This window comes from Bombus vosnesenskii, unplaced genomic scaffold (assembly GCF_011952255.1).
Source record: "Bombus vosnesenskii isolate JDL3184/JDL3185 unplaced genomic scaffold, Bvos_JDL3184-5_v1.1 scf7180000013642, whole genome shotgun sequence".
Lineage (NCBI taxonomy): Eukaryota > Metazoa > Arthropoda > Insecta > Hymenoptera > Apidae > Bombus > Bombus vosnesenskii.
This window is the reverse complement of record NW_022883164.1, coordinates 20,231-92,319: the sequence shown is the minus strand read 5'-3', so window position 1 is coordinate 92,319 and position 72,089 is coordinate 20,231. Positions and strand designations below refer to the sequence as shown.

General features: G+C 38.6%; 4 protein-coding genes and 1 pseudogene across 7 annotated transcripts; 1 reads left to right on the top strand and 4 right to left on the bottom strand.

Moving 5' to 3' along the window:
- Window positions 1–13,128: 13,128 nt before the first annotated feature.
- Window positions 13,129–16,999, bottom strand: LOC117238846. Its single transcript, XM_033504052.1, is given in 4 exon segments — window positions 13,129–13,467; window positions 13,470–13,649; window positions 13,732–13,774; window positions 16,986–16,999. Coding segments are annotated over 3 exon segments (411 nt in total). The 5' UTR covers window positions 13,762–13,774; window positions 16,986–16,999; the 3' UTR covers window positions 13,129–13,266.
- A 2,233-nt stretch (window positions 17,000–19,232) lies between these two features.
- LOC117238849 lies at window positions 19,233–19,816 on the bottom strand. Its single transcript, XM_033504054.1, has 3 exons — window positions 19,804–19,816; window positions 19,513–19,730; window positions 19,233–19,424 (listed from the first exon to the last, which is right to left on the bottom strand). The coding sequence occupies exons 1-3, from the start codon at window positions 19,814–19,816 to the stop codon at window positions 19,233–19,235; spliced, it is 423 nt and encodes a 140-aa protein (XP_033359945.1).
- Window positions 19,817–20,553: 737 nt separating this feature from the next.
- LOC117238844 (piggyBac transposable element-derived protein 4-like) lies at window positions 20,554–24,827 on the bottom strand. 4 transcript variants are annotated; one of them, XM_033504050.1, is made up of 5 exons: window positions 24,760–24,827; window positions 23,550–23,664; window positions 23,341–23,444; window positions 23,002–23,147; window positions 20,554–22,673 (listed from the first exon to the last, which is right to left on the bottom strand). In XM_033504050.1, the coding sequence occupies exon 5, from the start codon at window positions 22,655–22,657 to the stop codon at window positions 20,990–20,992; it is 1,668 nt and encodes a 555-aa protein (XP_033359941.1). In that variant the 5' UTR covers window positions 22,658–22,673; window positions 23,002–23,147; window positions 23,341–23,444; window positions 23,550–23,664; window positions 24,760–24,827; the 3' UTR covers window positions 20,554–20,989. The 4 variants fall into 4 exon arrangements, with proteins under 4 accessions (XP_033359941.1, XP_033359940.1, XP_033359938.1 ...); XM_033504049.1 differs by having other exon boundaries at window positions 24,379–24,822; XM_033504047.1 differs by having other exon boundaries at window positions 24,511–24,822.
- A 3,119-nt stretch (window positions 24,828–27,946) lies between these two features.
- On the bottom strand, window positions 27,947–30,266 carry LOC117238848 (elongation of very long chain fatty acids protein 6-like). The gene is made up of 2 exons (XM_033504053.1): window positions 30,072–30,266; window positions 27,947–28,815 (listed from the first exon to the last, which is right to left on the bottom strand). Exons 1-2 carry the CDS (start codon window positions 30,264–30,266, stop codon window positions 28,285–28,287), a joined length of 726 nt encoding a protein of 241 aa, XP_033359944.1. The 3' UTR covers window positions 27,947–28,284.
- A 38,979-nt stretch (window positions 30,267–69,245) lies between these two features.
- Window positions 69,246–72,089, top strand: part of LOC117238847 — an 11,065-nt pseudogene continuing 8,221 nt past the window's right edge.

Here is a 72,089-nt window from a genome sequence, read left to right as displayed (position 1 = left end):
TCCCATTTGGAGTTAACATTTGTTTCCCATTTGAAGTTACATAAAGTTTCTTCATGCTTAAATTTAATTTGCGATAAGTATCTTCTGTTTGTTCTTCAGTCATAATCACGGAAATAAGTGGTCGAAGAGATAGTGTACATCGAAATATAATATAATATGCTCAATTATATTAGAACTGCTAAAATATTCAACAAGGACGGTGGTATAGGCAATCGTCATCGAGAACAGATGACTAGCAACCGTGTTATCGTAAGTAGCTGGTTTTTCTTGTTCCTTATTTCGAGATTCAGCTTCCATTCGTTACATTCATCAACTCTTTGTATTCTCCTTATTTCCCCTTCCCTTTTCACCCTTTTCCACTTGCGGCTCATTTCTTCACCCGGAACAGAGTATGTAGCTGATTTTCATCGAACAAACCTGTTCGAACGTCTTACACCACTTTACGGATACTTGCATATAACTATAATACGCATCTTCATTCGTCTCTTATTCATTGAATGGATTTGAGAGACAGCAATTCTGGCGTGCTTTCCTCTAAGCATTATCGTGTTAGGAATGTTCCTATTAGAGTATACATGCTTCGTAACGGTAATAAATAGACCGAGTTCGATGGACTTTTATACGGAGCAAATTTCTGGTGCCCAGATTTACTACTATAAATCAATGCATCATTTGATTAAGCAGTTTCAGAAAACAGTCTGAATTTAATTTGGTAGGACTGTAGTTTTAAAGATATCTCCAGGATACGCGGAACAGCGTACTCTATATATTTAGTATAGTTTAAAATGATATCTTATAGGATTCTCAAATCCGAGTCGAAATTGTATTCGTGAGCAGTTGCAGTTTTCATACAGGCATGTATGTATGTTTTCACTTAAAGCCTTTTTAACTATGTGGCGTCAGAGTTTTCTCTGAACGCTGTCTATTGACAGTCTTGAGTGCAGTGACATCATATTTGATGCTGTCGAAAAATTAGTAAATAAAATTATTGCTAAACAGATCGAGAGAAAAGGAGCGTTAGATACTCCTCTTATTAAATCATCAGACGTTAAAAATTGTTTACTTTTCATTTTTACTATTTATATTATTTCTAAAATAATACTAACATTGACAATAAAACTCGATTGGGTTAGACATCTGCGCTTTAGTGATAAATAGTTGTTACGCAATACATTTGTTCAGTTGAGATGTACTGTTGAATTTCACTATACAAATTGTATTATAATTTATAGCTTAATTATGGATAGATTTCAATGGTAAGAAGATTATTTTGTACAAGTACAAGCATATGTCTGTACTCAAAGTGATGAAGAATCTTTATGCTCTTGTTCAGCAACTGGCCAAATAACGTCAACTGCGTTCATTTATGCGACAAAAAACATATACATCTACAGAAATTGTATAATAAACAACTCACTTCTCGATAAATGTGCGAACATGTTTAAGATGTTCGAATTTCGAATATATTTCAGATATTCATCCACTTATGTGAAGAACAATTTTCCGCATGAGTCATCTGATTATTTTATTTTTTTTCCGAATTCTGTACATTATGTGTGTATTCTGTACATTCTCTGTGAACGCTTCCAGCCCTTCCGGCTTCGTCGTTTCCACGATTAGGCCAGTGTCGCTTATTTTTTTAACTGCCGTGACTTGTATACCCCCTTTACGGGGGTTTACTAGCGTGAATAGCGCGTCGCGCGCTTCTCCGCTTGTTCTTATTTCACCATTCTCAACTTCCGAGCGGATTATAACTACATTTTACCGCCATTTGTCCATTGTTTATTGCTGGCCATCTTCACTTTTTTCCGCGTACTCACAGCGACTTACTCACAGCGCTTAATATCGCAGTTTCCTTATTCTTAGCTTTTAGCTTGTTCTAGCCTTCCGGCTAGATAGTTGTGGAGCAGGAACTTCTCCACAAGTCGTCTCATATCCTTAAAGTAACGCATTATCGTTGCGGTTTGCCTTTGTTAACTTTGTTGCTCGGGTCGTGGCAGAATGGCAGGACCATTTTTCCATATCGCTAGCTTGTTCCCTTATGTCGGGTATTGACCGCGATTCTTCTTTAGTATCCTCCTTCTCTTCATCAGACCGCTTCTTGATTTCTGGGTCGTTTTGCTTTTTCGGTGTAGCGCTTATACTAGGATTTTTGGTGGTTGACCCCTCTTCCCCTTTTTCAGGCTTTTGCGTTTTCAAGGGTTGCAAAACCATCCTTGCATTCGTGGCGGGTGGCGTCTGCCCACGTGAAGACATCTGGATTACTTTCGTAGCGGACTGTTTGTACACACGGACAGTGTACGAAGCGACGCGAACACAACCTATCTGCATGCCATCGTCTTGGGTCAACGCATGCTGTCAGGAGATCTTTAAAATATGTCCAAGGATGTTGGTCGATGTAATTGTTAACAATGACTTGGCTTATTTAGAACCAGGCAGGCAACCGCCAGAGGCAAGGGAGGTGAAGAGGCTCTACAAGGATTTCTGGGGTAGAACTGGACCTCCAAATTCCATAATCCCAGGAAGAAGAGCCTCGGAGTTGTTATTATGTGAATACTTTCTTGTTTCACATGATCTAATAAACCAACACTTCTTTCAACTTTTTTTAACAAACTGTTTTGAATCGTGCAACATTTTCGATCGATTGCGATATCTCTCACAATTGCATAGTTTTATTTGTGAATATTGCACAAGTAAATATTTCGTTTTTTCGTTCAGACAAACTACAACGTGATATTATTTTATATCACTGTCGCTTGATCACTTTGCACAATTTTTATGCTAAGAGAAACATGTTAAAATTCTACATGCAATTTCTTTAGAGACGGTTGTACATTCAAATCATACAAATATTTTTTTTAGACCTTTTTTTAAAAAGGAGTTTATTGGGCCCAGAAAATACAGATTTTAAGTGCATATATTCACAATAAACATGAATTTTTGTAATGGTATGTTAGGTAAAGGTATCGATACGCGGCGGTACGACGTAGCCATGCTGTATTATGTGTCGGCGCTTTACATTTTTTGTTGTATGATGCGGTTTTTGGCTTTAAGCCTCTGGGGAGCGGAGCTTTTTTTTTATTTTCTTTTTCTGTCCTGAAAAACTTGTTCGCAAAACAGGACGCTTCGGTAGTTTGCTTTTTGGGTGTTGTGTAACTTTGGGGAAGGGTGGGATGAGAGGGATGGGGCGGGTGGGGGGGGGGGACAAATAGGATTATTTACAAATATTTACAAATATTTACAAATATTTACAGTGTTTACATTTTACACCTGTGTTATGCGGTGTCAGAATTGAGTTCTGTCGGTTTAATGTTCTCTCTTACCTTGTTATGGGTTCTGTATCCACCAGTATTTTTTTGTGTTTCTTCTGTGTTTGTCTTTGGTGTCTTTCCGGGGGAGGGCAATGTTGTATCTCCATCTCGGGTCAGCGGTCTGTCCATTTATGTTTTCTTCGTAGAGTATGGTTTTGATCCCTGTTTTTCTTTTTATGTGATATATTATTGGGATGTTGTTTTGGTCCTGGAAGTAGTTTTTTCGTCTAGGTATAGAAAGGCTTCTGCGGGGATGTGGCCTGTTTCACAGTGTTTTTGTAATATGCGTTGTTAGGAAATAGGCAGCTGAAAACTAAGCTGTTTTCTTTTATTTTTGCTGCTTGCGCGAAGTGGTTTCTTATTAGCTTTAGGATGTGGCAGTCGATGCGGTGAATGTTGGCTAGGTCGTATATTGTTTTGTTTTTTACATATTTTTTGAATCCGCTGTGTTCGGATTTGTATGTGCTCAGGCAAGCCCTGATGCATTTTCTTTCGAATATGCGGATTTTTTCCATCTGGGAGGCTGATATGTTGTACCAGATTGGGCTGCCGTAGGTAATGATTGGTCTGATTAGTGCTTGGTAGCATAGTATTTTCACTTTGCTGTCGAGATGTTTGGAGTAAAATAGTCTTTTTATTCGCCAGAATGCTTTATTGGCCTTAGCAAGTTGGGTTTCGGTGTGCTGCTTGTAGTTTAATTTGTCGTCTTTGTTTATTCCTAAGTATTTTACGCACTTTTGTGTGGTATGAGTGCCCCTTTGTTTGCTTTTTCTCTTACTTGGAATTTTCGGCAGTGTTCTCTTTCTGTTGGGTCGATTTCACTTAACTTGGGTCTGAATAGTATGGTTTCGCATTTGCTTGTGTTGATTTTTAGTTTCCACGCGTGGTAATAGTCGTTTACTTTTTCGAAAAGTTCTTGCAGTTCAGTTTTTATTGTCTTAGTTTTGCGGCCTGTTACGTAGATGATTAGGTCATCTGCGAAGGCTATGGAGCGTTTGTGGGTGGATGTATTGAGATTAAAGAGGTTCAGTAAGTCACTATTGTAAATACTGAAAAGTAGCGGGGAATTTACTGTACCTTGTTGCAGACCGTTTGTTATGGAGAATTCTTTGCTTGATGTGTTTGCACCTTCGGTCATTACGAATGTTCTGCTCGTGATCATGTCCCAGACTATTTTAATTAGGTGTTTAGGAAGGTTTATCTTGATCAATTTGTATATGAGACCTGGGATCCAGACTGTGTCAAAAGCTTTTTCGAGGTCTATTAAGCAGGCGGCTACTCGTTGTTTTGCGTTTAGGGCCCAGCAGATGTCCGACGTAAGTTTGTTTATTGCGTGGATTGTGGAGTGGTTGTGCCTGAAGCCAAATTGATTTTCTGCGATTATGTCATTTTTTGTGCAGAAGGAAGTTAGGGGGTTGTTTATGATTATTTCAAGTACTTTGCTTATGTTGGGGAGGAGACTTATGGGTCGTAGGTTTGCGGGCGATGAGCCGTCTTTGTCTTTTTTTGTAATAGCTATCAATTTGGCTTTTTTCCATTTTCTGGGGAAATATGTGTTGTTTAGAGCATTGTTGAAGAGTACTGTGTAGTACCATTTTATTTTGTTCGGTAGGCGCTTGAGTAAAACGTTTGGGATGCCGTCGAAGCCGGAGGATTTTTTGTTGTTTAGTTTGGAGAAGATTGTGTTTGGTTGATTGTAATTTGTGAAGTAGTTTATTTCTGGATCTGGTTGTTTGGGGTTGTCTGCGGTGTTTTCGTTTGAGAATGTGCAGACTGTTTTGTTTAGCGTTTTGTCTTGTTCCATTTCATTTTTGAGTTTGTTTGTTTCGGCGATGATAATTCTGTTTAGTTTTTCTCGGCCCATGTGTTCGTTTTGTGTGTGTATTTTGGAAAAGTGGGTGCCGATGATGTCTAGTTTTTCTGTTGTTTTAGTTATTATGAAGTTACCCTCGATGTCTTCAGTAGTGTTGTGTATTGTTATACCTGCTTCTTGGATGAGGGAGGTTGCTTCTGGGGGCAATTTGAGAGGTGGGATGGAGCTTTGTCCTTTTGGTCTGAAGATTTGATGTATTTGTGGGAACATGTTGGCTGAGTCGTTTTTGGAGATGTTTCTTATTTTATTTGTCCAGTAATGGTTTATAGCGTTTGCGAATTCTTGTTTCATTTGCGCTTTTATTTTGTATAGTAGGTACTTTAGGAATTCTAATTCTTCTCTTTTGTCGTAAAAGGCACCGGAAAATTGTCTTTCACGGTGATCTTATTTAATTCTCCGTAGATGACGCAGAGATGCATTTTTTATTCTTTTTCCGCACTAATACAACAAGGGATTGCGTATGGTGAATTGCTTGGTCTGATCATTTCTTTCTCGTACAAATCGTCCAAAATTGAAAAATCGGCCGATATGCCGACAGCAATGTCGCCGTTCGGCCCTCTTTACGGAGTAAGACCAACCTCGCCGTCCGCCACGCTCGTGGGTAGACTCCCTCCCTCAGACATCTCGTGTAGAGGCGCCGAAGTTTGACAACGAGATGATGGCGTACGGTTTATCTCGCGCGACGTAACACGGTTTTTCGCTACATATAGCAAATTTCTTTTTATGATTAGTATTTTGGTTCATGCATACCTGAAATATAATTACGATGTAATTTTGTTAAATTGAAAATCGCGCTAGCCTGCCACAGATATTGGTGAATTATAATACAATTATTCAGTTTTTCTACAAACATTGTGGCCTTTTTCCTACTTAGTTCGGTAATTTTCAATTTTAAGGTGTTGAACAATTTCGTTTCGTTGTAATTTAAGATTTGTTAACAAGCACTTTTCACAAACTGACCGCTGTTACTTGTCTTTGGATCGTTGTTTTGTGAATACGGTGAATGTAGGAATAAGAAGGAAGAGAAGCAATTGAGATACGAGATACCTTACAGATTTTATATCTAGACAAATAAAGTCAAAAGAAATATAATTTAACCAGTGTCTGGATCCATTTGGACTAGTCAGCAAATAACGGAAGTTGTTTAACTTAGTGTCATAAGAAGCCAAGGTATCTCTAAACGACGGATTTAGTATCAACATTCATTGTAACTTCAAAGAATTGTGTCGGACTTAGGCATGGTCTTCTGTGCAGTTGACCGAACGTTGCGCATTTCCAGAGTTTAGCTATCGTCCAATATCATTTTGATCGTGAGATTCTCAAAAATCCAATTAAATCGTTTTATAACAATGAAATAAAAAATATGAAAACTTCGTTTTTCTTATTTTGGCAATTTATGAGTAATTGCGTTATCGCTGGAGCAGACAAAGAAAACACCGGAAACTACTTGCAGTGATCAGTTCCGCGAAGTAGTGGGGATAACTCGTATCCGCTTAAAATTTGAAGAGACAAATTTTCGACTCTCTGAGCGACGTTTATTTCGTCAGGACTATCAATTGTCGTTTGAACGTTGTGTTTCGATCGTTCGCGGAGAGACGCGATCGCGAGATAGCACGTCAACGAGAGTTGTAAGTTCCCGTTATGATTAAATAATCGACGCCACGAACTGATCGATTCCCTCATTTCGATTAGGATAATAAGGGTAGTTCAATGAATTCCACAGAATTAACACAAATAAATTAACGTTTATTTTAACAAATTATCAACTAGGAAGACATAAAGAGAACAACAAAAAGAAATGTAACTGCGTTTTGCTTGATAAGTAATGCGCGATATAAGAGATGTGTTGACGGTTCGGCTTCTCGAAAAGTTCTGCACGCCTTTCGATTTTTTCCGTTTTTTCTGGAAGGCGACCCCCACTACGTTCGGATTACGCCACATTCTTTTACGCGAGGTAAAATAACGGCCACGAATCGACGTTTCTGGAGGTCGCCCTGCTTAATGAACCATGCGCTTGCCACTACAATGTTTGTTTGCCGGGCAGCCGCGACGATCCGTCTGCGACATTATAGTGCCGCGATCGACAGTTAAGAATATGATCTATGGTAAGCCGCATGGCGTAACACGTTGCATTAATTTCTCTAATGTAATTTCGCGTACCTTTAACTGTAACTCAGTTCTTTCGGTACTTAACGAGAGAGCCGAAAATTTCGTCGTTTTAAAGTTTGACGATCTCGATAATTGTTAATTGTGTAATTTCGTGCTCCTGATAAGGATCGATAACTTACAATTAATATGCATAAAAATAATTACAAATATTGTTAAATATGCCCGCCTTGATATTCAGTACATTTATTATTTCTTCGTAACATGTTTTTAAAGACGCTTAATAATATCTCTTCACTTATTTGTGACACTCGCCTTTTGATATTCTCCTCAGCGGTTTCGATTTGTACACATCAGTCTCTAACATCCCACAGAGAAAGAAGATTATTCTATTCTCTCCGTTTATTACGCCCCAAGGCTTACTATAGGCCGTGCTCCTGACCGTCGCAAACAGATCGTCTTACATGACCGTCGAGATATACACAAAGTAGCGATAAACGCATAGTTGTCGTCAAGCAGCGAGTTCCAGAAACATCTATTCGCCTTCGGTGCGTTATTTTATCCGCATAAAGAAGCTGGTATACGTGATCATAGGCGCGAACGGTGGCGTGATCCGAGCGTAGTGGGGGTCGTATCTCAGAGAAGACAAAGGACAAAATGGAAGGGCAGTCAGTGGCAAATGAGGATTCAAACGGAATGCATCGAGAGGTTCAGACGAATAAAATCAAAGTCACTTAGTCTAACGAATACATCGAGAAATATCATAAAATCGGGTAAAATTACTGTAACAAACTAATTGTATCATCGTTAAATCATTTGTGACGTATTCATTATAACTTTAAATATCGTTAAATATACACGTTTATATTAACCCTGTTAATTCAAAGTTAAAATCATTTGAACTATCTCTGTTATTTTAAACGAAACAGGGGAACGACTAATTCGCGGCGTCGATTATCATAATCGTAGCAAAAATTTACGTCTCCCACTCACACGTTTCCCTCGCGATCGCGTCTCTACGCGAACGGTCGTAACATTTGGTCCTTCGAGCCGGATCACGAGCATTGGACGATCAAGTGAACAGAGATACAGCAGTAAATCATACAGTGCCACATGACCACATCATCATCATCAGCATCGCAGCAACCGTTAGCGGCGAACCTCGCGCCAACAACTAGAGGGTCAACTTCCGCAAGGAAATGTCTTGCACGTCAAATCAGACACACACGGTGACGAGCAACGTTTCAATTCGCGACAACAAGGTATGCTCGTTCATTGTATTGTCTTTACAATCCGCTATAACATTGAACACTGTTTATTTTTTATCAGCTTCATTCTAGAATATAAGGATACACAGCTATGAGATATGTCAAGTCATTCAACAAACCACTAGCTTTAATTTTGGATATTTTATTCTGGTAGAAATTTACAAAATTCCAATGAAGATATTAGAAATCCATCTTCAGGAATTTATGTCGCAAAAGTATTGATGATAAATTCTGTAGTAGGATTAAGATCCTGCATGGTTCCAAACCTGTTGCTAAAATCCATGTTGATGTAATCCTAATTTCCCCAAATTTTCATCTTTATTTTTACACTGCGATTTAAGGCAAGAAAAATGATTGAAAGTTTCTTTTGTTCTTGTTTCAAATCATTTTTCCTTCTTAAAAAGGATTTTAAGAAAGATAAAAAATATATTTTTCTCAAAGTATGATAGCGTTTGTGATAGATCATGTATGATCTTGTCCTTTCTTTGCAATGCTATATCTAGTGTCCTTAAATGTTCCATATCTTTTCATTTACTTATACTCTCATCTTATTCTTCTGGTCTGAAAGTATAGAAAACTGTTACAGCTTTTAATGGTGTTTTGTTTTTATCTCTTGAATATATTCCGCTTCATTTATCACTTTTAATTTATCGCCATCCCTTCGAGTTCATCTATCTTATCTTGTAGTTTCAAGTTTTCTTCTTTTTTCTATCCATTTTATTTCCTTATCTCCTGTTATTTTTTTCTAGCTTAACATCTTGTATTAGGTGTAACTAAATATATTATTTGCCTTTCTTATCTCCTTTAATTTGTCTTTCATATTTCTCATTTCTTCTCAACGCGAGAATTGATTGTAACTTCAACAAATAAATAAAAAAAAAAAAAATTTCTCATTTCCCTAAACATATCTATCTTTTTCAGGATTTCAAATTTCATGCCTTTATTCCCTGTGTTCACAACTATATTTCCTTTGTTTATACTTGTTGTTATCTATTCTTTGTCTTTTGTTGCCATTTTGCTGTTTATGATGTGTTTTTCTAATTTTCCTCTTGTGTTTCTTTCCTCTGCCATTTTAGTTGTAACTGTCTACTTTCTTGAGCTTTCTTTGTTTCGTTGTAGTTTCCTATTATCTGTTTTATCTTTTTCTGTTTTTTTATTTATTTCACTGTTAGAATTTCTTGTTTCTTACAACATTTTATCGTATTGTCTTGTTCTTCTTTTATTACACTCTACATGTGGGATTCAGCCAACTGTGGATATTGACAACTGTATGTGGAAAGTAATGAAATAATTCTGGAAATCAATGTTTCTGAAATTTTCTTTCAGATATTACTCTTTATGCCACATTTAAGTATAATTGTGAAATAAATTTTTATCTTTTCTTGTAAGTGTACTTTTACACATCGTTCCTGGTGATAGTAGTATAACAATATTTTATTGCACACACAAAAACTGGACTTATGCTGCAATAAAATGAAATTATAACACTAACTTTTGTTACAATGATTATAAAAAATTAAATAAACTGCGGAGGTCTATGCAGTAAATATGCAAAGTATATGCGATGTTATACCCGTTGAGTCCAACAAGAACTTCGGGATATTTTGTGGTGGTGTAATATGGTCCAGTGGCAGATAGCGCGGAGACAATGTATCTATGTGCTGAATCAAAAGTAAAACTTTTTTATTTCTAACTTTTCCAAAATTAAACTTTTACTAATATATTTGTGATGTTAGATTTACTTATTGATATGTATTTAATTATCATTTACTCAGTAAGCAAATATGCTCCAAATTATATCGTGCTTGGTCTTATCTGAATGAGAAAAGTGTGACAAATATGTTGGTAAATGATTTCATTTACTACAATGAATCAAAAATAAAAAGAATTTGATTTATGAGTTGAGGGTCTCAGCTTGTGGGAAGTTTTTAATGTTTGCGTAATGTACGCCTAGTATAGGTGCTCACATAAACGTTGCACTTCATACTACCATTTATTGACTTACAATGTAACCATTCCTTAGACTATGAACTTACAAACTAGTATAGGGAGGCCCGATATTGTATTATGGATCGCTGACATTTTAGGGGGGGGAAGAAAGAGAATAAACGTATGAGATATATAATTACGTATATATGATTACACAATTGCAGGGAACATTTTCTTAATTTAACTGTGTTTGTATAACGTCAATTCATATCAGAGACCAGGCCACACACCGCGGGCAGGATGGCGCCCAGATGTCTGCATATCCTTGGCATGTGCCCTCAGTAGTTCTAAGTACCCACCAGGTACCGATTCCATCTTTATATCCTCTTTCCGCGCGTCGTCGCCGCCAACGGCACCGTCGCGGATGCAGAGACGGCAGAGATCGGCCATTGTTGAGGCGACGGCGGAGGTGGTGGTGATGTCACGTAAAATAACAAAATAAAAAAGGAATTTGAGGTGAAAAATAAAAAAAGAAAACTTTATTTTTTTTTCTAACATCAATACACTTTACAATCTACCTCCGAACTCTAGGCGTGACTTTCTAAGACTGACTCTTATGATTTTACTTTCGATCGGATCCGATTACTTTCTTTTGTCATCCCTCAACATCCTCACCGTCCATGCATTTGTTAGGCGTCCGCGATCGTTGCCACGTGCTCTTTCTTCTAGAACCTTCGGTGGAAGGACCGTTGGGATGTTGATGGTTCATTAGGCACTTCAGCGATATACATTGTCGCCGAGTGCCGCCACATCTTTATCTCTATCGTCAGTCCGTCGGATTTGAAGTATGCCGGTCGTGACAGTGACCACGTGCGCCGTTGGAGTTCAGCGCTGGACGCTTTCGCCCTCCATGAGGCCAACCTTGACCCAGTAATTTTCCGGTATGATCGCTTGCCGAGCGCATCACAACGGTCGAAGAGGAAGAACACGATGACATTTCGTCGTCGAATTGTTGCAAAAATTCCAACTCTGCGTTATTTGTAAAAATCTGTTTCTGCTTATTACTTGCGAGAAGAATGGAGTTTCCATACATGGATCAGTTGACCAATAGTCGTAGAGAGCATTCATTTTTACTTGTCTCGTTAGAACTGCTAGGCCTAAAAATTTCTTTATTTCTGTTTATTTCTTTGTTTTTGATGTAATTTTGTATTTATCTATAACTTAATAATGATACCTATTCGGTTCTCTCACCAGATACTCATTAAAAGAGTCATTTCCAATGAATAAATTTGCACTGCCTAAAACATATTCTGGAGAATTCGGCATGATTTTTATGTCGGGATGTCGTGGGACGACGACGCACTCAGTGCACTCCGCTTGTTTTCTTTTTTTTTTTTTTTGTACGTGGAGAAATACTCGTGGACACTCCACCTCTGCGGCAGCAGCAGAGCAGCGTCGGTCTCTTACCGACTAAAACTCCACGGTGGTCATCCTGACGTTTGACAGAAGTGTTCCCGGGGTCTCTCATGAATTACTAACAGTGCACTCCTTGCACTCCGATCCTCTTGATCGAGCCAACAATGCAAATTTCCCTAACCGATTAATTTGTCGCTAGGGGAGGCCATCGCCCCCGAGGAGGCCGCGCGAAGCAGATCTTCGTCCCTTTCGCCCAATATGTGCTAATAATGGGAAGAGAAACACGGAGACCATAGGTGTTTTCTATGATTGAAACTATGATAACTATAGATTTCAATTGAGACAGACTGACAGAGTGGAGGTGTAAACGCTTCAATTGACCAAATGGTAACTAACTTGTGACAAAATGTGAATATCGTAATTGCTAGCTTAAGCTGAGGTTTCGTTTTTTTGGTTGTCTTGTTTACGCTGTGTCTTAATTTCTCATATTCCCTTTTACCTGAGGAAACGCGGGTGCTGCTTATCTTCTGCTGCAGTTTCGTCTTCTTGATTATCCTATTTACACCGCTTATTGCATAACCTGAAGCGTCTGTCGTAAAGTTAAAGGGTTTGGAAAGATTCGGACATTGCAGAATAGGTTTTGTCATTAGCGCTGTTTTTAAATTGTTGAATGCATTTTCTTGATTCTCCGACCATTTAAAGGGGATGTCTTTGTTCAATAGTTGTGTTAATGGTTTTGCAATTTTGGAAAAATTAGGTATAAATCTTCGGTAGTATCCCGCTAGTCGCAAAAACTGTTTGATATTTTTTGCTTTCTTTGGTCGTGGAAATTTCGATACGGCTTCGATCTTCTGTGGATCGGGTTTTACACCATCTTCGCTGATTATGTGTCCCAAATAACTTCGTGTCGTAGGAATTCGCATTTATCGGGTTGCAATCGCAATTTGGCTTCCTTTAGTATTTCCATTAACTCGTTAAATTTAATTTCGTGTTCGTGAGGAGATCTTGAATAAATCACTATGTCATCCAGATTGTTCACAGAGAGTATAGTTTCAAAATTGAAATAATCGTTCTTGCTCAAGATTTAATGAATTGTCTGGAATAAAACAACTCTATCAACTTTCGATCTATTTCGTTCACAATTGTTCGCTGTATCAACCAGTGATTACGGTGTTTTCAACGCAAAAAACAAAACATATCTTATTAAATAAAATATAAGAATATAAACAAAATCACTCCAATAAAATAACACCCGCTGGGAACACATTCAGGCATATATACACACATGAACAAATAAGGCACTGTTACCAAGTAAAGTCAAAATCCACACACGGAGCATCCGGATACATCTCACGAAACCTATTTAAACACCATGAGAGTACGTCCGGACAAGTACCCCCCTGACCTGAGGAATGGTGGCGTAGGTAAGCCTCCAACACTTGATCAGGGATCTCCTCCCAAAAACGAACCTTGGCACAGGCATCTGTATCAACCACTTCGATCGAAGGAGAACTTGGCGGCAACTGAAGGGTGTCCTCATCGGAGAAGGTTAGATCAATAACCAAAAGGATCACCGAGACTCGACGATGGGGCTGGAGCCACACTATTGCTATCCTCTGTGGAAGACGATCCCTCCAGCCTCCTTAACCTCTGCCCACGAGCTTTTGCGCCGCCACGACGACCACGTTTCCTAGAACGTTTCGGAGGAGGTTTGAACGGCCTACGACTTTTTTTCTTCTTCTCACACTAAAATAAAACACACAAGTTTAAGAAAACGAACAACAATACGAAACAGGATGAAGTCAAAACAAATTAAAATAATACATACTTCTACAGCTTCAGACATATCAGTATCCATGATCCAACATAACCTGTATTCATAAGGGAAAACATGAAAATGCAATAAACAAAATCGACACTACCAATCATACAAAATATCGAATAATCAAACACTATCAAAATCACTTATTACTATGAATTAATGCATATTATTACCTAAAAGGAAAAACTAACCTAAAAACTCGCCAAGCAAATCAAACTCGCCAAGCAGAACAAACTCGCCAAGCAAATTAACAATTATTACAAACTACCACTTGGCGCCACCTCCTATGGAATGACGTATTAAAAACTTGCCATTGGAATTTTAATAATTCTTGGGGAACATAGGAAATAGAGCGTGTTACACGTGCAAAGACTCGACAAACACTAAGTTGCCACACGCCTTGTACGTTTCATTGACATGAGCAAGGCAATTACCAAATACATCACAAATGCAACCTCAGCAAGGACAAAGCTGCCACGCGCCTGGCACGTTCCACTGGCATCAGTAGGGAAGGCCTGGGAAGCATCGCAGACGAAACATCAACAAAATACGAGCTACTACAATATCTACATTTTATCACGCACCTCGTATGTCACTAACACCAAACGAAACATGAGAAATTAAGAAGACGAAACTTCAGCAGCATCTACGTGTCTCAAGGATGTGGAAAATTAAAAATAGCGTAAACAAGATAATCAAGAAGATGAAACTTCAGCAGACTCCGTGTGTCCAAAAAAAGGTGAGATAATCAAGAAGACGGAACTTCAGGCGGCGAGGCGAGGTTCTCAAATTCTTTAATTACTATTGTAGGTGTGATAAATTCGTAATCTTTCGATGTGGTATTTATTATTCTTGTATATCCTTGTCCCTTATGGTTCTTCGCACCTACATTACCAAAATAGACTCCCTTGATTGGCTCGATTTTGGGAATAAATCCCTCTTTTATCTCCAGATTTGTAATGTTAATCGAACATTTGTAATGGTACCGAACTTCGTTTCCGCACGATTATCTTTTCTCTTGTATCGAAGGGGATATAAATATTTCCCCACTTATATGTTTTCGCTCGTAATCCAAACGAGCCTTGCATCCTGCGAAAAATTCGGATCCTAAGATTCCATCTTGATCGATCAGCAATGAGTCAACTACGTGAAAAATAACTTTTTTTTTATAATTATTATTACTAACGTGGAGGAAACCCGCACGGACACCAGGTCGCTTCTGGGGAACAGCGGCGTGGTAATGCCGGACTCCAACCGACTAAAACCTCCACGATGACCGTCCCGGCAGCGGTCGAATAGGAAGAGCATGACGACATTTCATCGTCGAATCTCACCGCCCCGCCGCGATTGCGGCATCGCCGCATCCCATCCCGTGAGGGTCCCGGGCCGACGGTCATAACGTCGAGTTCCTCCAACCCTCTCCGAGACCCCTTCCGAGATCGTGTGTCCCCTTCGCCAGACGCATGAGCGTGTTCGGGGGCCTGGCGGCCCACCCCCGGACGGTCACGGTTGCTCGATGACGACTCGGGGCCCGTTTTACAACCCGCGGCTGCGCCGGTACTGTGGTATCCCTCCCCTGCACTGTAAACGATTTTTTGGTTCGTTTCTCTGTCCATTGTGATTCTGAAGTCGCCGAAGTCGTCAACAAGGGTTTCCATCCTGGTGCTACTCACTCTTTCGCACCCTGCCCCAGCAAAGGCCGGCGCAGGGTGACGGGGAGCCCCACAAGAAGGTGAGGTGAGTGGTCTTGGCAGATACGGGCCCACCAACTTCTCCGAGGTTCTTCGCACCGGATCGGCAAACTGGCGGGGGCCGAAGACGCCGACCAGTCACCACCCGGCTATAGGAGAACATTAGATTCATCGTGGTTTCCCGATGGGAGCAGGGCGCAGTCCTACGCTCTGAGGACCCGTAGCCACCTCGTGCTCCCCACGTGAAAAATAACTGGATTTCCCGCAACCTGCATTACGATTACATGATTGCTGCAGCATGATTGCTGATTCGGATAAGGCAGGTTTCTTGATGACATTGATTTCTGATCCGGGGTCTAATAGTAAATTTGTCTTAGTTTTTAAATCTGGGGAAATTATTCTAGCGGTGGGAGTACTTGGAGTTTCGTTTATTTTTATTGAAATAATCCGGAGAGGTCGTCGTCCAAATCTGAGTCCGGCCGAACATATCCTTTAATTTGTTCCCGAAATCGTTCAAACTGTTTAGCTAACTGTCCTCTATGGCGAGGAACGCGTGCCCGCGAAGCTTATTCATTAATAATTTTACCAACTGAGGCTCCTGATGCCGCGGAATCATGTTTCGTGCGCGCTCGCATGCTCTTAAATATTGAAATACTGAGGGTCGATATCTGTCGAATATTGGTACTGACTCGATCGCGTCTTTTAACTTAATTGGTTGGGGGCTACCGTCTGTCGGTATTGTCACCTAGGGAATTATCGGCGGTGATACGGGTGTCTCGATTTCCTTTTTTGTCTTGAGTGAACGCATGTCGTCTTTTAATTCATTGATTTTTGTACACATGTCGGCTATTACTCGTAAATTCGCATCGCATTCGCATCTCGCGTCTTCCCAATTTTCCTATTTTGTTGGGACAAAGACTGTTTGTCTGTTTGAAGGACTTTAGTTGACTAAATCTTAAGATTTATAACGGGCCCTCGGGCTAGCCGAACATGCACTGCGGAGACGCATCGACATCTGGCAATCATCTTACTCGAAGAATAGGGTCTGCGTATGGCGAGCCACTGGACAGAAACCGTTGGAATGTTTACAGTCGCGTGTCGCCACGAATATTTCCTTTAAGGAGAGCTATAGAATTACTCCATACCATTGCTAGGCAAAGCGTTCATCCCGTGACCGCGGCCACGTTCGGCGACTGACTGTCGCCTCGAGCCCAAGCACATTATCACAACTCTCGAACAATTACAATCGGATTGAATAACTACAATTGTTCAATTACAGCTATAGCAGACTCTAGGTTACAATGTTGCGGGATTATCCAAAATTCCAAAGGCTCCGGTGTTCTTTCATCTCCGACATATATGTAATACCGTGATATAATATATTTACAAGGAATGGATGATACAGATGTTAATCGGACAGAAAAAGACGATTGTTGTTCAACCTGAACTATTCACACCAAACGTACAGAAAACAGCACAACTAAATAATGAGGTAACGAATCGACTTTCACAAAATGCAATCAACACTCTCTCGGCAACGCCACTCGCAAACTCTGCTTCTCGACTCACACTCTGCTTCTCCACTCGCACTCTGCTTCTCGACTGACTCTCTGGCCGTTGTCGCATTCTATTGTCTTTTGCTAGGCACACGTGTTCTGCAGACGCTCGTAGCCAGGGTCACGTAGGTCTTTCCTACGAAACTATGCACTTGAAAAGATCGATGACACATTGATGGTGTCACGACCGGCATACTTCAAATCCGACGGACTGACGATAGAGATAAAGATGTGGCGGCACTCGGCGACAATGTACATCGCTGCAGTGCCTAATGAACCATCAACATCCCAACGGTCCTTCCACCGAAGGTTCTAGAAGAAAAAGCACGTGGCAACGATCGCGGACGCCTAGCAAATGCATGGACGGTGGGGATGTTGAGGGATGACAAAAGAAAGTAATCGCGTCCGATCGAAAGTAAAATCATAAGAGTCAGTCTTAGAAAGTCACGCCTAGAGTTCGGAAGTAGATTGTAAAGTGTATTGATGTTAGAAAAAAAATAAAGTTTTCTTTTTTTATTTTTTTACCTCAAATTCCTTTTTTATTTTGTTATTTTACGTGACAATGGACCCGACGGCGCCTCGGCTCTCGCGACATTGTTCATGGTTCGCCCGATATCTCTTAGGCTTTTCGTCCACGATACTACATATATATGTCGGAGATGAAAGGAAACCCGGAGCCTTCCCTTTACAATTTTGGGAAAGTCCTCTAATGCTCTAGCCTAGATTTTATCATAGCTGTAATTAAGCAATTGTTGTCATTCAATCTGATTGTAATTGTTCGATGTTTATGATAGCGAAAGTGGGTTCGAGGTGACAACTGGTCGCCGAACGTAGCCACGGTCACGGGATAAACGTTTTGCCTGACGAAGGTGTGTATTGTTCGCCCTAGAAATCACATAGAATTGTACTTTGGAGATGTCGATATAATGGGACACACGTTGTATTAGGAATCAAACTCCAGACAGAAACTGCCTAGCAACGGCGTTTGGATCTTTCTCGATGCTTCCAAAGAGTATACAACAAACTCTTGGCAGAAACTGCCTAGCAACGGCGATTGGAACCTTCTCGATGCCTCCAGCGAGCATATAACAAACAAATGCAGTCGTACAGCGAAAAAGATTTTCATCAGATATTCATTCGTGTGATCGCCTTGGAAAGTGATACATCGAGCAATTTACCGAGTGTCTTAGCAATTGTATTTTTTTGTGTTTAAAATTATGCTACGCATAGTAAAAAGTTATCCCGTTGACCGTGGATTCGTTTGAACCCAGGAACATTGTTAATAGCGTTAATTAAATTCATTATTCGTTAAATTTATTATTCGTAAAACATATTATTCGTTACTCTTATTATTCGTTAAACTTATTATTCTTTAATCTAATCATTAGTTAAACTTATCGTTTGTTAATCTTATCATTCATTAAACTCAATATTCATAATATTTTGCAAACTCTTGTATATTCGCGTAAATATAATCTCTGTTTCGTAAAACGATGGCTAGTTCAAACGAAGAATCGTTACGCGCCTTAAATTCTAATGTTAACCCGACATATAATATAAAAAAAGGCGAATGAACAATAGCCCGTTCGTATACTTTATTCACAAGGCGAAGTTACACCTCAATAGCAAAATACAGACTGGCTTACTGACTAAAGGACTGGGATCTTTCTCCTCACTATGATTCATATATCTCACGGGTGGGAATCCGGCTACTGTCTATTCTCACTGCTATCGCATGACCAGGTGTTATATGCATATCCTGAGGTCGGCGGATTCCTGGCTTCTGGGCGACGTTACAGGGGCCCCATCACCAATGGTGACGCTCTTCTTGTTCGAGTTAAGTAAATATACGATATTATATATAGGATATACAACATAAAAATGTTAAAAACACATTATACCATACTTTTTATTAATTTATATTCTGGATAAAATATTACATTATGCTATATCACATGATATTCGCTAAAACATTCCAAACACATTTGGGGTGATTTTGGGCACTTCGAACAATACACTGTAGTTCTTTTTATGTTTTTTCTCGCTTCTTCGCGTGAGACAGTTTGCCTCTTCTTCTTGTAACATAGGGTGCACATCCTTATATGCTTGCCTTCTTGATTTTTACGTATCCCCAAATGGTGGGTCACCTTCTTCGTTTTCTTTCGATGGTTGTCGAACACAATTTTGTCGAACACACAGACAGTATTTTCTGAGGACACATTGGACCATTCGTAAACGAGAATTTCCCGAAATTGTCTTATCAGTACTTTTTGTTTGTGGCTATTTGGTACACAGTATGAGCATTTACTATAGTTCTGCCTAAGAGTAAATGTAATGCTAATTTCTGATACCACTTGATGCTTTTCCGTATCGTAGTGGCATATGAGACTATCTGGTCACTTCTGTCGATACCAATTTTTCCATTATTATATGTAGTTACCGCCAAAGGTTTCTATTTTGGAGGACATCTGATATGTAGAATTCGAGCTTGAAATCATAATAGGTGCATGTTTTGTTGATAATATTCTAACATTTCAAACATCTCTGCATTTGAGAATCACAATACCGTTCTTATCCTCTCGTGCTATCATTTCACCTTTCTTCAACGGGCACGACGTTACGGAATTGGGCATATATTCTTTGTTGTGCCGTACAGTTCCAGGGACATGCGTCCTAAAATTTAAAAATTTCACTACTAACTGATAGCTCGTATAAAAATTGTCGATGAACAAAGTTCGTCCTTCATTTAGCAATGTATCTGCAAGTTCAATGCAGACGTTCTCAGCTATGCTAACTTGCTTACTTCCGGTGGTTTCTCGTCCAGAATATACTTTTGCAGACCATGTGTAAGCTTCGGTGGAACACAGTTTGAATAGCTTTATACCATACTTAATGTGATTTCGTCGATATGTATTGCCGGAGTGTTAGTCGTCCCATTGTCTCGTCGACTACAATATCTTTGCCTGGTGAACAACTTTGTTGGTAATTGTCTATCAATATGTTTATGAGTAGTAAAACTTTTCCAAGTCTGCTACTCTGTTCTATAGTTTCGTTATTTGCAAAATGCAAGTTTGCCAATAGCGATTTTTCAAAACGATTACGGGACATTCTGTTGCGTGGAAATGAAAAATTGTAAAGACGGCTCGTTGACCAACATATAACAAGCGGTGTCTGTACTAGACATCCAAATCATTAGTTCGATAAATTTTATAATTTCTTTGGAAGTGGTGGCTTTCCACCTCCTATATCGAGTTTGACCGGTCACTTCATGTTGATGTAATTTTTGCTCTCATATCTATTAGTCTCTGTGACTAAAAGGCTTATCATTTTTTCACCAACGAATAACGAAAACACTTCACTTGCGCTAATGTCAGACGGCAAATCCATCAAAAGTCCGCTTTTTCCGGTGAACGGAAATGTCTGTTGCATTGAATATTGTTCAATGAATTATCAATAGAGTCGAATTTCTCTTCTTCGTCTATGACTAGTTCTTCCAACATGTCTTTGAGACCTTCGCTTGCACATGCTTCCTCAATATCCGAGTCCGAACTCGATGAAATTCTATTTATAACTTTTTTTCTAAAATTCAATACTTCGTCATCACTACTCTCCTTACGTTCAAATATATTTTCACGCTGTTTACTGAACATTTTGAGGATGAAAAAATCACTGATGTACGTGTCACAAGTATGCTTCTCGACTAAATGAAAGATCTGAGATATCTGCCATGAGATCCCTCGGAATACTCTAGCTGGAAAACTTATCGCTTTCTCCATTTCAAAACTAAATAAATTTTTCTTTAGAATGAATCGAAGGCGATAAACAATGAATTCCCACTTAGCGCTCTATTTACGTTCTGTGTACCGGCGGTCGGATTTGGGCCCTGCAGGAAACTTAGTCGAATCACGCTGGGCGACGAACGTGTTAAGCGTGAATCGCGTCAAACTCAGCCATACAGAGAAACAGCCCCGTGCAAAATTCAGCCGTAACAAAGAGATTAATAATTTACTTTAATAATTAATAATACAATTGAGTGTGATATATTTTAAAGCACGGTATGACACATAGACCCACGTCACAATCTTCACACTCATAGCGCGATCTTCGTCTTACATCATTCTTTGAACATACGATACAATTTCGTAACGCTTTTTTAGATTTTGTGGACCTACAGTGCGATGGAAAATGTTTTCCGCTTAGTCTGAAGGGATGATCTGCGATAGATTTGTTAGAGCTAATGTTATTATTCGTATAACTGAATTTTTCGAAAATTTCTTTAAGTAATCTAAGGTGAAACACTCGCATTGCTACTTTTTCTTTCTCTTGAAGCTTATATAAACAATACGCGTTCCAGATTGCCACATCAAGCAGATGGAAAAAATATATTTTATACCATTTAACACTTTTTCGGACTGATTGTACACTCGATATTACTTTGTCCCTGTTGTTGACCACACCCATATTGGCAGTGTAATCAACAATACAAGACGGTTTTTGAATAATTTCTCCGGTCTGATAGTTTATTTTTTTAGTATTTATATAATCCGCGGAGTGGGAAGTTGACAACATATATACCTCCCGTTTGTCTTGCCACTTGAGAGCGAGCATATTAGGCGATGATCGGAAGCATATTTCACCCTTGTCTAGTTTTTCCTTCATTACAGGCATTTCTCTTCTTCGCGACTTTACGGTGCCGCACGCGTTAGTTTTATTATCATGTAAATAACTGAATAAGGTCGGGCTGGTATACCAGTTGTCAACGAACAATGTGTGCCCCTTTCCTAAATATGAATTCAATAATGTGAGTACAACCTCAGCCGATTTTCCTAGATATTTTTCGTTCATTTTTGTTATTTCGGAATCGCTGTCGGCATATACAACAAAATTTAGTACGAATCCCGTTTTGCAGTCGTACAATACAAAAGACTTGATATCAAACATATTCCGTTTGGACGGGATATACTGCTGGAATGATAACCGCCTCTTTAACAATAAACTTCCATCCACGCATAAATGGCGGAATGGAATAAAACAATTTTGAAAGGAACGACAAAGCTTATTACAAAATTCTGTAATTTTTATCAGTCTATCGGAATTAACTAACTCAATTTTACTGAAGTAAAGAATGCGTAATAGAAAAACGTATCTGTCTCTATTCATAATTTTGCCAAAAACATCGGTTCGCAAAAATTTATCCTTTGTCCAATATTCGGAAAAATGTAATTTCTTTACTCGCGACATTAGTAAATGAATTACAAAGAAATTATATATTTCACTCAATGTTGTTTCTCTTTCGTGAGGTTTTAGGAAAGAACGCTTAGAATTGTCCATCTTGAATTTGCGGTACTCATTCGTTTTTTCCACAATAAATGACACTAATTCTTCAGAGAAAAATAGTTGGAAGTAATCGATCGGAGTTGCAGATCGATTAAGCTGGATTGACATGCCAGAATTGTGGGAATCAAATTTATGCACTTGTGGTTTCAAATTTTCATATGACCAGATTATTTTTCCGCATGTTGTCTCTCCGTGAACATCGGAATCTTCTGATTCGGACGAATTTAGTGTTCTCAATTTTTTTCCATTCTTCCTATCACGTTTGTTTTTGGTTAAGTCATTTTCGACTTCCAAGTCTGTTTCTGAATTGTAGCAAATTGCTCTTCGCTTCCTATTTTGAAATGACATTTTGAGGTTGAAGATTCTAAAAAATTATAAGGATATGAATCGGCATGTTAAAAAGAGCATCTAATAATGGTATATTTATTTTAACAAAAAGCAACAATTGATACATCACACTGACATATCAAAAGCGAAGACTATATATTACATCTATATATTGTTAACACTCTCAGAAAACGTTGTGAGGGCAAAAGAAGCGTGAAGCAAGACAAATGAAACGGATCATTTACTTCAAATGGTGAATGAGTCAGTAGAGTGAGCCAGTATAATGGCGCATCATACCTAACAGGTTAAAAATAAACGAAGGTATATTTCAGATACTTCCTAAACGTGGTATTTTTAATACATACCATGAAAAGATAAATAAAGAAACGACCAGTAAATGCTAGGGTTGTGGTGAAGAATTAGAGGATGCACAGTATGCTCTTGAAAACCATGCAGAAAAAACGCTGACTCCTAGAAATCTCACTGATACAGTCGCTGAGAGTGAACAGCTCTGGAAACATTTTAATGAACTCTGTAGGACGATTATGAAGAATAGACAAGAGAAAGAAAAACAACATGAATTCTTTAGAAGACGCAAACGCAGCAGGCGTGCATAGAATATTCCTTAATAAAAATCCTTAATTTTATAGCTACCACATGATGTGGAAACAATATTACTATACTCACTACAGAAGCTATTTTACCTTTGATGGAACTTTGTACTTGATGGAACATTAAGAGTCCACATAACCTCTATGCACGTGGTAGTAGATAGATGATCCGCCATTTCATGTATAACACTGGATAACTTCCCACAACAGGATGATTCCAGCATGGAATAAATACAATTTTAGTATATTAACGAAGAAATTTTAATATTAATGTTAATATAAATTAAAAAATAGTAACACACCGATGCGACGTTAGATTGCTAACGGAGACAACACGTGATAATATTCCTGTATTATCAATGCTGTCGATGAAACGTGAGACACAGTTATTCCACAGTTACTCACCGCATGATGAACCTGCACAGGTATACATTAATTATATTGCTAGAAGAAAGAAACATCATAAGAGAAACTGTCAACCACGTGCCGAATAAACAATTAAACTTAATAGTTAAGCATTGCAACACTATGTAGTTATGTATTACGGTAAACGCACAAAAGGCGAATCCACTACTTTGCTCAAAAATTTAATTTATTTTAGCTATATAATTAATTGATTATAGTAACACTTGAACACATTGGTACACGTGTTGACAGTTGCGGCTATATTAGACAGAACGAACATAGCACAGAACTAGTAGCGCTTGAATGAGATGCAGCAGGTTGTCGAACTATGATACGGTACGGTCGATAAGGTAGTTGGAGCAGATTTATTAAATTAAATAAAATTTATTAACAAATTATAGCGTCAAAAGGAACAAGAAGCCACTATGTAATATACAAACACACTAGTACAAATTAAAATAAAAAAAAACTACACTATAGTACGCTCCAAATATTAATAAAAAACCGTTAATTAGTTGATTATTTGCAATATAGTCAAGATTTTCATATTTTATGAACACTAGAGTTATGATTTATCATTCTGAATCCTATGAACAATAAGATCGAGATGATAAGAATATAAGAATATAAATATTTCAAAGTATACACAAATTCACAATCTAACTTCTTACGTGAATGAGTTCTATAAAATATGAAAATAAACAAGGGGGAGAAATTAGAATTCACTGATATACATTAAATTGGTGCAAATTAAAAGCACTCGTAATATAAATAACTGTAACCATCCACGCATACAGGAGTTTTAATCTCTATCAATCAAAGAACGCACTATCATAAAGCGTTTTTTACACTACTTACAAAGCAATAATACACGATGCCTATGCATGAGATAAGCTCAAATCATAAAATAATAATTTACTATATAGGACAACAATATTACTGATAAACACATTGATACTTCACATGTAGAGTAAGAGGTTTAAACGTAATCAATACTAAATGCAACGTAAAAATACACTGAGCGGTACGACACACATAACGATCCCACTTAGTGACATGACAAATAGTTAATAATACTAAGATTCTGGAATTTTAGTGAAATAATACGATATTTCGATTGAACTTGAAGCACGTGTTGACATTTGGGACAGAAGGTGGCCATCTTGATACGACTGTGCAAGGTGGCTAATTAAAATTCTAGTGTAAAATATGTAAATAACATGAAGAAGAAACCATCTAAATGAAATTATGTTGTATATACTAACAACAAATAACCAAGACATACATAATATGAGAACGAATAAATATGAATACATATGCATGCCAAATAAACTACAATAATATATATGTCGGCTTTACATTAGAAATAGGGTTAGGGGCATGAAACGAATCTTTATTAGGATTACACATTGTTGTTATGCAATAGAGAAGACACTGACTAGTGCAAATATGATTATTAGTACAAGTGCGTATATTCTAGAATTGACAAGTAACCGCGGTGATTAGACACTAATGACAGTGGTCGAAAACGAATCCGCGGTCAACGGGATAACAAATGTACTTTCTTCCAAAGTCTAAATTGGACTCGATTTACTTGTCTACGATACAAGTATTACTAAACTAGCTCTTTGTTAAAACGTAAAATATTCACCGAGCGTAAAGACGCTATGTAACCCGCTAGTGAGACCTCACGAGAGAATGACTTTCCGTCGCGATGATGCTGTAGAGGAAAACTATGATGGGGTGTGTCTAAGGACACGAGATCATCGGATTCGTCGAGGATAGCCTTCGTTCAGAAAGTGAGGGAAATTGACATTGCTGTTAATTGGTCAATTTCCATGTGGGTGGCTAGAAAAGGATGGTAGCCGTCCTTGAGGGAAGGTTGCTAGCGGGAAGCGTCGTTCGTTGAAAAATAGATCTCCCCTATCTTCCCGTAGTTGGGACAAACACTGTTTGTCTGTTTGAAGGACCTTAGGTAACTAGATCTTAATGTTTATAACGACCCTCGGACTAGCTGATCACGTACTGTGGAGACGCGTCGGCATCTGGTAACCATCATACCCGAAGAATAGGATCTGCGTGTGGCGAGCCACGGAACAGAAACCGTTGGAATGTTTACTGTCGCGTGCCGCCACAAATATTTCTTTTAAGGAGAGCTATAGGATTACTCCGTACCTTTGTTAGACAAAGCGTTCATCCCTTGACCGCGGCTACGTTTGGCGACTGACTGTCGCCTCGAGCCCAAGCTCATTATCACAAATCCCGAACAATTACAATTGGACTGGGTGACTGCAATTATTTAATTACAGCTATGGTAGATTCTGAATTACAATGTTACGGGATTTTCCCAAAATTCCAAAGGGAAGGCTCCGGTGTTCTTTCATCTCCGACATATTAATAAGGAACCATTTGGCTGAATAACGAAAAAACATATAAAGAGTTCTTTAGATTATGTGACGCGATCAAAATCAAATTTCAGGAGTTGAATTTAAAAACATTTTGTCCCTATGAATTCACAACCTCCCAAAGCTTCGAAATCCACACATATTTCTTCCTTCAGATGATTCTGTGATTACGTTAGGGTTGTGAAGACATATTTTAAGTGAAACTAATTGTTTTAACTCGTAATTATTGTCAAAATAAGAATATTTAATGACAATTAATTGTTATTAAAAAATGTATAGGTTTCACTAATTCCTATTAATTTTTACTAACTAAAAATATATTTTTAGCATAAGAATATTTAATAACAAATAATTTTTAATAATTTTTATTGGGTAAAAATTAACTCTTAAAATAAAAGTATTTAATAAAAATTAATAGTTACTAATTCGGCTGCAATGGTCGGATCGCAAAACAGCTTCCAAGCCAGTCAAATGCGTGTGTCACGTCGAAGACAGAAGAAATCATGAAACCAATAGATCGCTGGTGATCTCCTCTCCTCGCGTCGCAGTAAATATATTCGTACGTTTCACGAATAACGTGAAGGAATTGAACTTCGTATAAGATGATGGAAATTTTATTGTATAAATCCAACGGAGTGACGGTTCAAAGTGTTACAGAATAATTAACAGAATAATGTGTTGAGCGCTAATGTAGGAGGTTTTAGTCCCTTTGGAGAGGTTATCGTCCGATGTATATCAGAGGCGGCTATTCAGTTGCTGTTTTGTTATTATTTCGATAGCTGTGGCATGCAGGATGTTTCGTCTACTTTATTACTGTTTCTGAGCGGGTGACAGGTGCATCAGATGCAATGCAATACTTGAAACTTGCTTGTTGAAAAATAGAAGCAGTGCTGTCCATGATATTAACGCTGTGGTATATGTGTCAACACAAACATGGCATACATATATTGGAACTAGTGCGGCTATGGATATCGCCCATGTGATTCGAGTTTTAACAAACGTAGCCGCGTATGGCGCGGGGGTACCGGAAGAAATCCGTCCTTAATTAAAGCCTTAATTAAAGCTTACCGTCACACCGACGAATATTTTTCCTCGATTCTGAAGTTTCATAAGGCTGCTTTTTAAAATATTGTAACAAACTAAAAAGAAAGCACTGTTTGCAAAAATTTTATCATTTCTTTAATTTTTGTAGTAATAACTCTTAAACTCATAATAAAACTAGTAGATGATATAATATAGACGCAATGGGAAGGTTATCAATTCTTTACCGGTAGTGTGTATTTTACAAAACAATGAGTATAAGTATTTTCTTACACCATTAGAATATGTAATACCACCAGAAAACGGCGGTATAATATACATACATATATACGTACATAGGTAGTTCGAATGAAAATAGAAAAACGTTTGAGAGGCGTTCCCTACATACTAAACAAGATAATAATCAATATTGACACTTAAAAGTAGCAGAAAATATTCTAAGGCTCGATAAAGTTTTTGAACTAATGCATGATCCATTTTTTAATATCACTCGTACTTTATTCATACAAATTGTTATGTATTCTATGGCTTCTTTCAATATATATAGTTTCATAGTTTTATACGTACGACAATAAATATGTCAACCCTATAATTCATTATTATAAAAGTATATCAGATTTGCCGGCGAATCTGTGTTTAATATTTTTTTTACTATTAAATGATTCAATATTAGATACGTTAATATTACCCGAATATTTACACATTACATTTTCAAATATTATATCGCTTCCGTTCTTGTTCCAGTAAGGTTTTGTCACGTTATCGGAAGAAGGAAACATTACAAATAAAAGAAACCAAAAAATTTCTTTGGAAATCGTTTCATAAGTAAACAGATTAGGGATATATGCGTTTCCAGGACGAGATTTATTAATTCATTCGTACTATAGTTAACGATAATATCGTTAAGATATTAAAAATTTATTTCTGATTTAGTGTGCGAGATTTACTTTAATTCTATTTCTCCATTTTCATTCATTCACAATCAATCTTTACAACTTTGCCTTCACAAAGGCTTGAGAGAATTATATTCATCAAATTATTTCTTGACGTCCATATCCATCACATGAGATTTTGATAAAGTTTTTCTTAAGATATGTCACTGAAAAGCATCCGTAAAAAAGATTTAAAAAATTTTTCACCTGCTCTACATAAACTTCAGCTTGTTATAACTTGCAGATCTATTAGGCTAATCCTTCTTTCCAATTTTTTTTATGTGTTTGTTAGATAAATAAGCCTGCTGGAAGAATCTGGCAAATAAAATGAAATAGCTGAGGTACATCAGCATAGCAAGTTTGATGTTCAAAGGCGTAACATGACATTCAACTTGGGCACTGTGTACATAGTAGTAAGCTGATGCAGTTAAAATGCAACCCACAACCATTTGTGATAGCTGTAGCGTAGTAACAAACATGGCGACCCATTTTGGTATATTGAACCGCATTGCTTTCAGAGCATAATAGGAGTACATCCAGGCATGAACGAAAGAGTTTACCAAGCCAAACCACTTGCCATTTCCTGTGGCCTCTGCATAAGAGAACCAGGTATAGAGAAGGACTGTTACGTGATGGTACCAATGTAGAAAAATCAACGGTTGCTTTCGTAACACAATGAAGGCTGTGTCGCCAAATTCTACTAGCTTCGATAGGGCAAAGGTCCACGACCAAAAACCGAAAACTGGATCTTGAGTAAGATGGCTGGAAAGAATATAATTACATTTCTATTATGATATAATATTTTGGAAATATTGTTATATGTTATGAACATGATATATAAATTGAAGTTACATAGTGTGTTTCTTAATATCTGTCTGATGTTGTGTATTTTTCATATTACAAACAATTTACTTTTATGTTGGAAGTGGCTGAATTTATTTCAAGTATAGTACAATAATAACAAATGCAGTTATTTTTGTTATAATATCAAAAATAAAAATTTCCATTTATCCATATTTTATACATTTCTTTGAAGTTTCTCAATTTTCCAGAGCATCGAACAACATTTTGCAATAAAAGTTAACAAAAAGACGCGAATTTCCAGTATTAAAGAAAATTTACAGATAAAATTAAATTATAGATTAAAACTGTTTAGCTGAATTCCTTGCTTGTAGACAATTGCTACGTTTAAACTATCTTTCTAAACGTAATAATTTCCGGGATATTCCGTAAAATATGTTTTCAGTCTCAATTTTGCAGGATATTTTTGCTCCTTCGACATGGATTTTCCCGTGTAAAGATAATATGTGTCAAATATATTACGAATCCCCTGTTAGATACGTATGCTATCGCAAGGCGGATTGAGCATGTACAGATACTTTTAGCATAAAATCAAATTCTGTATGCATTTACATTTAAAAAGTTTCGGGCTAATATTATTAAAAAGAACAGTTTTTAAGGTAAATGAAGTTTTATTATCTATTATTCAACACACATCCCTTCCTTGTCATATTTTTCTGAATTGCTTCTACAGTATTGAGTTGATGTAATGACCCACTTGAGAGACTCGAATTGCTTGACTGACTATTCCCTCTTATGTTTTTCCGGAGGAAAGCTTGGCGTGGGTGTGCCCTTTGAACGAAGAACGCGGATTCGTTGTTGACACTTTTCGTCAAGGAAGTGAGGGTAACCATCCGCGATGCCGATTGGTTATGAGCCATGCTAATGAAAAAGGATATGAGGTAGTCTCCCACCAACGTGCATCGGGGGGTTACTTCGTTCCTGGGGAAAACCAGTCCTTTTCGATAAACATGTGTTCGGTACTCCCATTCGGTGACTACACGCTTTCTCCGTGATTTCTAAGAGCCTAATAAACTCAAGGACTTTTCCGAAACCCGAAAATAAACTGAAAATACTTACTTCTAGACAAACAGTTTGACTGGCAAACATGTGGAAACAATGAAGCCAAAGTTGACGGTTTATGGTGGGTCCTTGAGTTTATTGAGGGCCGCTGGCTGCCAGGTAGCGTCGGCTGGAGTACAGCTGTTCCATGCGACGTAACAGCGTGGGAAGCTAGTAGCGCTGTGTCGTCAGCAAATGTTGCTATTGTTATCTCTGTTGATGTTGGTAAATCGGCAATGTAGATGGAGAACAGCAGGCGTCCGAGGACACTACCTCGGAGTATGCTAGATTCCATTGGGAACGTTGTGGAAGTGACGTCTAAGTATTTAACCATGAGTTGCCTATTGGTTAGGTAGGACTTTAAGATGGAGTAGTAGGTGTGTGGTAGGACTTTTTTAAGTTTGTATAGTAGTACTTCGTGTCATACTTTGTCGAATGCCTGTTGAATGTTTAGGAATATCGCTGAGCAATATTTTTTCTTTTCAAGGGATTGGTTGATAATGTGTGTTATGCGATGGATTTGCTCTACTGTTGAATGCTGTTTCCGAAAACCGAATCGATGATCTGGGAGTATTTTCAAATCCCCCAAGAGTGGAAGGAGTCTATTCGTTAGCATTTTCTCGAATAGTTTTGACAGGATAGGTAAAAGACCTTTCCTGGAAAAGAAATTTTCCAGACCTTAGGAAAGTATTCAAGGCGAAGAATTGCGTTAAAAATCGATGTGACGAGTGCAATCCCTTTTATGAGAAGTTCATTGATTGCTCTATTGCCTATTAGGTCATGCCCCGCTGCTTTCTTGGGGTTTAGGCGACTGATTGATTCTATAATCTCTGCAGAAGTGAAGGGTTCGATAGGAGGAGACATTTAGAAGGGAGAGCGCAGGTGTTCAGTAATGTCTGCGGCAGCTTTGGAGGAATGGAGTTTAAATACTTTAGACAAGTATTTAGCAAACAGGTTGGCTTTACCTATAGGGCTACACGCCCATCCACCTTGCGGATAGCGGATTGATGGGATTATTTGCGGGGAGCGCGTGAGTTTCCTGGAAGCCCTCCATAGTGAGTAGTTGGAGTCAGCTGTGGGGGACAAATTGGCGAGATATTTATGAAAACAGTCGTTTTTATAATTTTTGATGATTGTGATTGGCTTTCTAGTTGCGTTGTTTAGTTTGCGTTTGTCATCCGGTGTTCTATGGGTCTACCATACTCTTCTTAGTCTACGTTTTTCTGCTATTTTTTTAAATATGTAATGGGGATATTCACGTTTGCTGATAGAAGTATTAGTAGGTGTGGAGGAGCGGATAGCGTTTATTATGCTCGCGTTTAAGTATTTCGTGACTGCTTCGATATCTTCATTAGTTTTTAGTGAAATTAAGGCTGAAGTTGAGTCATTAAAGACTTCTCTAAAGAGCTGCCAGTTGGTGAGTTGGTTATGAATAAAGCCATTAGATGTATTCTCGATACTTGTTGAACTGACTGTTGCTATCACGGGCGAATGGTCAGAAGAGAGATCAGCCGAGGAGTTGATTTGGACATATTTTGGCGAGATATTTTTAGTTATGAAGAAGTCAAGTAAGTCAGGTATTTTGTTAGTGTCAGTGGGCCAGTGTGTGGGTTCATATGTGGTGAAGTAGTTGAAATTGTTGGTGATTATGCTGTTTAAGAGATTTTTGCCTCTTACTGTGACCTCTGCCCCATTGGGTAAGTTTGGCGTTATAGTCTCCTTCAGCTATGAATCTATTGCCCAGAGTGTCAGGAAAGTTATCAAAATCTTCTTTGGCGATGGAGTGTCTGGGAGGGCAGTATACTGCTGAAGTGGTGATTGTACCATGGTAGTCTTCTATTGCTACGTTTGTTGCTTGGAGGTAGTCTTTCTGGAATGATGGAAGTTCGTAGTGCTTAATGCTGGATTTGATAATGATTCCGGTGCCGCCGTGGGCCTTTCCGCTGGGATGTTGGGTATGGTAGAAGTTATAACCATTTATTTTCAGATAGTTTTTATCGGTGAAGTGGTTTTCAGGTACGAGTATTACGTCGATTTGCTGTTGCTTTAGGAAGAGTTCTAGTTCGAATTTGTGTTGAGCTAGTCCGTTTGCATTTCAATGAGCTATGCGTCTTGGTTTTATTTTGCGTCGGGGCAAAATAAATTATTAATTTATCCATGATGAGTGTTAATAGTGATAGTAAATTATTTATTTGTTCAGATTGTTTTTCTATTAACTTTTCAAGTCTAGTGTCACGTCGATTCGGGATTATTTCACGTTCCGCAGGTAAGGTGAGAGATTCGTATTTCATTATGATCGTTATTACAAAATTTATTAGAAACTGACAAAGTAACGATACAGAATGTTATAACAGAACAGAATAGAATGTCGAGTACTGACTTGGGAGGTTTTTTTATATCAAGGGGTTGGCTCCTGTGGAGGGGTTATCGTTGGATGCCGGTCACATAGGGATCCTGTTACTGCTTAGTTACTGTTTCGATGGCTAAGGTATGTGAGATATGATTATCCTATTGCTGCATTCCCGGGGCCACTGTGACACTAGAGACGTTGTCTGTGTTTTATGAATTGGAGACATTATTTTGAGAATGGACCCTGTGGTTATTTGGATTATTTTGATTTCCTTGTACTGTTTGGGAGTAGTATAGGAGATTGAAGTAGTAGTGAATTTCGGAAGACTGGGTATTTGATTGGTTGTCTCTTTGGCTCTAAGCTTGGGATACTTATTTATACATAAGGTTTTGTAGGCTGAGCGGCCTTTGTAGTTAGCAGAATGGTCACCTTGACAGTGGATGCACTTCGTTGGGGTTTCCGGTGATTTAGTGCACTGGTCAGTGGGGTGTGTACCTGCACATTTAACGCAGCGGATTTTTATGCAATCGCTTCCTCTGCAATGTTTGTATTTTTCAAAGCTTTTGTTCATGCAATAGCTCTAGTGTTTTGTTCTCGTGTTTTCGTTCTAGTTATCCTAGTTGAACAAGTTTTGAAGTGCCCGTGCCTGCCTGTTCAAATGGATCGAATAGAGCATTCTCTCTTCCTCCGAAGATGGTTGTATTTCATCTTCACTCAATATGTTGCGTCGTGCAACACTCTACCTGGACCCGGCCATACACCGCGGGCCAGACAGGCCCCAGATGTCCGCTCATTCTTACGGCGTACCCTCAATAACCTTAAGCACCCGTCATAAATCCCACTAATTTGCTTGCTAAGGTCCTTCAGACCCAACAAACATCTGTTTTCTGAATCATTTCTAAAGATTATTGTCTACCACGGCTTGACAAGGGAAAGTTGGGTTTTTCCACGTACGATGCTTCCTAATAACAACTTTTTATCGAGAGCAGCTAAGACCCTTTCTAGTCCACCAACCTTCGTTTAACCAATTAACAACAAATCCGATGGTCCCGTGCGCTAGACACACGCATCCTTAGCTTTCCTCCGCTACAGCATCGTCACCGAACATCACTGATTCTTCAACCTTCAAACATACAACATCCTTCGACCGGGTCTACACCCGAAGATCAGTCAGTCACTTATCTTATACATACGCACCAGCGTAACTATCTTCTTCACAAAGTTGTTGGAATAAACTGTCATTCACACCTTGTTACATCAGTGTCATATTCAATTAACCACCTCTATTATCCTAATCGAAATAGGGGATCGATCATTTCGTGGCGTCGATTATCTAATCGTGACGGGAATTTACGACTCCCGTTGGCGTGCTTCCTAGCGATCGCGTCTCTCCGCGATCGAAACACAATGTCATAGATCTGTTTTGCCGCTTTTTAATTTCTTGTTTCTGAATATTTGCTTGAAACTTTTTCACTTCAGGGAATGACTCATCTTCTTCTTTTAGCTGATGCATCTTCGTGTTTTCACTCTGTGAAAAAGTTCTCTTTCTATTACTATTTCTTGTTGTCATTGAACACTTTTCTGGCTGTATTGCATCTTCTCTTATAGTGAATGTGTCTGTGAAGTACCCGCGATCTTCCTTGAAATTGTTTCGCTCAAAACACTTTTCTCATTTACTATGTTTTGTAGGGCTTTGTGTTATTTCTTCTTCTGAGCTACTTCTAGCACTTTTCCTTTTTTTTAGATCGGTTTTCACGTTTCCTCTAAAAATGTAGGATATATTTAATTACGTTATAATAGAATTTATATGCACAATGTACATACATTAAACGATTAGATTTCAACATATTAATTAACCGATATCTTTTAAGTATCATTATTAGATACTATATATAAAGGTTAGTATTGATCAGTAACATGAGATTTGGGGTAAGATTAAAGATATTAAATTTCATCATAATATGATACAAACATTTACATTACTGTCATCGTCACGAATTAATGGCCTTCGTAATTTTGCAACAAGTGACATTGACTGTTGTTTTTTAATATTAATTGCAGCTTTCTTTCAACCCTCTCTTTTTGCTCGGCTCTTCAAAACTTTCGGCGTAGTTGAAGTTGAAGGGCCAGGTTGTGGTGTTTGAGCAAAGTATCTCCAAAATGGTCGTTAACAGATTTTTTAACACCCAAGCAACGTATATTCAATATATCTTTGGTAATTAGTGCTTTCATCCGATTCTTTGATGCAGTACCGATATTCCTACAACCGATAAATCTACAAATAAATTCTTTATAAGTGTAGTATCGTGGAAAGAAGGGCCTGTGGTGGCACTCGATAGTTAAATAGCACCACTCGACACTAACTAGTGTCGGACGACGAAGTGGTTAGCGCCTTAGGTTACGAACGTAGGAGTCCGATTTTTCTTCCACGGTACAAAAAATGAGGAAAAGAGCGGCCGTACCCAACAGCGACCTCTACAGCGCTGAGCACAGCTCAACGATACTACATAAGTATTTAATATATACATTAAACTATACTTTTTAATAATACATACCATAATTTAATATTGTGGTTGAAATTATGACATATGTAACAATTAATACAAACACTTAACTTAGAAGCATATGTAAATTATTTTTCAAAAAAAATATTTATATGAAACAATAATAAAATAATGAAGTAACGTTGAGAATAAAATCTAGTTTAATTACAAATATATACACTGTTAACAATACCGTTCTTATCAATTTTATTAAATTTACAGTGAAGCTTACAATTACACTAATGTCAATGAATATTAACGTATATGTTTATTATTACACCAAATAAAAATGAAAGTACTCTAATGAAAAATACAATATACTTTAATGGAAATAAAACAAGTAAATAGCGAAGCATTTATTAATATTATTATACAGTACTATATTATATTATTATAATATTTATTAATATTTACTTACCTTTTACGTTTGCATAAAAACTACAAAATTGTAAATATCAACTTTTATAACAGAGATAAAACAAGTCACAGAAATTCGTGTCTTTCAATGGCAAAATGCGTTAAAGGAAGGGAAACGATAATCTCCGTTTCGCGTCACAAGCGGGACTGTGCCAGTTTTGCTCCTTGAAAGTACATGTAGCGGTACATGAGCTAGAGGACAATTCAAATTATGTTGTTTTTTTGCCTCGGAGTATCAATATCGTTAGGACATACATAATGTAGCAATAAATAAACTCCGGACAAAACTATGTTGCCGCTACGTGCAACTGTCGAACGAAGACGAATTTGAATTTTCCGATTCTCCTCCGACCAGTTTATACTGTACCAGTTTAAACGGACGCAATCGTAAAGAGTTATCGATCATGTAATGGATCGTGTTAGGATCAATAATTTAGAGAATACGAGAAATTGCTGCTGCAACGCCTCGAATATATTTAGAATAAATAAAATAAATACGAATAAATATAAATACCGTCGAGAGACGCTCGTACAAATGTATTCGCGAAGCTAGGGTATGGTCGCTTGCGAAAAACTCGATAACTATAACTCGGATGACTCGGATAATAACTCGTAGATATTGATCGATAATTCGTAGGTACTCGGTATATACAAACTCGCGATCACGTCCGTTTATTTATACTGGGGGAGGGGGGGGGAGAGTCGGAAAATTTGAATTCATCTTAGATCGACGATTGCCCATAACGGTGACTTTGTTTTGTCCGGAGTTTACCTATCGATATGTTTCGTGCGTCAAGGCGATGTCCGTGTTCCGAGGCACAACAACATGAGTCGCTCTCGATCCGCCACGTCCTATGACTCTACCGACTATCTACCGAGTATTGATCAGTTACTAACGAGTTATGAGCGAGCGGTTATACACTGTCTTAGCGAATCCGTTAATACGAGCGTCTTTGCGAACATTATCTGTTCTTATTTATTTAATCATTTTAAAATATACTTGACGGTTTCTACAACGGGCAATCTCGTCTAATAAATCTCACGATTAACCATCCTCTACACACAAGTCCCTTAATACATAACGACTTTTCAGTTCAATTGGGATCATTGCGTTTAACGCCATCTATTCGCCCGGGCGCGCCATTTTTCTCTAGAATATAAATTGTACCGCATGCTTGAAATAGCCAGCCATGTTGATATGGAAGAGGAGGCGAAAGTGGAGCATATTGTAGAAGGAATAGTAGATGAAGAAAACAATAAGTCTACTACATCCATTAAAAAATTGAGGAAGAGATTAATCATGTACGAGGAATAGAATTATCGCAGAGCAAAATTGATTGTGAAGCTAGCCAAAATTGAAAGGAGCAGGAAGCCCAGTCAATCTGGAGATATGAAGAAGACGAGATGTTACAATTGCGGCGACGAAGAATATGAGTGTGCAGAGTGCCCGAATAGGTCGAGAGGACCCAAGTGCTTTAAGTGTAGAGAGTACGGACACATCGTATCGAAATGCGACAATACCGATACCGGTAGCGAACTAACTTTAATGAGAGCGAATCAGTATGTGAAAATTGGAATCGGGTTCGGAAGAAATTGTACACTCGAAGAATTTTCAACGAATATTGTGATAGATGATGAGTCGTACGTTGTAACGATACATGTAGTTTCAGATACCTTGATGCAACACTCGTTCATAATTGGCACATACTTCCTGAATACCGTCGAATTAAACATAAAGGACGGAAATGCTTCTATTCGTAAAGTAGAGAAAAAAGATTGTAATAGACACCCGGAGGTGTTTAAAGTAGATATAGAAATGCGGCAAGACAAAGTAATTGATCAGTCTTAATCCGACTTTGCAAATCCGATCGTAGTTGAAAAAAGGAACGGATCTCTTCATGTTGCTATCGAGGAGAATAGTAGAGAATGTACGGCAGTTGTAGTTACCATGAGTCCTTATCTCGAGGACACCGTCGTCATGAAACAAAAATTTGTTAGATGAACCGGTTTTTTTGCGTGAAGAGGGAAAAATGCTATTACGCGTACCCAGAGAGATCCGCGTCTCTGGGTTATGTAGGACTCGGCAGGTGACATCGCCATACGCCCTAAAAACCCCTCGATCCTTTATTTGATTAGACACGGACAATCCCGGCATAGCCGATCAGCATTCATCAGGGTTGTCATTAACCGCGTCTCCGAATATTTAACGTTGCATGCTGGTACCGCTCCTCCTCTTCGCTGACCCCATAGCCATTTCCATTTCTCTTCTGTAATTTATTATCGATTTGCAGAACGCTTTGAGCTTTGTCCAGTATTCGTCCTTGGTAACCACGGTGTCCACCAAGTTGTCCACACTTATCCTGAGACCCAGGAAATTCTCGAGTTGGATCGTTATGTTCATTAGGTCCATTTAGGATACACGAACAGGACGTGTTCTGCATCGTCGTTCGGGTCACCACAATCCCTACACTTAGTGTCGACCCCCTTACCGATCCTCTTTCTGTAGCTGTTGAAGATACCATGCCCCATTAACATTTGCATCGTAAAGTAATCGATGTCTCTCCTTTTCTTGGCGAATATAGACGCATTACCTATCAACTTCCTAGTAAAGTTGTCCTCTTTGTAATTGCCCTATTTCGCTTGTCACTCCATTAGGGCTTTCTTCCTTATGTCATCCAGTTCTTCTTTTAACATGATGTATCTATCGATCACTTCACCTTCAACAGCTAAGCTCTTATAAATCTTCATTCTCTCGTATGATTCTTTCAACATCCTAGCTTTAATGTTGATCGGTAAGTTGCCGGTCAATACACAAAGCACCGCATGAGATACAGTGCGGTAGGCTGTAAATGTAATGCACAGGGCAGTACGTTGGGTCCTTTTTATAATCTTCCTGTTCTTCTCATAGTTCATTGCATCAGCCCACACAGGCGCACCATATGTCACGATGGGTTCCCAAACATTGTAATAGAGCCTGCGCGCCAAGCCAGGCGGACCATTGATATTCGGCAGAATTCTTAGGAAACTAAAGTCCTTCAAACAGACAAACAGTCTTTGTCCCAACTACGGGAAGATAGGGGAAACCTATTGTTACGCCATGCGGCTTACCATAGGTCATATTCTTAACTGTCGATCGCGCCACTATAATGTTGCAGACGGATCGTCGCGTCTGCCCGGCAAACAAACATTGTAGTGGCAAGCGCGTGGTTCATTAAGCAGGGCGACTTCCAGAAACGTCGACTCGTGGCCGTTATTTTACCTCGCGTAAAAGAATATGGCGTGATCCGAACGTAGTGGGGGTCGCCTTCCAGAAAAAACGAAAAAAAATCGAAAGGCGTTCAGAACTTTTCGAGAAGTCAAACCGTCAACACATCTGATACGTCGCGCATTACTTATCAATCAAAACGCAGTTACATTTTTTTTGTTCCTTTTATATCTTTCTAGTTAATAAGTTGTTCAAATAAACATTAATTTATTTGTGTTAATTCTGTGGAATTTCATTGAACTACCCTTATTATCATAATCGAAATAAGGGGATCGATCAGTTCGTGGCGTCGATTATTTAATCGTAACGGGAACTTACAACTCTCGTTGACGTGCTATCTCGCGATCGCGTCTCTCCGCGAACGGTCGAAACAAAATGATTCACTAAAAATTCTGTCCTGAATTCCTAAGAATTTATTTACCTAATCCCACTAGAGACTTTCTCTCGAGAGCGGCTAGCATCCTTTTCTAACCACCGATATACAAATTGACCAATTAGCAACAATGCCAATTTCCCTTACTTTCTGAACGAAGGTTGTCCTCGACGAATCCGATTTTTCCTCTGCAATATTTTTAAAGCTACACATTTCGAATTTTCCAATTATGCCGAAACAATTGCGTGAACCACTCTATATATTCCATACAATAAACTATTTTTTGCGTTTTAAAGTAGTTGAATATTTTATTAAAATACTCTGAGCAATTCTCAGGTTTCTGTGAAAACAAGATAACCCAAATGTAGTTGTGTTTCCTTTAGAATTATGCAGATTTTATTTGAAATATGTGAGGTGTAAGTGACCCCGACGTGATCGAGCTAATAAGATTTCAATGATCGTGATTCCGGGCGCGCTAACGATATGTCAAACAAGAATAAAACAGTTACGACCAGTGAAGTAGTCCGCGTGCCTTTGACGATGCCCTAGAAGATAGTGCTATGGTTCTCCTTACTAGAGAGATAGCTCGCGGCGGCGAGCATCGCGGCCGATAAAGAAAAATCTACCGCCCACCAAGGGTGTCTAGAGTACTTAGAGCGAATCGAGGACATAGCGTTGAATCCCCCGGCCACCACAATATGATAAACTCAAGGACGAAACACTTCTCTCTCCTTTTCCTTTATTTGTCGGCTCTACATCCATCCCCCTTGCTTACTCAAGTTGTTGTTTGTCTATATACGATTCAGCAGCTATGGAACCACATATGGGAAAGATGGACTGACAGAAAGGAAGCGGAGGATTTTCGCGACGGAAGATGTAATTGAAAGATGAGCGTTGTAATGAATTGGTTTTGGTTTGTAAATATATTTGTTATGTTCTTGCAGCACTTCTTCTTTGCATTCTCAAGTCCCTTGGACGGCCTTTAGGAGAGAACAAAGACACAAATGATAATTATAGCTGCTGGCTGTAGATGTCGCTGCTAGGGTACTGCTGTATTTTCTTTTCATTTAAGAATCGTCATCAGTTCGCTGTGGAGTGCCGAAGCGTGCAGACGTGTCTCTAGTGCCCAGCGTAGTTCGAAAACAACACGTGTCGCCCAAACGTCGAAAGAGAACACAGCTAAGTGCCCCTTACCCCCTAGGGAGAAGAAAATCCCACGCACCTAACCCCAACACGAATACTAGCCTCACAGCCTCACGACTAGTTGTTCATTCCGAATTAACTAGCTCGATGATGGCCCAGCAACCGCGACCAGGCTCTCCGGAGCAGACTCGCAGCTACCCCGAGCTACCCCCCCCCCGTGGCAGAAGTGTAGCAGAACTCTCCGCACTAACGACGCTAACACTACAAAGAAGAGGAAAATAGAACCAGCAACGCAAATAAACACACACAACAGGTTCGCCGTATTGGAATCCTCAAACGACGCCATGGAAATCGTAGAACCGCCATCAAACCAACACTCACAGAGAATCCCCCCTCCCCCACCAATTATTGTGGACGACGTCATTGACATACAGACAATGACCAAGTCCCTAGAGAGAGATACCAGCAAGGAGGAATATAACCTTAAGATAAGCAACAACAAGGTGAAAATACTACCGACGAACCCAGAAGCTTACAGAAAACTCACCAAGACACTCAGGACCCTGAACGCCAACTTCCACACCTACCAACTTAAACAGGAAAGGCCTTTCCGGGTGGTCCTACGAAACATACACCACTCAGCAGATATAGACGAACTAAAATACGAACTCTCAAAACTCGGCCACGAAGTCGTCAACGTAAGTAATATAAGGCATAGAGTCTCGAAAGACCCGTTATCCTTATTCTTCCTAGACATTAAACAAAAACCGAACAATAAGGAAATATATAACATCAGTCGCCTAATGAACGCGATAGTAAAGATCGAACCACCGCTCGTGAAAAAAGAAATAGTGCAGTGCAAAAGGTGCCAAAGGTACGGTCATACGCAGAAATACTGCAACCATACTTTCCGCTGCGTTAAATGCGCAGGCTCTCACTCCACTGACCAGTGCGCCAAATCACCGGAAACCCCAGCGAAATGCATCCACTGCCAAGGGGACCACCCTGCCAACTACAAAGGCTGCCCAGCATATAAAACACTATACACGAACAGGTACCCTAAGCCCAGAGCAAAAGAGGTATCCAACCAAACACCCAGCCCGCCGAAATTCACGACTACCCCAACCCCCTCAACCAACCAAACGCACAGTCCTACCAAATTCATCTCCACCTCAACCTCCTATGCCCAAGCAATACAAGGCATCCAAAATAACCCGAACAGCCAAAGGAACCTTCCCCAAAACAGTGACCCCAACCCACCAAACACAGACAACTCCTCAAGGCTTGAAAAGCTAATAGAGAAACAATCGGAGCAAATAAATCACTTGCTATCGCTACTAACACAACACAAGCTAAGTTGGTCTAGCGCAACACAAACTTGAACTAGAACTCTTCTTAAAACACCAGCAAATCGACGTAATGCTCGTGTCGGAAACCCACTTCACCGACAAGAGCTACCTGAAAATAAATGGTTACAAATTCTACCATACCCAACACCCCAGCGGAAAGGCCCACGGTGGCACCGGAATAATAATCAAAGCAAGTATTAAGCACTACGAACTCCCATCATTCCAGAAAGACTACCTCCAAGCAACAAACGTAGCAATAGAAGACTGTCATGGCTCAATCACCACCTCAGCAGTATACTGCCCTCCCAGACACTCCATCGCCAAAGAAGACTTTGATAACTTCCTGGACACCCTGGGCAACAGATTCATAGTTGGAGGAGACTATAACGCCAAGCACATCCAATGGGGCAGCAGACTGGTTACAGCAAGAGGCAAAAACCTCTTAAACAGCATAACAAACAACAACCTCAACTACCTCACCACATACGAACCCACATACTGACCCACTGACACCAACAAAATACCCGACCTTCTCGACTTCTTCATAACTAAAAATATCCCATCAAGACACGTCCAGATCAACTCCTCGGCTGATCTCTCCTCTGATCATTCTCCCGTGATAGCAACAGTCAGTTCAACAATCATCGAGAATACACCTAATGGCACCATTCACAACCAACACACCAACTGGCAGCTCTTCAGAGAAGTCTTTACACACTCAACCTCAGCCTTCACCCCACTAAAAACAAAGGAAGATATCGAAGCAGCCACGGAATACTTAAACACGAGCATAATAAACGCAATCCGCCTCTCCACACCGACAAAGCCATCTAACAGCAAACAAGAATATCCCCATTACATACTAAAAAAAATAGCAGAAAAACGAAGACTAAGAAGAGTATGGCAGACCCATAGAACACCGGAGGACAAACGCAAACTTAACAACGCAACTAGAAAGCTATCCAGAACCCTAAGAAACTATAAAAACGACTGTTTCCATAAATACCTCGCCAGCTTATCCCCCACAGCCGACGCCAACTACTCACTATGGAAGGCCTCCAGGAAACTCACACGCCCCCCACAAATAATCCCACCTATCCGCCGTCCGCAAGGTGGATGGGCGCGAAGCCCTATAGAAAAAGCCGACCTGTTTGCAAAACACTTGTCAAAAGTATTCAAACCCCATTCCCCCCAAACCGCCGCGGACGTTACTGAATACCTGCACACCCCCTTCCAAATGTCCCCTCCTATCGAACCCTTCTCCTCTGCTGAGACTATAGAAACAATCAGTCGCCTAAACCCCAAGAAAGCAGCAGGACACGACCTAATAGGCAATAGAGCAATCAAGGAACTTCCCACAAAAGGGATAGCACTCATCACATCGATTTTTAATGCTATCCTTCGCCTGGAACACTATCCTAAGGCTTGGAAAATCTCATTGATTACCCTCATCCCTAAACCCGGTAAACCGATATACGAAACCTGCTCCTATCGCCCAATCAGTCTTTTACCTACCCTGTCCAAACTATTCGAGAAGATGCTCACGAACCGACTCCTTCCAATCCTAGAGAACTTGAAAACACTCCCAGATCACCAATTCGGCTTCCGAAAACATCATTCTACAGTAGAGCAAATCCACCGCCTAACTCATACGATCAGCCAAACACTCGAAAAGAAAAAATATTGCTCAGCGGTCTTCCTAGACATCCAACAGGCATTCGATAAAGTATGGCATGAAGGGCTACTATACAAACTTAAAAAGATCCTACCCCACCCCTACTACTCCATCCTAAAATCTTACCTAACCAATAGGCAATTCATGGTTAAATACCTAGACGCCACTTCCGCAACATTCCCAATAGAAGCCGGCATACCCCAAGGTAGTGTCCTCGGACCCCTACTGTACTCCATCTACACTGCCGACCTACCTATATCAAATGATATAACAATAGCGACATTTGCAGACGACACAGCGATATTAGCTTCCCACGCTGACCCGGTAATAGCCTCATCCACTCTCCAGCGAAGTCTCGACTCCATGGAAAAGTGGTTTCACAAATGGGGCTTCAAAGTCAACAAAAAGAAATCCTCACATGTAACCTTCACGCTCCGAAAACAAACCTGCCCCCAGGTCACCATCAACAATGCAACAGTTCCTAGCAGGGACACAGTCCGATACCTGGGCATGACCCTGGACAGGAGACTAACGTGGAAGACACACATCTCAGATAAAAGGAAGCAACTAAAGGACAAACTAAAAAAACTCTATTGGCTCACGGGCCGACGCTCCAAACTAAATATACAGAATAAAATTACCCTCTACAAGACCGTAATAAAACCTGTCTGGACCTACGGAATCCAACTATGGGGAACAGCAAGTAACTCCAACATTGAAATACTCCAACGCTTTCAATCGAAAACGCTAAGATCCCTAATTGACGCACCTTGGTATGTAACCAATGAAACAATACACCGCGACCTCAAGATACCCACCGTCAAAGAGGAAATAGCAAAATATAGCAACAGATACAGCAAAAGAATCAACAAACACCGAAACCCCCTAATCACTGGACTACTCGATACGACGGACCAGACTCGCAGGCTGAAGAGGCACTACCCGCTAGACCTAAACGTTAGGTTCATTTAATTATCCAAATTAAGAATATGCACTTACTTATAATACTTATAAATTATACCTATCTATAATAAGTATTAACTTATTGTAAATAAACAGCCATGTCACTGCGCCACGCCAGAAAAATTACTGAAAATTCTCAACGCGAGAATTGATTGTAATTTCAACAAATAAATAAAAAAAAAAAAAAAAATTTAAGAATCGTGGAAGAAAAATCGGACTACGGTCGCCGGGATTTAAGAACCCAGATCCCGAACGTTCGTAACTTGAGGCGCTAACCACTGCGCTGCCGTTGTCTGGTATTAGTTAGTGTCGAGTTGTCGTATTTGTGCTGTCGAGTGCCGCCACATATGTATGCATTTATGAATTGAGTGGTTTACAAGTAATTACAATCGATATACATTACAAGTAATTACAATCTATTACAAATGACTCGCTGTGCATATTACTATAACAGTCAGTACTAATTCTATAGATCAGCAGCATTATAACTTTCCAATAAACAACCGAAAATCACATCGTTGAATAATAAATGCATTCACTGTAGAACGAAATTATTATTACGAATATAAGAGAAACGATTTAAAAACCATGTATTTTTTCATTTAAATTATTTGCATTTGCAAAGGGAGATACAAAATTTTAACAACGTTGCAAATTACAAGTTACACACAAATTACAGTTTCGTGTTTAAGTTATTGTTCAGAGTTTGTTGGAATACAACGATATTAATCGCATACAGATGAGGTGATTGATCGAACGGATTCTTTCCTTCGTTGTTCAGCGATATCCTCATTAGCGTGCGTTCGTGAGATGTACCACGGCGGCTAGCACGTGCATGCTCTTTCGAGAATTCGGCGGAAGAAGCGTAGGAATATGGATGGAACATTCCCGATGGTCGAGAAGCTACTAGAAGGTTCTGTGGCACATGTGACGCCACACAGACACCCACACAGGTCACACTCATTACTGCATAGAGAGTGGGGTTCAAAACCTTTTCAAGGGCCATGGGTCACTAAGCCAGTCAGTCTGTGAATAACTAGCCAACTGTCTACATTCCAGAACACACACACTTATAATTCCTGTAATAATTGTTTAATAAATATCACATTATATTGTTTCAACACAAACATTGTGTCTTCCACAGATTATTAATCTTAATTCCAAGATTAAATTCTAACAGAGCTTCCTAATAATTATGGTACAATTGGTAAAATGATGATTTTACATGAAAAAAGTAAAAAATATATTAGATAATTGAAATAACGCGATATAAATATAATTGAAATAACATCAGTAAGAACGGATGTTTTAAGCTTTCGATTTTGAGAAAACAGGGTATGAATATGTTTAGTTAAAAAGCAATCCGTGTTTATTCGAGCATTCGCGGAGAGACGCGATCGCGAGAAAGCACGTCAACGGGAGTAGTAAATTCCCGTTGCAATTAGATAACCAACGCCACGAACTGATCGATCCCCTGATTTCTGTTACGATAATAGGGGTGGTTCAATGAATTTAACACTGTATTAACAGGTTAATATAGCTTGTATATTTAAAAATAATGAATGTAATAATAAAAACGTCACAAATTATTTAGCGATAAATACAGTTGATATGTTATAGGAATTCGACCCGACTTTGCGATATCTCTCAATGAATTCGTTAGACTAAGCAATTTATAACGTTTGACTCCTCAGAAGGGACCGATTACTCTTCGATCCTTTTCGTTGTCTTCTCTGGAAGACGACCCCCACTACGCTCGGATCACGCCACCGTTCGCGCCTATGATCACGTATACCAGCTTCTTTCTTTATGCGGATAAAATAACGCACCGAAGGCGAATAGATGTTTCTGGAACTCGCTGCTTGACGACAACTATGCGTTTATCGCTACTTTGTGTATATCTCGACGGTCATGTAAGACGATCTGTTTGCGACGGTTAGGAACACGGCCTACAGTAAGCCTTGGGGCGTAATAAACGGAGAGAATAGAATAATCTACAAGATTATCAACGGTGAAGTATATAAATATACTAACGACTCAGAAAACATAATTGAAGTGAGTTGCTTAGATATGAAATTATTGTTAATAACTAAAAGAATAATAGTACAAGTTAGATTAGCAGAGAGACAAACGTGATTGTGCAGTGAGTCTAGGAAACAGGATAAAATATAAAACAAATAAAAATGGAATATGCAATACGTCCTATCCAAGAAGATTGGATACCAACTAGTGCATAATAAAAGAATGTCCGCAATATTTGGAATTAAGAACAAAATTCTTAAAATAAACAACCACCATCTTTATGAACAGAGAAAATTGATTATTGAGACTAAAGAATTTTATTAAGAAACAACATGACGCTCAGAGTATAATAACTGAAGTTATAATAACCTGAGCACAACTCAAAAACTTAGCTATGACCCTTTTGTAATAACTAACAAACAAACATTTCAAACTTAATTAATTATAAACAAGCTACAGATAATTTGAAGTTAGATATGAACAAGTTTAATAACAAAATTACATAAATAGAATTTTTCTTATTTAAATGCGACAGTTCGTAGTACAAAACAAATTTTGTTCAGGAATAAGGTTTTCTGAAAATTTCCAGCGAAAATTTTTGCAAAAATTTCCTAAAGGAATTATAATCTATGAGATAAATGAAATAAAAATACAAAAACCAACTGATATTAAAAGAAGAATGATTATTTTACAAGATAATATGAAACTGTGTAAGGGATTACATATGTAACATATTGTCCCGATGTACACATATTTGCGAAGCGACTTACTACCCTGTATATTCCAGAAACTTCTTAGTTTGTCCCAGCCTTAGCAATTTGAAACTATTTTATTAAAATTAAGAATTTTCCACATTAGATCGAACGCACTTCTAATAGGTACCAAACAGTATATATATATAGCAAGATTTCACATATCTCTAAATTATTCACAGAAAATTAATACGGCACATAAATTAGACTTCGGAGTGTAAAAATTAAGAATAAATAACCGATACAGTCTCACAAAAATAGAAGGATAAAGATAGAGATAAGGGATCAAAAACAACAGTTATTTTTCAAATTTGTATGAAAAGCCCTTAAGAAAATAAGTTCCTCCTTAAATTGAAAACAGTTATATGTATAGAAATCAAACTTGCGATAAAAGTAAAAAAGATAGAAAATAAGAAAATTGTATTTGTTTTTACGACTCACTTTTACATGTAGTATAATTTCCACCGCTATTTTAGCATAGAACGCTATTTTCAAACACGAATTGTTCCAACTCGATAGTCCCTTGCTTTACTGTAAACGGAAAATTCTTTCGTGTTCTCAACCAAATTTATCAAATTCCAGTAATGACACATGCTACGTGATTGTCAGTAGAACATGGAGAAATGTTTCCAGTAAAGTTTCGAGCGACTTATCGCCGATTTTCAGGAGACACTGCGACGATATCGCGTGTACAGTGTTTCTATCGGTGTTGATGCGCTTTAATACATAGTGCAAGAGAACACTAATAAGATTTCCCAGTGGGCCTGTAAATCCTTATAGATCACTCAAAAATATATCATATTGTTTGTTTCAACTACTAGCAATTTAAAACGTCGTCTACATATATTTAGAAAGTTAGCAAAGACATATATTTGTTCCTGAGCATGATTTCTATCAGTTGAGCGTTGTAGCAAAATGTCCGATACAATTTAATATTGAATTTGTCTTTTTTTTTAGGCTAGCTTGATTGGATTACAGGTAGATTTAAACGATCCGTGTGTTGCATCTCCAAGGCATCTTCGACTCATCGATACGCAGTGATACCCGGCAAACTTCTAGTGGACAAGCGACGTTGCTTGCAGGCAGTTTATATACATGTTTTGGCATGTGTTGTCGGCAGGCAATGTCTACAGACGCCTGTAGTCGCCCGTACGCGCAGACTACGCGTACGCGCGTAAGTTTCACTGACAGACATTGTCCGCCGATTACTACGACATCTGTCTGTGGACAATAGGCCGTCAGTGTGGAGTTATCTTTACCCGAATAATTTAAGAAATATAAAATATACTTCAAAGAAAAGTTGCTAGCTTCGATATCTTACTAATACTATGTTATCGAAATTGAATAAACCTCGTTACTGTATTTAAAAGGAAATTTCATTTATATTTCAAGTTTACAAAGACGACAACAACAACAACCAAACAAAGAATCGCAGCGAAGAAATAAACGGATACAAATAAACATAACACTGGATTGAAGATAGGACAATAAACAAGATAGAACCGTGAAAACAAGAGTAACGAAAAACCAGGGCGCAGAAAAAAACACAAAGTGTGCGAGCTGGAGAGGAAACCTGTGACCGTCGGTGCAGGCTGTAAGCATACAAAATGGTTGCCGAGACGGTGCAGGAATAATCGGCTGGAGAGCCAACCTGCTGGGACCGAGCTATATACTGGCAGCTCCGCCTTCTCGTGGCCACCGCTGCTAACGGCGCGGCGCGATGCACGTATCGCGTGGCGCGTGGCGTGGCGCCGGCTAAGCGAGCTGCCGCCCGAAAGGGCAGATTTAACTTGTCCAATAATCCGCAAGGAGAGGGCAAGTCGCGCGCCGACCATCTATGCGCGCCATTCCCAAGTCGAACGCGAACATCTAAATGCGAAGCCAGTATGCGTTTTTACTGCAGGTATGGCGCGGTCGACCAAAAGGTCGGGCCCTCAAACGCACACATTACTTGTACAATTCGAGTGCTGCAGATACGGAAAAGCAATTTATAATTTATCGTAATTTATCGTAATGCGAATTTTGGCGCGTCGTCATAAATAGATTTTTATTTAAAACGAAATTGTTAAATATCCTTTTGTATCAATTCACATAACGTTAATAAATCAATATTAGACATATTACTCATAAATTGTACATATCTTTGTGCATATACGCATAGTTTTCGTGCATATATCAATATTTGTATATTTTATGTGTATAACTTTCATATACTTTTCGCAAATTTTACATTCATAAACATCTGCAACCTACACGTTACGTTTTTCGTTGTATTTACAAGTACGGACATTAGATATTCTATTACATTCTTTTATTATAATCTTTTGATATATTTATAGTTGTTTAATTATTAGGTCATCCCATAAGTTCGTGTCGTTTTTCGAGAGGTTATATATGTTAAGATCGTTTACATACCTTTCAGTTTCATGAAAAAATGTAATCCCCCTCTCGTTGTACAACTTCTTCCCATTTTTCTGGTAGGTTCCGTCTCGATAAAAGTTCTCTTCTTTTTCTTTAAAATAATTTTCTATGCTATTTTTGAGAGTGTCAATATTTTCAAATGTTTTAGCTACTAAAAAGTGTTGTAATGCTCTGAACAGGTGGTATGTCTGGGATGAGGTAATGTCTGGGGAATATGGGGAATGTGGTAAAATTTTTCAATTAAATTCAGACAATTTTTTGTAACGCTTTTCGCGACATGCGGTTTAGCATTGTCGTGATGGAAGATAACGTTGTTTCTATTCACTAAACCTGGCCGTTTTTCAGCTAGTGCTTCCCTTAATTTTTCTAACTGAGCGCAATATTTGTCTGAATTAATGGTATCACCACTAGATAAAAGTTCAAAATAGAGTATTCCTTTATAATCCCACCATGCACACAAAAGAACTTTACGTAGATGTAACCCTGGTTTTGCACAGCGTTCAGGTGGCTGATTTCGTTGGGATCAGCTACGTTTCCGTTCAGGGTTTTCGAAAAGTATCCACTTTTCATCACCAGTTACCAGGGGCGTTTAAGAAATGGTTCACGTTTATTACGTGCAATTAATGACATGCACGCTGTCGTTCGTTCAAGACGGTTCCGTTCCGTAAGTTCATGGGACACCCAAACGTTCAACTTTGACACCATCCCCATTTTTTTTAAACACCGATGAATCGTTGTCTTAGGTATTTTCAGGACATTTGACATCTCTTGAACTGTCAAACTTGGTGATTTTTCAACAAGATCCCGAATTTTATCTCCGTCTGTCTGAGGAGGACGCCCGGAGCGTACCTCCTCTTCTAAACAGAAATTTCCAGCTCTAAAACGTTGGAACCACTTCCTACAGGTGCGAGATGAAAGCGCATTTTCTCCGTAAACAGCACATATGTTTTTCCTGGCAATTGTTACCGAACTTTCTTTCCGAAATTCATATAACATGAGATGTCGAAAATGGATACGCATTTCACTCGTGATTTTTTACTGTTAGAAGTCACTGTGTTCACTATATTACGATCTTATGCCCACGAAGATCTACTCTAGCCAGTTCTCGATCAGCTAAGCTCAAGTGCATTGGTCCCTTATCGCTGTATGTTTAGAAATCGACACATGAAATATATACACAAAAGTGTATAAATATATACACAAAAACTTATGGGATCACCTAATATGTAAACGATTTTGAACTATTTAATTTAAGAAAGACCTTAGATCGACGGATTTTAATTGCTATCACATAATCGTTAATTCATTACTTTTCCTCCAACTGTCACGAATTTTCACAAAGTGTGTATTTCGAATCGTTAATCTCATACGGATGTAAACTTCATTTTCTTAATAATCTTGGTCAATCATGTATCACATTTTCTATAAAATCTATAAGATCAGCAAGTGCTCTAATACTTGTGAACAATCATATATCTTAATTGCCTTTTGTATTAATACAGAAGCTTCATGCGAGAAAGAATTTTCGATATAAATGTTCTCAATGTTGTAAATCGAGTTCTGCCAGAGCAACCGAGCTAAACGGACGTGTAAAACAGTGCTTCAGAAAAAGTGCGGCAAGTGGGGAAGAGAAAGTTACGAACGGCAACGCCCATAGCTAAATGGTGGAAACTCGTGTCTTCTACTAAGAAGACTACAAGCAAAACTAAAATGAAAAAGCACATCCCACCGATAAAAATAATTAACAAAGACGAACAATACTACATAAATAAAACAACAAACATATCAAAACCACGCCAACCAATAAACGAAGAACAGGAATGCTCAACTACAAACGAAGTTGATATGGAAACAATACCAAACAATGAAGAGAATATTACCAATAACGAATTAATCCAACAGGATGAAAGCTGGAAGGTGGCAAGTTATAACAAGAAACGAAAAATAACAGGAAATTCAGATACAGAAAAGCAGCGATGGCTGCAAGAATTACCATTAAGAAACTCCTTCAGCTCATTTACGGAAGAAATAGACGACCCAACAACCAAAAACACAACTAAATCAACGCAAACTACAAAACCACCACCAATATTTGTCGACGCCCAGATAATAGACCCGCTTATTGATCGACTAAACGATATAGTTGGGAAGGAAAACTACACAATACAACAAACAAAATTAGAACAAGTAAAAATTCAAATAAACACCCCAGAAAATTATAGGAAAGTGATAAAAGAATTAAAAGAAAAAACGCTGTGTACCACACATACCAGCTGAAAACGGAAAGGAGCTACGAAATAGTTATAAGAGGACTACATTCAAAAACTAACACAAAAAAAATTAAGTGACGAATTAGCAAAAATTGGTCACCAAACAAGAGCAATAAACAATATGACAAGATACGATACAAAGCATTTAACAACACACTGTCCATACGTAGGGAAAATAAATGAAGTAAAATGTTACAACTGTAATGGAAATCACCCAGCCAGCTATAAAGGATGCGAAATCAGAAAACAATCACAACGTAAACAGTTTCCACCACTTGGCAATAGATCAATCAATAACTACCAACCACAACAAAGTATAACGGATAATTAAGCAACATTGAAAGCACAAAATGAACCGAAAGCTATAAACGGAAACACCGATCCCTAAGGAAACCGCAGCTACGCGCAAGTAACCCAAAACATTAGACAAACAACGCCCACAAACAAACAGAATCAAAGCAACAACACCGAAGACGATACAGAAATCAAAGAAATGCTCAGACAATCCATTAAAGGTACAGAGATATTAAGAAAAATGGTAAGTGAGAAAAACACAATACTAAGGCAACAAGTACAACAAACAACAGTCATGTTACAACTACTCACAAACTTGCTAAGTAAAAAATAAAAATGGACATGCTTAAAATAGCAGCCTGGAACTCTAACGGACTACAACAAAGGGCCCTAGAAACTAAAACATTCCTGTATAATAATAATATCGACATACTACTCGTATCGGAAACACACTTCACTATAAAAAGTTACATAAAAATACCGTACTACACAATATATGATACCAAGCATCCCTCAGGAAAATCACACGGAGGGACCGCAGTAATAATAAGAAACGACATTAAACACCACTAACACAGCCAAGCTAGTAAGGAATATATACAAGCAACCACCGTTACTGTACAAACTAGCAGCAACCATTTACAGTTGTCAGCAGTATATGTACCACCGCGACACAAAATGACATCACAAACGTGGGAAGAGTACTTTCAACACTTAGTATGTATATCATAGTATGTAGATATGACAAGTATATCGCAACGGGAGACTACAATGCAAACCACACGCTATGGGGATCAAGAATTACCACACCTCGAGGTAGAACCCTGGAAAAATACATTAACAACAACCTCAATATATTATCCACAGGAAGACATACTGGCCGACAGACCTGAGCAAAATACCTGGCCTACTCGATTTTGCAGTTACAAAGGGACTAAACGCAAATAAACTAAAAATAACACCCAGCCTCATTGCATACAGCCCAATTGCTTACAGAAACAAATTAATACTTTATAGCAATCCAGGGACACTATGCAACAGAACAACCAAATGGCAAATTTTTAAAGAAATAATCGAGAGCAAAACCAGTTGCAGCATCCCATTGGAAACACCCGAACACGTCGAACAGGCAGTAACACCATTGACAGAAACCATCCAAGAAGCATCATGGACAACCACTATACCTGAACCAACCAACAGACAAACAAAAATAATTCCATCAGACATACTTGAAAAAATTAGAGAAAAAAGAAAAGCGAAAGCATAATGGCAAAAACATAGAACACGAGAAAACAAAAAACACCTAAACAAACTTGCAAAGGAAATAAAAAACAAAATAAAAGTGCACAACAATAACGAATTCACAAAATTCATAGAGTCACTCTCTGCTCACGAGAACTCCAACTACTCCCTATGGAAAGCCACGAAAAAAAAGAAACCAATAAAACTAGTCCCAGCAATCAGGACGGCAGACAACACATGGGCAAGAAGCAACGAAGAGCAAGCTGAAGAATTTTCCAACCACCTTTGAAACACATTTATACCACATAATATCAACAACAGCAACCCCAAATGTCATACGGACGAGGATGCGTTTACCACTAGTACCTCAACTGACAACCACTAGACCATACCTAAAACAACAGCACAAGAAATTAGAAACATAATCGAGAAAACAAAAAACAATAAAGCACCACGAATCGACCTAATCAATGGTAAAATCTTGAAAAACCTTCCGCCAAAAGCGATAACACTAATGACAATAATATTCAATGCAATACTAAGAATCCAATCCAACTGTGGAAACTAGCACAGGACATAATGTTACCTAAACCAGGCAAAGAACCACACCAAACTGCATCTTACAGACCAATATCACTACTTCCTGTGTTTTCCAAAATACTAGAGGAAATAATACGCAACCGCATAAAACCAATAATATAGAAGGAAAAATTAATACCAGATCACCAATTTCGATTCAGAAACATACACTCCACTATAGAGCAAATGCACAGGCTCATTAAAGAAATAATACTAGCATTAGAAAACACACAATACTGTACAGCCCTCTCTATGGACATAGATAAAGCATTTGACAAAATAAACCACGAAAGCCTACTACAAACAATCAGGAAACAATTTCCGGAGCAAATATACCAATTAATAAAATCTTACTTAAGCAGCAGAACCTTCGTAATAAAAATCAAGGACACATACTCTGAAGTTAAAGACATCAAGGCAGGGGTTCCGCGAGGAAGCGTCTTAAGATCAATACTATACACAAAACATACCAACAACTACCAATAGCAAAATACTGACACTCACGGACGACACAGCTGTACTGGTCAGGCACACTAACCCAGAAACAGCAGTCAAATTACTACAAGAACATATCACAAAAATAGAAAAGTGGCTGCAAGATAAACAAATAAAAGCAAACCCCGACAAATGCAACCATATTACACTCACACTGCGAAAACAGACACCATCAAACATCCTACTGAACGGCACGCACATACCGCAAACAAGACAAGTCAAATACCTAGGACTAGACCACCTAGAAACACAACTCACATGGAAACTGCATACTAAATCAATAATAGACAAAATACAGACAACAAGGAGACAAATGCATTGGCTAACAAGTCGAAAATCCAAATTAAGCATAGAAAATAAATTAAAAATATACAAAACGATCATAAAACCAATCTGGACGTACGGAATACCACTATGGGGGGGCAGCGGCAATGAGCCATGTAAACAAAATAGAGACAATACAAGCAAAAATTCTTACAACAATAGTAAACGTCCCATGGTACGTTAGAAACGAAGACATACGGAAGGATCTGGGAATACCAACGGTCAAAGAGGATATTAGCAGATATGCAGAAAAATACAAAGAAAGATTAGGAACACACCCAAACCGGCTAGCTGCGGAAACGATCAACACCTCAAACATGGATAGAAGGCTGAAAGGGAAATACCCAGCAGACCTCACAAAGGTCACAACCTAACAAACACGAAGATGGTATCCTGCTGGGGGTAGTCACCCACATGATAATCAAACAGCTAAAAAATTCTACCAAATGTCCAAACTGGACAAATTGTGAATCTGATCTATAAAATAAAAAAAAACCTGTGATCTGAGTTTAGATCTCAGTTTAGAGTGATACATCTCCTAAAAGGATTAAGAGATTTTTTAAAAAATTCCCAAAATAACAGTGAATTTTAGAACAAAGATAATGGAAATACATAAACATCTTGTTAATAACGACGTGGGTATACTGATAGGAACTAATATCTGCAGAATATATGAATGTCTTAAACATAACGTAATGCTAAAAAACGTTCTCTTTGTCCAACGACCTCTTGATTCCTATACAACCTCTCCTGGTTATCTTGCGCACGCGTAACATTCACGTACCGTTACATGCATTGCCATTCCATACTTTTCGTATCCTTTTTATACTGTTACTTGAATATAGAATTATATAAAAAATACAAGAGCACAAAGATATAGAAAATATAAAAATATAAAAATAAAAGATTACAAAACTGTCAAAATTACAGAAAATCAGATTAAACGTTAGTACCTATATTCTATATTCTTTTTGTATTACATATACATTTTTTACATTATAAATGTCGGGTTTACATTAGAATTAGGGTTAGGGGCGTGAAACGAATCTTCATTTGGATTACACATTGTCGTTGTGCAATAGGGAAGACATTGACTACTGCAACTGCGATTATTATAGAATCGGACAAGTAACCGTGGTAATTAGATACTCGAGAAACTAATGACAATGATCCTAAGTGCAATAACGAATCCGCGGTCAACGGGATAGTAGACGTACGGGCTCACAAAATCTAAGTCGGACTCTTTGTTAATAAAACGCGTAATATTCACTGGTCGTATGGGGTTACTCTTTTCGTCGATGAGATCGCAAGAAAGAATGAATTTCCGTCCCGATGATGCCACAGAGAAAAACTATGATGGGGTGTGTCTAAGGACACGAGATCATCGGATTCGTCGAGGATAGCCTTCGTTCAGAAAGTAAGGGAAATTGACGTTGCTGCTAATTGGTCAATTTCCATATTGGTGGTTAGAAAAAGATGCTAGCCGCCCTCGAGGGAATGTTGCTAGTTGGAGACGCCGTTCGTTGAAAAATAGGTCTCTCCTAGATAGGAGAAGATTCCCGTAGCTGGGACAAAGACTGTTTGTTTGAAGGACTTTAGTTAACTAAATCCTAAGATTTATAGCGGCTCCTCAGGCTAGCTGAACATGTACTGCGGAGACGCATCGACATCTGGCAATCATCTTACTCGAAGAATAGGGTCTGCGTGTGGCGAGCCACGGGACAGAAACCGTTGGAATGTTTACTGTCGCGTGTCGCCACGAATATTTCTTTTAAGGAGAGCTATAGAATTACTCCATACCTTTATTAGGCAAAGCGTTCATCCCGTGACCGCGGCTACGTTCGGCAACTGACTGTCGCCTCGGGCCCAAGCTCATTATTACAAATCTCGAACAAATACAATCGGATTAAAAGACGACAATTGTTTAATTATGCCTATGATAGAATCTAGATTACGGTGTTAAGGGATTTTCCTGAAGTTCCAAAGGGAAGGCACCGATGTTCTTTTATCTCCGACATATATATGAATCAAAATAGAACATATAAGATATATTTTATATAACATGTTTCATGCCCCACTCCTTTCTTAATCATCACATTTTATGTCAGACATTTTCCTTTCATAATTTCCTCAGACTTTTCTTCTGAACCTCTACCAAGCTGCATATCACTTTTTACTTTCCTCTTTTTCTCCGCGCCCCCCCTCCCCCCCCCCGACGTACTGCTTAACCTCGTTCTTGTCTAACACTTTTACCGACACGCGCATTTCCTTTTGTTGTAAGCTTCCTCTAAGAACGGGTATTTCGAAAACGCTCGTTTATTATAACATTTATTGTAACATTTTCCTCTCAAGCAAACGGCGATTCGAAAATCGTTTCCCATACAGACTCTGATTCAATGGATGTAGCTTGTACGTTAACATAACACAATGTTTACATGATACTCAAACAACGTAAAAAAGCGCTAAACCAACCACCAATTCCGTCGCATTTCTGTGAAAAATTACATGCTACAACACAAAATAAGCTGTCATTCGAAACCCCCGTTATATTGGGTAAATGTTTATATAGACCTTTCTCCTCGTTTTAGTGTGGTGAATTGGCCTCCATACTTCCCATATTATCTGAATCACTTTATATGTCTATATAAGATGATTTTTAATACAAACATCAACGTCAATGATTTCACTATATACGTGAATGATTTTGATACAGTTTTTTGATACAGATGTACATAAAGTCATTGATTTAAATATATTGTAGTATCGTAAACTATTATAATTAGTTTATTAATAATAAATTGATTAAACAGATGTTAATTAAAGAGAAAACAATGATTATTTAACATGAACTAATCGCAAAAACGTATTATAATTAAGACAACTAGATTCAACACAAGTCAACACAGATTCAACTCTCTCTTCACAACGCTAACAACACTATCTCAACAACGCAACCCGCACTCTCTGGCCTCTCAATTCATATTGCTGTTAATTCGTTTATCGTCCCTTAGCAACCCCCTGTCTTTTGTCTTAACCTTATATCTTTTGTTTTAGCCGCACCACGCACATGCTCAGCAACCGCTTGTTTATAATTCGCACGCCCCCCCCCCCTCTCGCTAGACCCTTCGTCCACGATACTACACTCTGCCGTACTGGCAATCACATCTGCCCTCAGATATGCTCATCTTTGCTAGTTTCACTCGCGTCGTTGACTACGACAGTGTCACGTAATTTTTGGGGTTGATTGGTGAAAATAAAATAGCTGAGTCGTAACACAACTATTAACTTTGTTTTAATTAAACTTTATTATTAATTCAGCAATCACAATGTAACACACACTGAATTAACATAAATCACAACTCACTCCAACCACGTTATGTAAGATTTAGTTACAACAATACGTTAAGTACGCGATTGTTATAAGGATAGAGACCGGTATAGATATATTGACTATTCTAAGGATACAGAATAAGTGAGTTTTTCTGGCGATACTATGTCTGTGAAAGGCTAGGGGTGAGTGTGTCTAAGGACACAGGACTATCGGATTCGTTGATGACAATTTTGGTTAAGGAAGTGAGGGCACTAGACACCGTCTCCGATTGGATAATAAGACGGTTGGTGGACCAGGAAGGGTTTTAGCCGCCCTCATGAGAAAGTTGCTAACGCAACATACCAGACGCGAGGAAAACCTACTTTCCCTGTTAACCCGTAGTAAACAATAAACGTAAAAGGAAATCTAAGACAAGAGATACTTGCTTGGCCTGAAGGACCTTAACTATGAAAATTCCAAGACCGCTGGTGGGTACTTAGGATTACTGAGGGCACGCGCCAAGGATGTGCAGACATCTGGGCGCCATCCTGCCCGCGGTGTGTGGCCTGGTCTCTGATGTGCATTGAGGTTACAACAGCGTCCCACCATTTCATGTGATCAGCCGCCGTGGAGGTCGTTCGCGGCCCTTCGTGTTCGCCTTCTCTTTGTGCCATGTAACGGTCATTCCCCAAAACTTTCACCACGCGGTATGGCCCAAGGAACTTCGACTGCAGCTTTAGCTCAGAACCGCCCTGCGTCCTCTCGATTGCCACTAATTTTCCCGTCTTGTATGTTGTCGCCTCATTACGTCTCTGGTTAAACGTCCGCCTGTTTTCAGCTTGAATCTCCTCGATCCGTTTCTTTGCTGATACGCGCAACTGATCTCGCTTCTCCTGGAACATCGCGGCCCACTCGTCTTCGATCAGCTGCCTGATCTGCGGATCATCCCGCATTCTCATCCGCGTTCCAAACAACAGCTGGAACGGAGTAACATTCATACTTTTGCTGGGGGTTGCGTTCAAATACCTCTGCGCTGTCTCTAGGTGTTTGGACCAATCGTCTGATGTTTGTGTTACATGCGCAAAAAGGCCACTCGTTCGGAAACAGTAATCAGGTACTATACTATTTTCTATTCAAAGAATGCATGTTTTTTATAGTACATGTTAGAAATTTTTTCGTGGACGGACACGTCAGAGCTCCGACGATACGCTAAACGGAGAGTTAAAACTGGCGAGAAATGATCTCGCCACTCACGACGTCGCAATTTCATAATCAAAATTTATTTAAAACAAAATTCAATAATGAAACAGTACACGAGAAATGATTGTAATCAGATATACCGAGCGCGTCTATGAAATCTAGTCAAGGATTACAAGGAGTGAAGACAAATAGGCATTTAGAACTTTTCTAATTGTTCAACCGCAGATGACAGATGATTCGGCAATGACCGAATACTTTGCAATGACGCGAACCGAGCACGGCTCGCCGATTTATGCCCCTGTGTGCTCCTTTTTCGTTGATTCCTCTAAATTTTCCGGAATACGCAAACGTTTAAACCGTTTAAAGGATTGTTATATAGAAAGTTAAAGCCAGACGCGGAAGTTTAAAAAATTAACGGCCGATGCTCTTTACTAGTTTAAAGAACTGTCTGTAAAAGACCAACAACTGTCTGGAGATTGCCGATCGGCAAATAGAACGGTTTCCCGGTTCCTGTTCCAAACACCAAGACTTATCATAAATAAGACAGGAAATTATTCCAAATTATCCGATTTGTACAACAAATGAATACACACGATTCGTCTCTTCGGGTTGTACCGTTTAAAATTTTTGCAATTTTTAATATTTAATATTTCTCCAAAACTATCATGTACATTATGAAAAAAGAAGTCGGAAATATATAATAAAAATTTTTCGTTTGAGGCTGTTACGTCGAGCGACTCTCTACCTAGACCAGGCCATACACCGCGGGCCAGACAGAAACCAGATGTCCGCTCATCCTTGCTGCGTACCCTCAATAGTCTTAAGGACCCATCGTAAATCTAAGGAATTTTCTAGCTAAGGCCCTTCAGACCCAACAAATATCTTTTTTCTAAATCGCTACTTTTAAGAGTATTGTATACTACGGCTTGACACGGGAAAGTTAGTTTTTCTCACGTACGATGCTTCCCACTAGCAACTTTCTATCGAGGGCGGCTAAGACTCTTCCTAGTCCACCAACCTTCGTTTAACCAATTAACAACGAAGCCTATTTCCCTCACTCTCTTAGCCAAAATCGTCACCAACAAATCCGATGGTCCCGTGCGCTAGACACACCGATCCTTAGCTTTCCTCCGCCACAGCATCGTCTCCGAACAGCACTGATTCTCCATCCTTCGAACAGTCAACATCCTTGACCGGGAATACACCCGTAGATCAGTCACTCACTCATCTTATACATACGCATCAGCGTAACTATCTTCTTTACAAGTTGTTAGAATAAACGGTGATATGTAACTTACTATACAGTGTTACATTCATTTAACCACCTCTGTTATCTTAACCGAAACAGGGGAACGACTAATTCGCGGCGTCGATTATCATAATCGTAGCGAGAATTTACGTCTCCCGCTCACACGTTTCCCTCGCGATCGCGTCTCTACGCGAACGGTCGTAACAGCTGCGATGGTTGGACCGACATATACATATTTTACAAATTTTATTATATTATTATCCATATAAAAATTCGTAGTATAATAATCATTATTTTTAAGTATTAACACGTTGACTGCCACGACACCTGTATTCGGGTGTCAGCAAAGTTTCTGACCAGGCCGCGTAACCCATATTCGGGTGTCGCTTATTTGACTACTTGCGAAGGATCGTCGTAGGTATTTGAAAAGATATTCCATAATAATAAAACTGTTGAATTGTTATAAAATAGAAATACGAAAATGGTTCATTAAAAAATTATTTAGAATGTAAAACCTTAAAGCATTCTATACGTAGCTGAGGTTGGTCGGGACAATTTGGTCAATAAGTTGTTGTTTTCTTCAAATTCTTTTGTGCCATTGTTCGGTCCACTCGACGTCTTTTATTTGCATAACATAGATAGTTTGCATGCGCGTCTAATGCTTCTTCCGGAATAATTTTTGCGAATGGCGATATTATGCTGACTCCGTCGAAGACAAGGATTTTTTGAATTTTCAGACAACCTTAATAATTTTGCAACTAATAATTGTCTAAATATTCTAATATTTATATTTTTTCTTGTTGCAATTTTCTAAACCGTCAAAGCGTTTACAACAGAAATTCTCAGAAGGAATTGAATGCCAAGTTTTCTGTACCATTTGATTCCTTTTCTAATTGTGGTGGCATAAGAAACCACTTTCCTTCATTATATTCAACGATAAATAGTGGTTTTAATGTTGCGAATAAATGAAACGAAAGATCATTCTTGAGATCACCACTTGAGCGACTCGTATTACTAAAACATCGATGGGGAGCACCTAGCAGAAAACGCTCGGTACTGCTGTACGCGTGGCCTGACAGAGATTTCTTTGAAAACACGCGTGACAGTCAACGCGTTAAAACCGTTATTAGATATTTATTTAATCAGTCTAAAATTTGTAGTACAATCATGAAAAGCTAACAATAGAATCACGTCTAGACTTTACAAGCATGCAGCAAAACTTGTAATTGTATTTATACAGCATTAGTCTGTTGTCGTCAGATTCACAGTGTCGCGGAATCAGTTATCGTCTGAGTTGAGTCGTCTTTCGGATACGTGATACACATTGTATAGACATTTACTAAAACAATTCTTTTGCCTACCAAGCATTAATTGGTAATATCTGATGAATGAAGAACACAATTTGATTATTAGAAGGTTGATTTCTGAAATTTCTATAAAGAACGATTAGTTTAGTGAGGTAAATATTTTACACGAATGTGTATGAAATGAAAAAATATTCAACTACGTACTAGCTTTGTATGAATAATTTTAACCTAAAAATTTGTTCTGCGCTAAAATAGCAGTGGAAATTATACTACATGTAAAAGTGAGTCATAAAAACAAATACAATTTTCTTATTTTCTATCTTTTTTACTTTTATCGCAAGTTTGATTTCTATACATATAACTGTTTTCAATTTAAGGAGGAACTTATTTTCTTAAGGGCTTTTCATACAAATTTGAAAAATAACTGTTGTTTTTGATCCCTTATCTCTATCTTTATCCTTCTATTTTTGTGAGACTGTATCGGTTATTTATTCTTAATTTTTACACTCCGAAGTCTAATTTATGTGCCGTATTAATTTTCTGTGAATAATTTAGAGATATGTGAAATCTTGCTATATATATATACTGTTTGGTACCTATTAGAAGTGCGTTCGATCTAATGTGGAAAATTCTTAATTTTAATAAAATAGTTTCAAATTGCTAAGGCTGGGACAAACTAAGAAGTTTCTGGAATATACAGGGTAGTAAGTCGCTTCGCAAATATGTGTACATCGGGACAATATGTTACATATGTAATCCCTTACACAGTTTCATATTATCTTGTAAAATAATCATTCTTCTTTTAATATCAGTTGGTTTTTGTATTTTTATTTCATTTATCTCATAGGTTATAATTCCTTTAGGAAATTTTTGCAAAAATTTTCGCTGGAAATTTTCAGAAAACCTTATTCCTGAACAAAATTTGTTTTGTACTACGAACTGTCGCATTTAAATAAGAAAAATTCTATTTATGTAATTTTGTTATTAAACTTGTTCATATCTAACTTCAAATTATCTGTAGCTTGTTTATAATTAATTAAGTTTGAAATGTTTGTTTGTTAGTTATTACAAAAGGGTCATAGCTAAGTTTTTGAGTTGTGCTCAGGTTATTATAACTTCAGTTATTATGCTCTGAGCGTCATATTGTTTCTTAATAAAATTCTTTAGTCTCAATAATCAATTTTCTCTGTTCATAAAGATGGTGGTTGTTTATTTTAAGAATTTTGTTCTTAATTCCAAATATTGCGGACATTCTTTCATTATGCATTAGTTGGTATCCAATCTTCTTGGATAGGACGTATTGCATATTCCATTTTTATTTGTTTTATATTTTATCCTGTTTCCTAGACTCACTGCACAATCACGTTTGTCTCTCTGCTAATCTAACTTGTACTATTATTCTTTTAGTTATTAACAATAATTTCATATCTAAGCAACTCACTTCAATTATGTTTTCTGAGTCGTTAGTATATTTATATACTTCACCGTTGATAATCCTGTAGATTATTCTATTCTCTCCGTTTATTACGCCCCAAGGCTTACTGTAGGCCGTGTTCCTAACCGTCGCAAACAGATCGTCTTACATGACCGTCGAGATATACACAAAGTAGCGATAAACGCATAGTTGTCGTCAAGCAGCGAGTTCCAGAAACATCTATTCGCCTTCGGTGCGTTATTTTATCCGCATAAAGAAGCTGGTATACGTGATCATAGGCGCGAACGGTGGCGTGATCCGAGCGTAGTGGGGGTCGTCTTCCAGAGAAGACAACGAAAAGGATCGAAGAGTAATCGGTCCCTTCTGAAGAGTCAAACGTTATAAATTGCTTAGTCTAACGAATTCATTGAGAGATATCGCAAAGTCGGGTCGAATTCCTATAACATATCAACTGTATTTATCGCTAAATAATTTGTGACGTTTTTATTATTACATTCATTATTTTTAAATATACAAGCTATATTAACCTGTTAATGCAGTGTTAAATTCATTGAACCACCCCTATTATCGTAACAGAAATCAGGGGATCGATCAGTTCGTGGCGTCGGTTATCTAATTGCAACGGGAATTTACTACTCCCGTTGACGTGCTTTCTCGCGATCGCGTCTCTCCGCGAATGCTCGAATAAACACGGATTGCTTTTTAACTAAACATATTCATACCCTGTTTTCTCAAAATCGAAAGCTTAAAACATCCGTTCTTACTGATGTTATTTCAATTATATTTATATCGCGTTATTTCAATTATCTAATATATTTTTTACTTTTTTCATGTAAAATCATCATTTTACCAATTGTACCATAATTATTAGGAAGCTCTGTTAGAATTTAATCTTGGAATTGAGATTAATAATCTGTGGAAGACACAATGTTTGTGTTGAAACAATATAATGTGATATTTATTAAACAATTATTACAGGAATTATAAGTGTGTGTGTTCTGGAATGTAGACAGTTGGCTAGTTATTCACAGACTGACTGGCTTAGTGACCCATGGCCCTTGAAAGGGTTTTGAACCCCACTCTGTATGCAGTAATGAGTGTGACCTGTGTGGGTGTCTGTGTGGCGTCACATGTGCCACAGAACCTTCTAGTAGCTTCTCGACGTGCCCATCGGGAATGTTCCATCCATATTCCTACGCTTCTTCCGCCGAATTCTCGAAAGAGCATGCACGTGCTAGCCGCCGTGGTATATCTCACGAACGCACGCTAATGAGGATATCGCTGAACAACGAAGGAAAGAATCCGTTCGATCAATCACCTCATCTGTATGCGATTAATATCGTTGTATTCCAACAAACTCTGAACAATAACTTAAACACGAAACTGTAATTTGTGTGTAACTTGTAATTTGCAACGTTATTAAAATTTTGTATCTCCCTTTGCAAATGCAAATAATTTAAATGAAAAAATACATGGTTTTTAAATCGTTTCTCTTATATTCGTAATAATAACTTCGTTCTACTGTGAATGCATTTATTATTCAACGATGTGATTTTCGGTTGTTTATTGGAAAGTTATAATGCTGCTGATCTATAGAATTAGTACTGACTGTTATAGTAATATGCACAGCGAGTCATTTGTAATAGATTGTAATTACTTGTAATGTATATCGATTGTAATTACTTGTAAACCACTCAATTCATAAATGCATACATATGTGGCGGCACTCGACAGCACAAATACGACAACTCGACACTAACTAATACCAGACAACGGCAGCGCAGTGGTTAGCGCCTCAAGTTACGAACGTTCGGGATCTGGGTTCTTAAATCCCGGCGACCGTAGTCCGATTTTTCTTCCACGATTCTTAAATGAAAAGAAAATACAGCAGTACCCTAGCAGCGACATCTACAGCCAGCAGCTACAATTATCATTTGTGTCTTTGTTCTCTCCTAAAGGCCGTCCAAGGGACTTGAGAATGCAAAGAAGAAGTGCTGCAAGAACATAACAAATATATTTACAAACCAAAACCAATTCATTACAACGCTCATCCTTCAATTACATCCTCCGTCGCGAAAATCCTCCGCTTCCTTTCTGTAAATCCATCTTGCCCATATGTGGTTCCATAGCTGCTGAATCGTATATAGACAAACAACAACTTGAATAAGCAAGGGGGATGGATGTAGAGCCGACAAATAAAGGAAAAGGAGAGAGAAGTGTTTCGTCCTTGAGTTTATCATATTGTGGTGGCCGGGGTATTCAACGCTATGTCCTCGATTCGCTCTAAGTACTCAGGTTCTAGACACCCTTGGAGGGCGGTAGATTTTTCTTCATCGCTCGCGATGCTCGCCGCCGCGAGCTATCTCTCTAGTAAGGAGAACCATAGCACTATCTTCTAGGGCATCGTCAAAGGCACGCGGACTACTTCACTGGTCGTAACTGTTTTATTCTTGTTTGACATATCGTTAGCGCGCCCGGAATCACGATCATTGAAATCTCATTAGCTCGATCACGTCGGGGTCACTTACACCTCACATATTTCAAATAAAATCTGCATAATTCTGAAGGAAATACAACTACATTTGGGTTATCTTGTTTTCACAGAAACCTGAGAATTGCTCAGAATATATGTTAATATATTAAATATTCAACTACTTTAAAACGCAAAAAATAGTTTATTGTATGGAATATATAGAGTGGTTCACGCAATTGTTTCGGCATAATTGGAAAATTCGAAATGTGTAGCTTTAAAAATATTGCAGAGGAAAAATCGGATTCGTCGAGGACAACCTTCGTTCAGAAAGTAAGGGAAATTGGCATTGCTGCTAATTGGTCAATTTGTATATCGGTGGTTAGAAAAGGATGCTAGCCGCTCTCGAGAGAAAGTCTCTAGTGGGAGACGTCGTTCGTTAAAAAATAGGCGTTTCGACTGTTCGCGGAGAGACGCGATCGCGAGATAGCACGTCGACGAGAGCTGTAAGTTCCCGTTACGATTAAATAATCGACGCCACGAACTGATCGATCCCCTTATTTCGATTATGATAATAAGGGTAGTTCAATGAAATTCCACAGAATTAACACAAATAAATTAATGCTTATTTCAACAACTTATTAACTAGAAAGATATAAAAGGAACAAAAAAAATGTAACTGCGTTTTGATTGATAAGTAATGCGCGACGTATCAGATGTGTTGACGGTTTGACTTCTCGAAAAGTTCTGAACGCCTTTCGATTTTTTTTCGTTTTTTCTGGAATGCGACCCTCACTACGTTCGGATCACGCCACATTCTTTTACGCGAGGTAAAATAACGGCCACGAGTCGACGTTTCTGGAAGTCGCCCTGCTTAATGAACCACGCGCTTGCCACTACAATGTTTGTTTGCCGGGCAGACGCGACGATCCGTCTGCAACATTATAGTGGCGCGATCGACAGTTAAGAATATGACCTATGGTAAGCTGCATGGCGTAACAATAGGTTTCCCCTATCTTTCCGTAGTTGGGACAAAGACTGTTTGTCTGTTTGAAGGACTTTAGTTTCCTAAGAATTCTGCCGAATATCAATGGTCCGCCTGGCTTGGCGCGCAGGCTCTATTACAATGTTTGGGAACCCATCGTGACATATGGTGCGCCTGTGTGGGCTGATGCAATGAACTATGAGAAGAACAGGAAGATTATAAAAAGGACCCAACGTACTGCCCTGTGCATTACATTTACAGCCTACCGCACTGTATCTCATGCGGTGCTTTGTGTATTGACCGGCAACTTACCGATCAACATTAAAGCTAGGATGTTGAAAGAATCATACGAGAGAATGAAGATTTATAAGAGCTTAGCTGTTGAAGGTGAAGTGATCGATAGATACATCATGTTAACAGAAGAACTGGATGACATAAGGAAGAAAGCCCTAATGGAGTGACAAGCGGAATAGGGCAATTACAAAGAGAACAACTTTACTAGAAAGTTGATAGGTAATGCGTCTATATTCGCCAAGAAAAGGAGAGACATCGATTACTTTACGATGCAAATGTTAATGGGGCATGGTATCTTCAACAGCTACAGAAAGAGGATCGGTAAGGGGGTCGACACTAAGTGTAGGGATTGTGGTGACCCGAACGACGATGCAGAACACGTCCTGTTCGTGTATCCTAAATGGACCTAATGAACATAACGATCCAACTCGAGAATTTCCTGGGTCTCAGGATAAGTGTGGACAACTTGGTGGACACCGTGGTTACCAAGGACGAATACTGGACAAAGCTCAAAGCGTTCTGCAAATCGATAATAAATTACAGAAGAGAAATGGAAATGGCTATGGGGTCAGCGAAGAGGAGGAGCGGTACCAGCATGCAACGTTAAATATTCGGAGACGCGGTTAATGACAACCCTGATGAATGCTGATCGGCTATGCCGGGATTGTCCGTGTCTAATCAAATAAAGGATCGAGGGGTTTTTAGGGCGTATGGCGATGTCACCTGCCGAGTCCTACATAACCCAGAGACGCGGATCTCTCTGGGTACGCGTAATAGCATTTTTCCCTCTTCACGCAACAAAACCGGTTCATCTAACAAATTTTTGTTTCATGACGACGGTGTCCTCGAGATAAGGACTCATGGTAACTACAACTGCCGTACATTCTCTACTATTCTCCTCGATAGCAACATGAAGAGATCCGTTCCTTTTTTCAACTACGATCGGATTTGCAAAGTCGGATTAAGACTGATCAATTACTTTGTCTTGCCGCATTTCTATATCTACTTTAAACACCTCCGGGTGTCTATTACAATCTTTTTTCTCTACTTTACGAATAGAAGCATTTCCGTCCTTTATGTTTAATTCGACGGTATTCAGGAAGTATGTGCCAATTATGAACGAGTGTTGCATCAAGGTATCTGAAACTACATGTATCGTTACAACGTACGACTCATCATCTATCACAATATTCGTTGAAAATTCTTCGAGTGTACAATTTCTTCCGAACCCGATTCCAATTTTCACATACTGATTCGCTCTCATTAAAGTTAGTTCGCTACCGGTATCGGTATTGTCGCATTTCGATACGATGTGTCCGTACTCTCTACACTTAAAGCACTTGGGTCCTCTCGACCTATTCGGGCACTCTGCACACTCATATTCTTCGTCGCCGCAATTGTAACATCTCGTCTTCTTCATATCTCCAGATTGACTGGGCTTCCTGCTCCTTTCAATTTTGGCTAGCTTCACAATCAATTTTGCTCTGCGATAATTCTATTCCTCGTACATGATTAATCTCTTCCTCAATTTTTTAATGGATGTAGTAGACTTATTGTTTTCTTCATCTACTATTCCTTCTACAATATGCTCCACTTTCGCCTCCTCTTCCATATCAACATGGCTGGCTATTTCAAGCATGCGGTACAATTTATATTCTAGAGAAAAATGGCGCACCCGGGCGAATAGATGGCGTTAAACGCAATGATCCCAATTGAACTGAAAAGTCGTTATGTGTTAAGGGACTTGTGTGTAGAGGATGGTTAATCGTGAGATTTATTAGACGAGATTGCCCGTTGTAGAAACCGTCAAGTATATTTTAAAATGATTAAATAAATAAGAACAGATAATGTTCGCAAAGACGCTCGTATTAACGGATTCGCTAAGACAGTGTATAACCGCTCGCTCATAACTCGTTAGTAACTGATCAATACTCGGTAGATAGTCGGTAGAGTCATAGGACGTGGCGGATCGAGAGCGACTCATGTTGTTGTGCCTCGGAACACGGACATCGCCTTGACGCACGAAACATATCGATAGGTAAACTCCGGACAAAACAAAGTCACCGTTATGGGCAATCGTCGATCTAAGATGAATTCAAATTTTCCGCCCCCCCCCCCCCCAGTATAAATAAACGGACGTGATCGCGAGTTTGTATATACCGAGTACCTACGAATTATCGATCAATATCTACGAGTTATTATCCGAGTCATCCGAGTTATAGTTATCGAGTTTTTCACAAGCGACCATACCCTAGCTTCGCGAATACATTTGTACGAGCGTCTCTCGACGGTATTTATATTTATTCGTATTTATTTTATTTATTCTAAATATATTCGAGGCGTTGCAGCAGCAATTTCTCGTATTCTCTAAATTATTGATCCTAACACGATCCATTACATGATCGATAACTCTTTACGATTGCGTCCGTTTAAACTGGTACAGTATAAACTGGTCGGAGGAGAATCGGAAAATTCAAATTCGTCTTCGTTCGACAGTTGCACGTAGCGGCAACATAGTTTTGTCCGGAGTTTATTTATTGCTACATTATGTATGTCCTAACGATATTGATACTCCGAGGCAAAAAAACAACATAATTTGAATTGTCCTCTAGCTCATGTACCGCTACATGTACTTTCAAGGAGCAAAACTGGCACAGTCCCGCTTGTGACGCGAAACGGAGATTATCGTTTCCCTTCCTTTAACGCATTTTGCCATTGAAAGACACGAATTTCTGTGACTTGTTTTATCTCTGTTATAAAAGTTGATATTTACAATTTTGTAGTTTTTATGCAAACGTAAAAGGTAAGTAAATATTAATAAATATTATAATAATATAATATAGTACTGTATAATAATATTAATAAATGCTTCGCTATTTACTTGTTTTATTTCCATTAAAGTATATTGTATTGTATTTTTCATTAGAGTACTTTCACTTTTATTTGGTGTAATAATAAACATATACGTTAATATTCATTGACATTAGTGTAATTGTAAGCTTCACTGTAAATTTAATAAAATTGATAAGAACGGTATTGTTAACAGTGTATATATTTGTAATTAAACTAGATTTTATTCTCAACGTTACTTCATTATTTTATTATTGTTTCATATAAATATTTTTTTGAAAAATAATTTACATATGCTTCTAAGTTAAGTGTTTGTATTAATTGTTACATATGTCATAATTTCAACCACAATATTAAATTATGGTATGTATTATTAAAAAGTATAGTTTAATGTATATATTAAATACTTATGTAGTATCGTTGAGCTGTGCTCAGCGCTGTAGAGGTCGCTGTTGGGTACGGCCGCTCTTTTCCTCATTTTTTGTACCGTGGAAGAAAAATCGGACTCCTACGTTCGTAACCTAAGGCGCTAACCACTTCGTCGTCCGACACTAGTTAGTGTCGAGTGGTGCTATTTAACTATCGAGTGCCACCATAGGCCCTTCTTTCCACGATACTACACTTATAAAGAATTTATTTGTAGATTTATCGGTTGTAGGAATATCGGTACTACATCAAAGAATCGGATTAAAGCACTAATTACCAAAGATATATTGAATATACGTTGCTTGGGTGTTAAAAAATCTGTTAACGACCATTTTGGAGATACTTTGCTCAAACACCACAACCTGGCCCTTCAACTTCAACTACGCCGAAAGTTTTGAAGAGCCGAGCAAAAAGAGAGGGTTGAAGGAAAGCTGCAATTAATATTAAAAAACAACAGTCAATGTCACTTGTTGCAAAATTACGAAGGCCATTAATTCGTGACGATGACAGTAATGTAAATGTTTGTATCATATTATGATGAAATTTAATATCTTTAATCTTACCCCGAATCTCATGTTACTGATCAATACTAACCTTTATATATAGTATCTAATAATGATACCTAAAAGATATCGGTTAATTAATATGTTGAAATCTAATCGTTTAATGTATGTACATTGTGCATATAAATTCTATTATAACGTAATTAAATATATCCTACATTTTTAGAGGAAACGTGAAAACCGATCTAAAAAAAAGGAAAAGTGCTAGAAGTAGCTCAGAAGAAGAAATAACACAAAGCCCTACAAAACATAGTAAATGAGAAAAGTGTTTTAAGCGAAACAATTTCAAGGAAGATCGCGGGTACTTCACAGACACATTTACAGGATCATCTTTCTATAAGAGAAGATGCAATACAGCCAGAAAAGTGTTCAATGACAACAAGAAATAGTAATAGAAAGAGAACTTTTTTACAGAGTGAAAACACGAAGATGCATCAGCTAAAAGAAGAAGATGAGTCATTCCCTGAAGTGAAAAAGTTTCAAGCAAATATTCAGAAACAAGAAATTAAAAAGCGGCAAAACAGATCTATGACATTGTGTTTCGATCGCGGAGAGACGCGATCGCGAGGAAGCACGCCAACGGGAGTCGTAAATTCCCGTCACGATTAGATAATCGACGCCACGAAATGATCGATCCCCTATTTTGATTAGGATAATAGAGGTGATTAATTGAATATGACACTGATGTAACAAGGTGTGAATGACAGTTTATTCCAACAACTTTGTGAAGAAGATAGTTACGCTGGTGCGTATGTATAAGATAAGTGACTGACTGATCTTCGGGTGTAGACCCGGTCGAAGGATGTTGTATGTTTGAAGGTTGAAGAATCAGTGATGTTCGGTGACGATGCTGTAGCGGAGGAAAGCTAAGGATGCGTGTGTCTAGCGCACGGGACCATCGGATTTGTTGTTAATTGGTTAAACGAAGGTTGGTGGACTAGGAAGGGTCTTAGCTGCTCTCGATAGAAAGTTGTTATTAGGAAGCATCGTACGTGGGAAAACCCAACTTTCCCTTGTCAAGCCGTGGTAGACAATAATCTTTAGAAATGATTCAGAAAACAGATGTTTGTTGGGTCTGAAGGACCTTAGCAAGCAAATTAGTGGGATTTATGACGGGTGCTTAAGGTTATTGAGAGTACGCCGTAAGAATGAGCGGACATCTGGGGCCTGTCTGGCCCGTGGTGTATGGCCGGGTCCAGATAGAGTGTTGCACGACGCAACATATTGAGTGAAGATGAAATACAACCATCTTCGGAGGAAGAGAGAATGCTCTATTCGATCCACTTGAACAGGCAGGCACGGACACTTCAAAACTTGTTCAACTAGGATAACTAGAACGAAAACACGAGAACAAAACACTAGAGCTATTGCACGAACAAAAGCTTTGAAAAATACAAACATTGCAGAGGAAGCGATTGCATATAAATCCGCTGCGTTAAATGTGCAGGTACACACCCCACTGACCAGTGCACTAAATCACCGGAAACCCCAACGAAGTGCATCCACTGTCAAGGTGACCATTCTGCTAACTACAAAGGCCGCTCAGCCTACAAAACCTTATGTATAAATAAGAATCCCAAGCTTAGAGCCA

Bases quoted from the DNA above. Each gene is read 5' to 3' on its own strand.
- LOC117238849 (XM_033504054.1), bottom strand. The intron at 19,425-19,512 runs GTTTGAAATGTT...CCTCCAAAATAG, and splicing joins TGATTCTCAAATGCAGAGAT to AAACCTTTGGCGGTAACTAC.
- LOC117238844 (XM_033504050.1), bottom strand. From the start codon at position 22,657: ATGTCATTTCAAAATAGGAAGCGAAGAGCAATTTGCTACAATTCAGAA.
- LOC117238848 (XM_033504053.1), bottom strand. From the start codon at position 30,266: ATGGTTAAATACTTAGACGTCACTTCCACAACGTTCCCAATGGAATCT. The intron at 28,816-30,071 runs GTACTCCAGCCG...ATATCATAATAG, and splicing joins TTACGTCGCATGGAACAGCT to AAATGTAATTATATTCTTTC.